At 32.1% G+C, this 72,089-nt stretch overlaps 4 protein-coding genes across 5 annotated transcripts; 1 reads left to right on the top strand and 3 right to left on the bottom strand.

Moving 5' to 3' along the window:
• Positions 1 to 12,380: 12,380 nt before the first annotated feature.
• On the bottom strand, positions 12,381 to 16,076 carry LOC130981416 (protein FAR-RED IMPAIRED RESPONSE 1-like). Its single transcript, XM_057905017.1, has 5 exons — positions 16,044 to 16,076; positions 14,053 to 15,160; positions 12,816 to 13,819; positions 12,594 to 12,641; positions 12,381 to 12,503 (listed from the first exon to the last, which is right to left on the bottom strand). The coding sequence occupies exons 1-5, from the start codon at positions 16,074 to 16,076 to the stop codon at positions 12,381 to 12,383; spliced, it is 2,316 nt and encodes a 771-aa protein (XP_057761000.1).
• Positions 16,077 to 20,695: 4,619 nt separating this feature from the next.
• Positions 20,696 to 26,935, top strand: LOC130982829 (E2F transcription factor-like E2FE). 2 transcript variants are annotated; one of them, XR_009087202.1, is made up of 12 exons: positions 20,696 to 20,930; positions 21,041 to 21,108; positions 21,196 to 21,248; positions 21,390 to 21,467; positions 21,678 to 21,734; positions 22,091 to 22,196; positions 22,432 to 22,499; positions 22,659 to 22,731; positions 22,847 to 22,908; positions 23,526 to 23,964; positions 25,625 to 25,688; positions 26,533 to 26,935. XR_009087202.1 is itself a non-coding variant. In XM_057906938.1 (11 exons), exons 1-11 carry the CDS (start codon positions 20,842 to 20,844, stop codon positions 26,619 to 26,621), a joined length of 1,182 nt encoding a protein of 393 aa, XP_057762921.1. In that variant the 5' UTR covers positions 20,696 to 20,841; the 3' UTR covers positions 26,622 to 26,883. The 2 variants fall into 2 exon arrangements, 1 of the variants encoding a protein (XP_057762921.1); XM_057906938.1 differs by lacking the exon at positions 25,625 to 25,688 and having other exon boundaries at positions 26,533 to 26,883.
• A 13,411-nt stretch (positions 26,936 to 40,346) lies between these two features.
• On the bottom strand, positions 40,347 to 58,614 carry LOC130980094 (uncharacterized). The gene is made up of 15 exons (XM_057903727.1): positions 58,160 to 58,614; positions 57,686 to 57,783; positions 57,508 to 57,608; positions 57,311 to 57,389; positions 57,104 to 57,164; positions 56,860 to 56,906; positions 56,670 to 56,762; positions 56,469 to 56,559; positions 56,236 to 56,284; positions 42,331 to 42,447; positions 42,102 to 42,249; positions 41,880 to 41,972; positions 41,734 to 41,802; positions 40,859 to 40,901; positions 40,347 to 40,714 (listed from the first exon to the last, which is right to left on the bottom strand). The coding sequence occupies exons 1-15, from the start codon at positions 58,215 to 58,217 to the stop codon at positions 40,614 to 40,616; spliced, it is 1,248 nt and encodes a 415-aa protein (XP_057759710.1). The 5' UTR covers positions 58,218 to 58,614; the 3' UTR covers positions 40,347 to 40,613.
• Positions 58,615 to 64,688: 6,074 nt separating this feature from the next.
• On the bottom strand, positions 64,689 to 67,450 carry LOC130980093 (autophagy-related protein 18a-like). Its single transcript, XM_057903726.1, has 4 exons — positions 66,526 to 67,450; positions 65,705 to 65,927; positions 65,296 to 65,422; positions 64,689 to 65,047 (listed from the first exon to the last, which is right to left on the bottom strand). The coding sequence occupies exons 1-4, from the start codon at positions 67,363 to 67,365 to the stop codon at positions 64,951 to 64,953; spliced, it is 1,287 nt and encodes a 428-aa protein (XP_057759709.1). The 5' UTR covers positions 67,366 to 67,450; the 3' UTR covers positions 64,689 to 64,950.
• Positions 67,451 to 72,089: the final 4,639 nt, after the last annotated feature.

Below are 72,089 nucleotides of genomic sequence, written 5' to 3'. Positions count from 1 at the left end.
GAGCTTATCTCATATTTCCTTTACTATTATGCATCTTGATACCCATCGGTATTCCTCGAAGCTGACAGCACAATTTAGCAGGTTGACAGCTTTAGCATTGAGTTCTATTTTCTTCCTGTCATCATCATTCTAATATGCCTCAGCCTTAGGAACAACCACACCATCAGCTCCTATTGTGGTTGGGAATTGTGGACTTTCTAAGATTATCTTCCAAAGTCTGTAATCTATAGACTGAACAAAAATCTTCATTATTTCTTTCCAGTAGCTGTAGTTCTTTCCATTGAATAATGGAGGTCTGTTGCTTGATTGTCCTTCTGTCAGAGTATAGGCCACCAGATTAGTACCACTGTTGTTCTCCATTAGGATCTTTTCTCTAAGTTGCAAAGCTTAATCTCTTTGAGACCAAGCTCTGATACCAACTTATGGTAATTAGTGGCTAAGAGAAGGGGGGTTAAATCTTAGCCCCTTTTTCAGTGAATATTAATTTTTTATTTTCAAATAACTTTAGGAGATATTTCTGCTTTTTGTCTCGTGTCAAGTTGAAAGACATTTTTGTTTTGTCTCATGCCGAGTTGAGAGACACTTTTGTTTTTGTCTCCTAATAAATAGAAAAAGAGAAAAGAGTAGGGAAGATGAAGTAACACTAGATGTATTCTGGTTCAGCTACTAGGTGCAACGTAGCCTACATCCATTTTTCATCACAACAATGATGAAATTTCACTATGTTTTCACAACATTACAAATACCAATTTCTTCCTAGGAACTACCCATTCCTATATGGGACAAATCTAGATTCTAACCCCAATCTGAATTTGACTAGACCTCAATCTAGCTTTCAATAGTAAAGTGCTAACCTAACTTGTAAGAGAATTCCCACAAGATCATGATATACAACAGACAGATGTACAAAATACTCTGAGACATCTATGACATTTTCTCTAATATTGTTCATTGCCTTTTACCTCTCACTGGCTTTTTCTTACAAACATCACCATGTTTGTTTTTTACCATGAGACACAGACAGACAATACTAAGAAAAAGAAACTAAATGAACAACATTGAAGGAAAAGAACTCAGGAAGCTCTGGTAGCTATAAGAACTCTATGCTTTTTCACTTTCTCTCCTTGATCTCAACCCTTGGCCGTTCACCCTTAATATAGAAGGGGAAGCTTCCAAGGTTGAAACCCTAACCCAACAACTTCTTCTCCTACCAAAGAGTAGCAGCAGCTTCATCAGAGAGGATTGAGAGGACTGAGACTGATGAATGCAAGCTTACCTCATCACTCTCACCTTTTTTTCTTCAAACTTCTTCCATCTTGGCCATTGATCTTGACTTTGGCCCCAAGAATGGATTCGGATAATTGATAGGCTTCTGACCTTGGACAGCTTCAAGCATTCCATTTTTGTTTCTATCTACTTGAGACTCAGAGGCTATCTTCTTCTTTGATGTACAAAAATTGAAATAAACTTTTTACCAAGATAGATTTGCTTTCTAACCGAGGCAGATCTCTTCCTTTCTTGGCAAAGAAAATCTTGAAACCTTTTTTCAAATCTTTCCTTCTATAGCAAATATCTTTCTTAGCCTTTCTTCTTTATATGCTTTTCTTCTGATATCTTCTTCTATCTTCTTCTGTGATGATTGACGTGATTGAAAGCAAGAGAGAAGAGAGAGAAGAGAGAGGAAACTTTTGAAGAAAACATTGAATGGAATCAAACCAAATTGAATTTCTACTTCCATTCCCCAAGACATAAAGTAATAATATGTAAAGCTTTCAATTTGATTAAATCATATTGAATTTTATCTTCCAGTTACCAAGGCATAAAGTCACCTGTTGGACTTTTGGTTTCTTTAAAGATTGCCTTGTGATCACCGAATGACTTCTTTGGGTTGTTTGCTTCTTATTTTAATTCATTATAGGCTTGTGATATGGGCCACTTTAGATTTCTTTCTTTTTTAATATTCAGCCATTAATATTTGAATTAATTTTGTCCAAGGCTGAATTTTTTTCAATGATCCATTTGGGCTTGTGTGGCTTTGGCCCAATAGGAAACTAATTTGCTTCCTGCACTCTTGAACAAAAATCATCAAACAACCTATTGAAAATTATTAAATAAAACATCTAATAATAATTTTAATAATTTTTTATCATCATATAAGTTTTTCAAACTCAACATTGGACACAACTGCTTCAAATCTAATGACACTCCAGAAAAGTAATGACATTGAAGCACCACCCAAGTGAAAAATTTGTGCAACCTCACATTTATATTTGAAGTCAAAGTAAATAACTTTAATCTCAAAGAAGGTTCTTAACAATACATTGTTACCAAAACATTTATTCCAACCAAAAATACCGAACTTTAACACATATTACAACAAATAAAACAGGTAATACTAAAAAAAATCACTTATTCAAGACATCATTTTTATTTCTAATTTAAATTATTCATTTATTATAAGATCCAACTTCGCCAACACTAATATCATCAGGCAAAGATCACATACCCATCAAGAGATTAAGGAGAGGGAAAACCATACAAATTCAAAACACATCTTTCGAAGAAGAACATACATATACAAAGATGGAACAAACAACACAATAAAAAATGTATACAACTCAACGTTCATAAAGAACATGCCTTCACAAGAACCTACGATAGAAAAAAGAAAGCAACAACTTTAACTACAACCAATAAAGAAAAAGGAGGACGAGCGCCACATAAGAAGACTAAGTCCATCAATTAAAACAAATGCAAAAATCAAACCACCAAATAAAAATGTCACTTTGTATAACTCTAACAACCAAATCTGTTGTACTACAAATTATTTTAAATAAAACACCTTTTAAATTTAACTTTAATTTGCACATATTTAATTTAATTCTACAAAACATAATAATTTTTAATATTTATTATATACTATCATTAATTTACCACCCCGCACATCGTGCAGGTTTCATTCTAGTGTATAAAATGAGCACAAAAATTATGTGTTTATTGCATATGCCATATTTAATAGACTATTAGATTATATTAGATGGAAATCAAAGGTTAATATAAAAGAATAGCATTGATAGACTCTAATAAATACAGAATATCTTAGTACATATTTAAATACTTTAAATGACAATACTTTAATACACAATATTTTAAACGGTAATAGAATCTTTTGTTTTTAAATAATTAAATATAAAATATATAAATACAAAATATATGGATATTTTTTAGAGGGCCGCTAGGGGGCCAGCAGTTTTCTAACTTTTGGGCCAGCAAACAACCAGCAATACTAATTTTATACCTCAAATAAAATAAAGCCCAAACTCATAAAGAGAGCGTGTATTCACGCTCCTTTACCACGCTCTCTTCTTCTCCCCAAAAATTTTAGTCTCTTCTCTACACTCTTGCACGCCATTTTTGTTGATCTCAACGCTGGAGCACGCTCAACACGAATCAGCATTCTTGACCTCGCTGTTCATCTCAAGTAGCGTCTCCAATAGCAGCAGCGTTACTCTCTGCAACATGCAACAACATCTCTCAGCTCTCTATCCATTCTTCTTCGTTTCTACTAATGCGTGATGCTTCTTCAAGATTAATGTGAAGGTAAATGAGTTTTGATTTTTGTTCATTTATTGCTTTCTTCAACTCTTACCTTCTTGCTGTCCATCATTCTGTATCCATTCAAAACATGCAACCAGAAATTCATAATAACACCCAAAAATATTACTCAATGTTTCCTGTCTTTCATGAAAAATCTTTAAATACTCTATAATAAAATTTCTTTTGATTTTGATTTTGATTTTGATTTTGATTTTGATTTTGATTTTGATTCATCATTAAGTTACTATCTCAGTTGTTACTAGAGGTTTGTTGTGGTAGAGCTTTGGAAATTGAAGATGAAGTTTAATATGATAAGACGCAGCAACACCATTTTCATGAATAGATTGCCCACCACCTGTTTGATAAATTACCGCAGCAACTCTATAATAACTCTTCTCTTCTTCTACCTTTATTATTACTTTTGCCAGTCCATTTTGTCCTTGGTATGCTCCTGGATGTTGGTGGTTTCTGGTCAATGATTTATTTTGCTGTGCATGAAAATTATTCAACAGTGTGAGGAGCTATGTTATATCATATGACTTAGGTTCTTAATTAAGCCACCTCGTTGATGTCAATTTTGATAGACCACCTAAATACATTGTTGTTGATGCTATTATATTAACTAATCATACATAGAAAAGCAATCTCTGTAACAAGAATTAATTGCTTGAAGATTGATGAATTGAATCAATACATGTATATGAAAATCATAATAACTTGGCTGTCAACCAATATTAGCTCTCAGAAAGAAAATAAAGCTATATTCAAAAATACTTTCATGGTTATCCCTTTATGCATAAAGTCAATTAAATTATTTTGTGTTTAATATGAACTATGAAGGAAGGAACAGAAGACTTCAAGGCTTAGCTGCTGCTATCCTAAAGTTGTGGGAGAAGAGTCTTATTGCAAAAATTGCTATCAAGTTTGGAGTTCCAAATACTGACAATGAATTGATGGCCAATGAACTAAAGGCAAGTTTTGATAGACAATCTATTGTTCAGTATATGCATGTTTCAAGACATCATAGACTAAATAGGTATATGTTGAGCTTGTAAAGACACTTTTTCTTTAGCCTGAACACTTAAGCTTTCAGAATATTCTGGAGTGTCAAAGGTTAAACATATGACATTTAATTTATAAATCTTTGAAAAAATTCATTAAGTTATTATCTCATTTGTTAGTACAGCTTTGTTGTGGTAGAGCTTTGATAATGGCTACTGCATAATTGATTACTAGCTTTGTTAATAGTATGTTTCTTAATAACATGCAGTGATTATTTGAAAATGGAAAAAGATCCAGATATTAAGATGCCGCGAAGAAGTACAACTACAAAGAAATCTGAAACAGGAACTAGAAGGAAAACGCAGCCGAAAACTCTTGAAGAACTAGAATCTCGGGTATGAACCAATTAAAAAGGGGATTTTGCACACTTTACTCAGGACACTTTGCATCCATCTGAATGAAATTTTGCACACACTTTAATGAGATTTTGCACACATTATTCAGCAAGTTTGCACACATGCTAATTATTTTTTGCACACATTTTTCGAACAGTTTGCACCCACTTTAATTTGATTTTGCACACATCAATTTTGCCTAAAGTATACATGCCTAGATATAATTCCTATCAATCTGGATCCTCTCACCTTAGCTTTGAACATCAACACATGGCATGAGCACGACAGGACCATGTCCAAATGTGGCTGCTTCCATTTATGTATGTTGTGTCTAGTAGATATATCCCTAGGCTTCTCTCTACTACTAAAATGATGGGATAATGTTAAATCATACTGTTACTTACATGTCTTTGGTAACTGTTTAGTGGGTCGTTGTTATATTTTTGGCTGGTATATGATGTGGGTTATTTAATTTGTACACCATAGGGGAAAATATTGCATATGCTGCATGCTGGGATTATTAACTTGTACTAAAAACTGCTGGCCCCCTAGCGGTGCACACATCAATTTTACAATTTGCACTCACTTTAATCAAGTTTTGCACAGCTCACTTGCACAGTTTGCCCTCAATTTAATAAAATTTTCCATATATCACTTAGCATATTTTGCACCCAGTTTAATAAGATTTTTTTACTTTATGTTTGCAGAAAGTAATAGAATGTCGTTGTTCTCCTGTTTCGGTTTTCACAACGATAAATTCTCTTACAAAAGAGCAAAAAATTGAAGTTGATAAAATGGGATTCTCATCCATGAAGGCTATTCAAGATTGGAAAATTGATAGGCGGTTATTCCTCGCACTTGCTAAAGCATATAACACAATAACAAGCAAACTGGAATTAGTGGTGGGGGATATCGATGTGACAACAGACAAAATTGGCTTAGCTCTAGGATTACCTTCAATTGGTAAAAGTTTTCCAGAAGAAGAAGATTGGACTTCAGAGCAAAAAAGATTAGTTGCCCCATTCAAGTCTGTGACAAACCCATGGTTACAAGAAGTATTACATTCAAGAGAATGTAATGTTTCAACATCCAAAGGGAGAGATTATTTTAGGAGAGCATTTACAATGTTCATTATTAGCTCATTTTTGGCACCAACAAGTAGCGCTGTCACATCCCCAAAGCACTTACGTGCCATTGTTGATGTAGAGAATATCACAAGATACAATTGGGCAAGATTTGTGCATGATGAGCTTATGAAAGGGGTTCAAAAATTCAAGGAAAAAAATACATTAAGTATTGATGGTTGTCTTTATGTTTTGATGGTAATCTGTCTAATGTACTTATCCTTTTTTTCCTTTTTTCATTTCTTTTTTGATGATAATCATTACATTTATTATTTTGCTTGTAGATTATCTATTACCACAAAGACACATTTGGAGATAAGGAAAATTATATGGGGCCTCCACCACCATGGATTGCTTATTGGGATAAAGAAAAACTTGCAAAGAAGTTGACACAGGAGTCATCAAAGCAAAGGTCAACGGTTTGTTTTATTTATTTTATCATGTTAATTTGCTTCTTTTTTTATCCAAATATTTCTTTTTTTTATCATGTAAACAAAGTAAAAGCTTATTATAGTTAGAACTTAGAAAAGAGAAGTATCCATCAACCGAAATAGTAGTAGGTCATTAGCACTTTTCAATTTTTGTCACAAAGACAGAGCAACTACAGCACCCTTTTTGAAAATGGAAAATTAACATGAATATATGCTTGTAATGGTTGTAAACATGTTGCAAGTAAAGATCTCATGTCTGATGTTAATGGTTATAAACATGTTGCAAGTAAAGATCTCATGTCTGATGTTGTGTTGTGTTGTGTTGTGTTGTGTGTATTTATAAATGGTTATCCAATTTTCCTAAAGCAACAACTGGCCAAGTTGGGTTTCTCAGGCGCTGTTTTTGTGTTGTAGCATCATGTGCAACACTAGTAGTATATGTTGTGAATTTTAACCAATTAAATATATGGCTACCCCCCTTAATTTGTCCATGGTTCTGTCATATGATGCATGCATGTATTCATTATTAATTCATGGAATGCTAGTTATGCTACAACTCTTCTCCGTCGGCAAATGGAAAGCATTATAAGCTAAATATTAATTTCTAGTGAACTGAACCTTTTCTGGATTTTTTTCTGTTTTGCATAATATGATGAGTGTATAATATAATCTATGTGATTATTATTGTAGGGTATTGTTACCCTTTTAGTTAAGCAAGGTGGTGTTGATGCTAAATTTGCAAAAAACACAACAAGAGCACCAACTAAGAAAAGGGGGGCGAAGGAGCTTAATAAAGATAACACAACGAAGGAAAAGAAAGAGAGGTAAAAAAAATAAAATTTTGGGAAGCCTATGAGTATTACAAACACTCTTTATCACTAATTAAATTTCTTTTTTATAGATTTGATGAACAAAATAATGACAACAAAATGTCAAAGGAAGATGATAATGTATCAGATGAGCAAAAAGATAAAGAAAGGTAAAAATTAGTTTTGATTTTATCTTTTGTAATAAAAGAGAATGTAAAGTAAAATATAGTGTATTCTTCTTTATAGTGATGGAAAGCAAGATGATGAAAAAGAGGTCAAAACAAGGTAAAAATAGTGTATGTGCTTTTTTTATAGTTATGATTTTTTTTTATTTATTGTTCTACAAATCTTTAATTATTGTTTTTATTGATTTAATAGGGAAGACAAAAAAGATGAAAACAACATGAGATCGCCAATGAGATCGCCTAGCAATATGGGTATAAATTATAGTTCTTAGTGTTTGTTGTTTTGCATTATGTATTATGTGAATATATATGAGATTTTTGTTATGTAATTTTGCACACATAAATCAGCAAGTTTGCACCCTATGTAATGAATTTTTGCACACATGAATTTGATATTTTGCACTCGCTTTAAAGAATTTTTGCACCCGCTTTAATGAATTTTTGCACACATAAATCAGCAAATTTGCACCCTATGTAATGAGATTTTGCACACATGAATTTGATGTTTTGCACCCACCTTAATGAATTTTTGCATACATGAATCAGCAAGTTTGCACCCTATGTAATGAGATTTTGCACACATGAATTTGATGTTTTGCACCCACCTTAATGAATTTTTGCACACATGAATCAGCAAGTTTGCACCCTATGTAATGAATTTTTGCACACATGAATTTGATGTTTTGCACCCACCTTAATGAATTTTTGCACACATAAATCAGCAAGTTTGCACTCCCGTTAATGATATTTTGCACACATAAATCTGATAATTTGCATTTGCTTTAATGATATTTTGCACACATGAATTTGATGTTTTGCACTCACCTTAATGATATTTTGCACACATGAATCATAGTTTGCACTCACATTCCTATTATTTAGATTCCACTTTCTCTCTATTTTAAATCTCATTTTTGTGTGCATACATTAATATAATTTTTGTGTATATGTTTTGTTTTATGATTTAGATGATGCAATAAAACCTGAATGGAGAGAAATTGTGCAAAGTGCAGTACAAGCTTTCTTAGAAATAGAAGACTGTGATATATTTACACCTTCTCCAATCAAGAAGACACAAGAACCTGTGGTACCATCAATTCCATCATTCTCCCTAATGATACATGAGGAAAACAAAATAGGGGAAGAAAAAAAGGTGATAGATGAGAAAAATAAAATAGGGGAAGAAGAAAAGGTGATAGAGGATAATAAGTTAACAGAAGTAGATAAGGATAAGATATACTTTTGGGCAACAGACGATAGGTTGAACAAGGATGAGACTTTGTGTATCTTAAAAGATATACCTAGAGCAATGCTTGTTAGGGAGGATATCATGTCAATGTTGCCAAGACATCAGATAAACAATATGGTTAGATTTCTTGATTGTGACATGTTTCTGTTTTTTTTTTTATATTTTTATGTGTATTATGTTTTGGAACTAACATTACATTGTAAAATGCAGGTTTTGAATTATATGGTCTTTTTTTTCAACAAATTAAGGCCACCTAGCTTTGATGTCTATTGCATAAATGCTTTTGTTTTGGTGTGTATACAAAATTATAAACTACTTTTTCAGTTTTATAATTGGAGAGTTTAAACTTTATAATCTAACTATTTCTTTATATATAGGGAGAGATGTTCTCACATTGGGGACACTTGATCAAAAGAAAGAAAAAAAGTTATGTACTTCTTCCCGATGATTTTGGAAAGAATGGTGACAGCTTTTTTGAGCAAAAGGAAATTCCAAAACATAGATGGGTGAGTAATTTTTGTTCTCTATGTATTGTGTTAATTTTTTTGTTTGTGCCAGAGCTATATTTGCTATGTATTTATTTTGTCGGTGTCATGCTATTTGTGGATTAATTTCATTCCTTCCCTGTCATAGTTGAAACTTCTCTACCATAGTTGAATCCCTTAAGATTATAGTACTAGACCAAAAATGTTTACCTTTATTTAATTCTGGGGGTGTCTATTTCCTGTGCTCTGCATTTTTTTCAGAACCCTGTTTCTATCCACATACCCTGTCACTGTTACCTTGTGTTAATTTTTTTCATTTGAATGCTATTAAATATTTATAATGGAACAGAAATGAAACAGAAATGCTATCCTCTGTTTTTGGACTAATAACAATAATTGGACATATAAAGTTATAGACATGAATATATTACTTAATGCTATCCTCTGTTTTTGAATCTATACTTGATATATGGGCATTGGAGCTTCTCTTTATTTATACATTAAAGTTAATGATGCCTCCTTTTGCCTCATTTGAATCTGCTAACCCTAATCATGAGAAGTATTTCTGTATCCTTTGGTACTTATGGTTTTGGACAATTTCATCATTACTTTGTTAAATTATAAATCGATTTGTTGGTCAAGACTTTCACTTCTAATAAGAAAATATAATATAATGCAGTTATTGTTGCCGTGTTGCTATGACTTTCACTGGTGGCTATATGCTTATGACATCTATGAAAAGAGACTTTTTGTCTTGGATTCCTTGTATAAAGAGGCTAAAGGAGATAGGGTGCAGTTAGACATATATGCGGTATAATTTCAATAGTTTTGCTCACATGATATTATATTATGTGGTTTAATAGTTTTATTTATTAACAATGAACCTTTTTTTTTCAGAGCAAATTGATTCAACAAATGGTCTCGATAGCTGTGCCAAACTATGAGCTACCAAAGAATGACCTGATCCCAATTTATTTGAACCTTCCTAGACAATCAAATAAGTAAGCATAATATTAATTATGTTATATTAAAAATAATATAAATGTACATGATAAGACTAACTTAATTCTACAATTATTTTTTCAGCTATGATTGCGGATTGTTTGTAATAAAATGGGTAGAAATGTGGAATCCTAGTAGTATTGAGAATAATGTCTCCAACATGCCAGAATGGGACGAAGTAAATGGTTTTTTGTATAGTTTTTATTTTTGCTTTTGATGTTCATGTTTTTTTTATAATATATAATCTTTGTGAACATTGTTATTGCAGTTTGAATGCGTTAATCTAAGGAAGCAATTGGTCATCCAAATGCTTACATCACTTTCAAATGCACTTCTTAAGGATGTTATAAACAAATCAGAGAAATATAGAGTGGTAAAGCCAACTCCAGCTCAATCAAGTCCTTACATAGTATGTAATACTGATGAGTTGATGATTGAATGCCTTGGTTCGGCTGGGAAGGGGTTTAGAAAGAAAACTGTTGCTAAGAAGCGCAGAAACTGAAATTCAAGACTTACAGTTACCATCTCTTTTTAGGAGTTATTGAATATACTTGTTTTCTATATAACAAAGTTCAAGTGATCATTAGATATACTTGTTTTGTAGAAAGGTATTATTTTGTAGTTTTTACTATATAGTATACACTCACTTTTCTGAATCTCCAAGCTGATTAATTGTCTCAATGAATGTTTGGGGAAGTTCAGGAGTCCATTTGAGCCTTGGCTTTGGCATCAGTTGCGAGAACCAAGTGCATGTTACTTTGTACATTTTTCATTGTGTGTTGCTTCTTTTAGGAAAGAAAGAGTTACACTGTAGCATGTAATGTAAGCAAACACAAGAGAGACTTTTCAGTTTTCAATGAATGAATGATTCATTTTTTAGCTATGTATGAATCCTATGTGATCTTATATATAAATTGGAGTAGTTATATCCCATGATCTCATTCTCATATCAGGAAGCATAAATGGGGTTATATTACAAACTAATTTTATATCTATAAATAAGTTTAATTTGCACCTATTATAATGAGATTTTGCACACCTTATGAATACAATTTGCACCCGTCTTAATGAGATTTTGCACACCTCACTCAAATAATTTACACACACCTTAATGAGATTTTGCACACCTCACTCAGCACATTTTGCACCCCAAATGTAATGATTTTTTGCACACATGAATTCGATGTTTTGCATTCAATTTAATGAGATTTTGCACACCTCACTTAGCACATTTTGCACCCAATGTAATGAATTTTTGCACACATAATATCGATGTTTTGTACCCAATTTAATGAGATTTTGCACACATGAATCAGACAGTTTGGACACATGATAGTTTAATTTATCATGTAGAAAAAAATATTGTTTTTAAATAGCAAGTATAACAAATTTATTAAAAATATACATGTAAAATTATTTCAAATTTTAGATAATGAATGTTAAAATTAAGTAAAAAAATTAAACTCTTCTATTTGAAAATAATGACAAAAAAATTTATTATTTAATTTTGTTTAATACTCTGGTCTTCATAGCCAACGGAGACTTTTGTCCCTTACGACCATTTTATAAAAGTAGTTTAATGCTATTACGGGTAAAATACTAGTTACAAACTAATTTTGTACCTATAAACAAATTTAATTTACACCCATTTTAATGAAGCATATATGCATATATCCATAGTTATTTTGCTTACAAATTTCTCCATCATCTCGTTCTCAATATATAATAATAATAATAATAATAATAATAATAATAATTATTATTATTATTATTATTATTATTATTATTATTATTATTATTATTATTATTATTGTAACTGGTACTTGTTTTAATTTATATAGGAAAGAATCTTGGAAGATGATAACTGCATTTTGTCCAATTGGGTAAGTTAGCAAGCAAGCATTAATTATTATTACTAATAAATGGAATAATAGGAGCAGCAAGCTGCTGTATTGGAGTTTGAAAGCAGTTTATACACATGAAACTAATCATATTTATTATTTCTTGTCCAAAATAATAATTGTCTCATGAATCATCAGCTAATTGAACTCTTTAATGTATTGCCAAATAAAATTCTTTTTGCTTCAACATGATTTTGCTATCAATCGACATTTGAGAATTGGTATGAATGGATTGAGTTCAATAAGGACATGAATCCTCCCATTGATGCTCCCATTGAATCAGATTCAAATCCCTCATTAACATTGTAGTTAGCATCTTGAAGCTGAAACAATTTAAAAGAAAAAAACAAATATATTAGATCACATGTATAAAATTCATATAAATCACAAAAATCACAAACTATTGGATGAACCTGTTCGTTGAAAGGGAGACTTTGAATATCTCCAATATGTTGATTATCCTTTATATACAATAGAAAAAGCTATCACTCAAGTGTAAGTACTAAGTAATAACAGCATGGCTATAAAATACACCTGATTATCCTTTATATATACCTTAAGGAAGTAGTTTCTACATCTAAAGTCTATTTATTGTAAAAAAACAGCATGGGTAACAAAATAAAATAATGTTTTACCTCTTTTTCGGTTATCTCACTTTTCCTCTTCTTTGCCTCGGTCTTCTTTTTTATCATCTTGTCTTTTTCAGATCCTAACCTATTTGTTGGACGACCCTTAGTGAACACATAAGGAGGGCTTTTAATATCTTGAATGCTTATTATACAGCCTCCTACAAAAATGGACAGTGCATCTTTACCACCATATTTACCACCATCTTCTGATGTAAGCAAATTATCTAACTCATTGGCATTAGATGATGAGTTAGCAACATGCTTTTGACAGTCCGCCATAGCCATATCAAGATAACGATGTAAGATATCACTTGTTTCCTTTGTTTGGGATGCAAATTGAGCAACACTGTTCGAATGGGAGCATAAATCATCAAACCTCTCTGTTTTTGGATTCAACAAACTTGGATCATGGCTGCTCTTAATATCACTATGTCTTCGCTTCACAAGTTTGCTCCAACGGTCCAAAATGTATCTTCTTGGAATTTCTCTCACGCGTTCATGCCCTAAGACAACCAAGCTATGACGGCATAATATGCCTCTTGATTCAAACATTTGACACATGCATGTAATATCCTTCGTTTCCGCATTGTAGTTAACTTCATAAACCCTCTCTTTAGAAGTAGATACATCCTCCAAAATAGAATAGACTTTAGATGTAGAAACTGCTTTCATAAGGTGCAAAATACAATTTGCTTTCTTTCTAAATTGCTTTTGTACTTCCTTAAACTTTGCATTAGTATAGGCACCTTGAAATTGCTTCTCTATTAAGGAATTAGTGGCACAAGGTATTATTGATTTATAGTCTTCAACATCAGCCTCCCTTTCTTGTTGCTCTTTCCATCCAAGGCAATTGTCATATTGTTTGACAAATTGAATCAACAAGCTCTTGTTATTTATAAATTTGTCAAAATATGAATGCATGCTCTCACTTCGTTGTGTGGATCTCATACCAGCCCAAAAAAAGTTGTCAAGAAAAATTGGAACCCATCGATGTCTTTCTTCATAGATATCTATGTATCATAGTAAACAAACTTAACAAAAGTGTATGCAAATGTTGTCATAAACATGTTAATAATGCATTGAAGCTTAAAAAAAATTAGAATAAGAAAATTGTACTAGAGGCATATTCAAACACATGTTAGAATTCTAGCAAATAGAATATGATGGCCACTTGATACTTTTTTAAATACTAATATGCTAATTCCTATGTGCAAAATATAAAAATTCATGTTTAGAGAAGTACCTGATAGCCATTTGTTATCTTCTAAACCATATTCAATCAGAAAATCTTCCCATTGATTTTGAAAATCATCTTCTGAAATAGACTCCCAAACAATATTATTTAAATCACTTTGTAACTCTTCATATCTCTTGTGTCTTTTGAATTTTTCTGGAATCTTTTTTGTAATGTGCCAAATGCATAACCTATGACGTGTCTCTGGCATCACATTCTCAATTCCAGCTCGTATTCCGAGGCATTGGTCTGTTATAATGCCTTTAGGAGCCTTTCCATGCATACATGTAAGCCAAGCATTAAATAACCAAGTAAACGAGCCTGAATTTTCCTTAGTCAACAAACCACACCCAAGAAGTACTGAGTTACCATGGTGATTAACCCCTACAAAGGAACCAAATGGCATATCGTAACGATTGGTTTTATAAGTAGTATCAAACGAAACTATATCACCGAAGTACTCATATGCTGCTCTACTTCGAGCATCAGCCCAAAATATAGTTTTGAGACGCTTGTTTTGATCAAGTTCAATATCAAAATAAAAATCAGAGTTCATTTCCTTCATCCGTGTAAAATACGTCAACATCTCCCTAGCATCCATTTCTTCCGTAACATTGCGTACCTTTCTGCTGAGATAGTTCCTAACATCTTTTTCCATTAAGTTTATCTTAGAAAAACCTCCTGCTTCACCCACCAATACTTGATATGTTTTGCTTGGTCTCACACCTGCTTCATCATTCCTCTCAATGACTCGACACATGTGCATAGTCATCTCTCTATTACGTGTCAACAGTTTTGCCATCTCTGGATCACAAGGATGTGAATGATCCAAGCACACCTTCGATATAATCCAAAGACCCTCCTTATTCAACCTAATAGAAATCCTTGCAGGGCAATTGTAGTTGGTTCTAGGGTTGGTCTTTTCTATTGGTGAAACTCTAGACTTGCGTTTTCCCTCCCTATTGCAAGTGATCATTTGATTCTTAGGAACCTTATCTTTACCAACTCTTCGGGTAAACCTTATCTTAGTAACAAAACCAACGCGCTTAGCATAATTCTGATAAAATTGATTTGCATCTTCAATGGTTCCAAAACACATGCCAACCTTGGGCACATCCTGTAAAAAAATTAGCATACATCAGATAGTAAATCAAAATCTCATTAAAGTAGGTACAAACTATAGTAAGTCATGTGTGCAGAATCTCATTAAACTGGTTGCAAAATGTACAAAAAAGAATGCAAAAACAGGATCCTACAACAACAGACTGCATTTGAATGCATCACAAACCCAACCAAAACAAAACAACTACATAAAACACAACACTACCTATTAACTAGCTTAGCCTCACTTTCCTAACCCTTGGAAATTATGTACCTCCAACCCCAAAAAAATCATAGAACATGTTTACTGTTATAGAACAATTACAAATTTGATGCTTCTACTTCTACTTCAGGTTCTTAGCAGCTAAGGTTAGATCAGATTCATTGAGGATGCATCTTGTCTTATTAACAAGAATGAAGCTACCTATGGAAATTGACAAATCTAAAATAAAAGATAAAGATTGTGGTGATGTGATTCAAAATCATGAAAGCAGCAATAATAACAACATCATATCAGAAAATTGATGATATTAGTAATAATAGTAAGAAGAAAAAAGATGGATCAAGAGTGTTTTATGGTAGCAGGGCATTCTTCTAAAAACCATTATTCATTACTCAGAAACAACAAACAAGAAACACTAACATTTTTTATATTTTCTGTCTTAGTCATTTCATCAAACAGTTGGTTTGCGTTAATTGTGAATTGTTGCATTATGAAAATCAAAAGCGAATAAGGTATAATTTGAATTCTGTACATTCAATTTAAACTCTGTTATGAAAAAAAAACAGCATGCTTTGCAAGCTCAGAAATTCATAATCATAATCATCATTGTGTTCATTGATGCACTATGAAAATCATTACAAAAATCATGAAATTAGAAGAGGGAGAAATTGCTTACTTCAATATTCTGTTCTTCTAACACTGATTCCATGATCAACGGAGAAGAAAATATTATCAAAGATTAAAAGGTGAAGTTTCAAGCTTTGTCAACAAATCGTAGAAGAGCGTATCCGGCTAGCGGTGCTCTGCGGCTAGTTCCTTGGAGAGGAGCGTGAGAGAAAGCCGTTTGGGATAGCGCGTGAGAGAGAGCTGTTTGTGATAGCGCGTGAGAGAGCCCTAATGTAAAAACGCATGCTGGCTGAATGATGGTTACATATTGATATATTTGCTGGTCCCTGAGAGTTTCCCTATTTTTTATTCATTAAGATTAATTATTATACAAAAAATTTATAATATTAAAAAATTATATTAAAATGATATTTTAAACTATAACATACAAATATAAAATAATTAAAATTTTATTTTATATTACTTGACAAATAATTAAATTATTATATTTAAAATTTATTAACCAGCTACCTTTGTTAAAGATATTATTATATAATATAATTTTTCATCAAAATATTTTAAAAATACAATTTGTTTAAAATATTATATATACATGAAAATATTAACTTTTTCTTTTTTTTAAAAAAAATAGAATAAATAATATAATTATAAATACATGGCAATCATATTATATATTTACTTATATTAGTAAAACCTAAACTAGTCAAACTTACGTAATTAAAAATATAAAACACATTATTTTTATGCAAAAAATTTTCTATAATATTAAAAAATTATATTAAAATAATATTTTAAACTACAACATAAAAATATAAAATAATTAATTTTATTTTATATTATTTGATAGATAATTAGAGTATTATATTTAATACTTAATTAACTATTTTGTTAAAAATATTTGTGTAAATATAGTTTATTTAAAATATTATATATAATACATGAAAATATTTTTTTAAATTTTTTTTAGAAAAATTCAATAAATAATATGTGTCAACTACGTATATGTATCATATGTGTGTATATAATAATGACTGGTATAGGATTGATATATATTTGATTAAAATATTATGTTAAATAATAATATATTTTTAATAAAATTAACTATTATAAATTTCTTTTTAATGAATAATATAATTATTTTTAAATAATATAAAAAATTAAATTATTTTCAAGTAATATAAAATAATTTAATTTTTTATATTATGTAATTGAAAATAGTAATATATGATATTTAATTTTAATAAATAAAAAATATTTTTGTATGTATTATATGTTTTATATTTATTTTAAAGTAAAAAATTATACTTGTCATTTTTAAAATATTCTGTATTAAAATGTATTTATGTATGTATATACGAATATATTCTATATTTATAAAATCTATCAATACTCCTCTTTTATAATATCCATTGATTTTCATTTAATAAAATCTAATGGTTCATAAAAGGTAGCGCATCTAATACGTGCAAAATGATTGGATTGATTTTAAACATACCCGAATTTCTTAGATTAGTTTGTTTATCCGCTTAAAACAACGAGTTTTTACTTTTAAAATCATATTTGTTAAATTTTAAATTAAATGGATGTTCTTATTAATTTTTTCGCTTTTTTAGTATTTTTATTTAGAATAATATTATGCATCTAAGTTTTTATGTGAACCGAATTCAACCAAGTTAAATAATAAGATTTGGACTAACGCTATCCATAACTAATTTTTGTTGACGTTAGATTAAATTAGTTGGACTTGATTAACCAAAATATTTAAATGTGTAACATTATTCCTTTATTTATCCAATCTGAACACCCAATTTACCAACTAATGCTATCCATAACTAATTTTTGTTGATGTTAGATTAAATTAGTTGGACTTGATTAACCATAATATTTAAATAAGTGTAGTTCTTTCCATTAAAGAGAGGAAGTCTGTTGCTTGACTGCCCTTCTGTCAGAGTATAGGCCACCAGGTTTGAGCCACTGTTTTCTGCCATTAGGATCTTTTCTCCAAGCTGCAAAGTTTGATCTCTTTGAAACCAGGCTCTGATACCAATTGATGGTTATCAATGGCTAAGAGAAGGGAGGGGGTTGAATCTTAGCCCTTTTTTGCTGAGTAAATCTTGCTGCCCTTTTTAAAACGTTTAAAGAGATATTTCTACTTTTTGTCTCGTCACTAGTCAAGAGACTTTTTCTTTTTGTCTCTTAACCAATAAGGAGATATTTTTTAATTTTGTCTCCTTCGAACAGAATCAGAATTTGAGTAGAGTATAAAGAGAGAATCACACCCAGAAGTATCCTGGTTCAGCTGCTAAGTGCAGTGTAGCCTACATCTAGTCTCCATCACAACAATGACGGAATTTCACTATAATCAAACAAATTACAGACACCAATTCTCCATAGGAACTACCCTTCCTATCTGGGACAAGTCCATAATCTATCCCCAATTCTGAACTTGATTTGGTCACCTACCAAGCTTTCAACTGCCAAGTGCTAACCAAACTTGTAAGGGGATTCCCACAGAATCATGAAACAAAACACAGACGTACAAAGGACCTCTAGGACATCTATGACTTTTTCTTTTAATTTTGTATACTATGCCTTTTTTTATTCTATGCCTTTTTCATACAAACCTCACTGTTTGCCTTTTTCCATGGGACTCAAGACAGACAAAACTAAACAGAAAAATACAACATGTAACACATTAAAGGAGAAGAACTTCTGTTAGCTTGGATAGCTATGAGAACTCTATGCTTTCACTCTTTTCTCCTTATCTCAAACCTTGGTTGTTCACCCTTATTATAGAACGAGAAGCCTCCAAGATTGAAACGGTTGAACTGAGCTAATCTTCTTCTTCGTCAATACCAAATCGGTTCGGACAAAGAGAGAAGAGAGAGAATCGAATGCAAAATCCAACATGCAATTACCTCTTCCTCATCTCTTCTTACCAAGCTTCATCAATCCGGGCCTTCTATCTTGACTTGCTCCCCAAGAAGGATTCTTGACCCTTGATGAGTCCTTGATACTTGACAGCTCCATCTGCTCTATCTTCTGCCTCTTCCTCCACGTAGCTATAGTAGCTACCTTCTGTGATGGTTGATCAAAAGTAGAGACGAGCCATGCCTCTGAGATCTTCTTCTCTGACCGAGTTGGATCTCTTCCATTCTCAGGTATGGAGAGCTTGAGACTTCCTTACCACTTCTTACCATAAGTGGCAAAGATCTCAGCCACACCCTACTGTGGATCTTCCTTTTGCTAATGCCATCATCACAATGTCCCTTTCCTTACTTCTAGCTTCTCTGTAACTTTACTGATAGCTTGCTTCATCCATCTTTTTCTGCTAGACATGACCGAAAGAGAGAGGAGAGAGAACAGAGAAAAGCTTGCAATGTAATTAAAGAAGAAAATAAAAATGAATTGTGTTTACATTACCCATGCCTAGTAGTGTGTAACTCATTGATAGCAATCAAATCAATTCCCACTTTCTCTTTCATGTTTCCAATGCTATTAATGCAAGTTAATTGAATTTTGAAATTCTTTCTATGATGAAAGTGGGTAACCGAAGAAGGCATGCAATATTGCTTTCTCCCCTTTTCAATTTTTCGGACCAAGCCTTGATGGTCTTGTAGCAAATATTAATTTGGACTTGTTCAACAAAATCTGGCCCAATTATCATATCATTATTTCAGCCACATATATTTTTCAACATTTTATACCAAGGGCTGAATTTTAACTTTACATTGGGTTTGTCATTTTTGGCCCAAAGTAAAATCTACAAATAACAAAATTATTAATTAACAAATGTGAATTAAAATTTAAATTAATAATTTTGTGATTAATTATTTTAATAATGTTTGATCATCATCAAATTAATTTGGAGTTTTCCAAACTCATCAGAGGCTCTTCTTCATTTGTGGGTCTTAATAATTTTCATAGACGAACTAAGCGAACTTTGATAAACCAATTGTCTATTTGTTTAGTGATATTGTCTAAAGAATGATGTTTCATTGAGTAAGTTTTAGATGCTGTGTAGTTCAAAAATAAATTTCTTATGCTAAATTTGATGTTATTTGAAAGAATAGTGATAAGAGATTTATATAAGTAGTTCAAATAGTATGGAATTTGAATATTTGTAATATAAAATTTATTATGATTAATAATATTATTATGACATTTGTAATATGGATGTTTATTACATTGAATGAGTTATTTATGGAAATTAATAAATTAATTATTAAGGTTATAAATTTATTATATTATTTATAACAGTAAGACATATAGAGATATGATTCAATGTCATTGTAGATTATAAATGTGATTAGACACTATTAAATTTTAATTTTTTTTTGTATTTTTAATTTTTTTGTATATATTTTTTTATTAATTTAAAAATAATAATTAATTTGATAAAAATTAAGTGGTTGATTCTAAAATTTTGTCAAATAAATGAAATATATTGCTAATATGATATTAATAAAAGAAAAAAGATGTACTAAAAATAATATAGATAAATTTATTAATTTATTTTTATATATTAAAAGTAGATAGATATCCAACAAATTTCGTCAATTTTAACTGCTTTCATTTCGTCCGAGTAAAGTTTTCCTTCCAATATATGCTGGAGGCTATAGGCAATTCATATGGTGGAAAAGTTCCCGCTTGTTAAAACTTTGAAATAACGACAAAAACAAAAAACATAAAAATAAAAAATAGAAACACAGCAGATAAACAAAGAAAACACATACGCCATGTTCCAAAATCACAGCCCCGCCATTTCCCTCCTTTCTCCATCTCATCATTCATCCTTCCCCACTTAACTCTTCTCTCTCTCTTTTTCTCTCTCTTCCTTCAGATCCATGTCTTCTCCAACACCAACCATGGATCCCTCTTCACGCCACTACTCCTACAATCGCAAACAGAAATCCCTCGGCCTCTTGTGCACCAAGTATTCCATTCTTTCCTTTTTTTTTCCCCCTCTTTCTTGGCACTAATTTTCTTACACCTGCTCCTTCTGTATATTTTAAATTAAAAGTATCAAATTTTGTTTGGGTGCAGTTTCTTGAAATTATATAATAAGGACAGCATCCACTTGATCGGCCTCGACGATGCAGCTTCTCGATTAGGTATTTTATGACCCTTCGATACCTAATTACTAATTTCTAATTATTGTTTTTCAATTTTTAATTTTTTTCCGGGGGCAAAATTTTCAGGTGTTGAGAGGCGGCGGATCTATGATATAGTGAACGTCTTAGAGAGTGTCGGGGTAAGGTTTCTTGTTATATTTATTTAGTTTAGTTATTTCTTGAAACAACCTTGATTTTTGTTTCAAAACTTTGTATTAATGATAATAATTGGTTCTTAGTTGTTTGTTTGTTTGTTTCGTTTAATGTTGGTTGACTTGTAGGTGCTTTCTAGAAAAGCTAAGAATCAGTATACTTGGAAAGGGTTTGCTGCTATTCCTGGGGCTTTACAAGAACTCAAGGTGATTTTTTACCCTAATTTTGAAATTGAATTGTCTGTGCTTTTGTTTCTTCTACTCTTTTCTGCTTTATTTTTTATTTTTTAAATTGGTGCTAACTTTTTTAAATTTAAATTTGAATCACTGTTTTAATGCAACTTATTTTTATCTTTTTTGCTTATTTATCCCGGGAGTTGGACATTAATGCTTGTTTCTACCTTACCTTTTTTTCAGGACGAGGGTTTGAGGGAGAATCCCTATGGTTTTGACGGTGATAATGAAATTGCAAAAGTAGAATTTCTTTCTTATTCTCCTCTAGTGATGTTATTTTTATTTTATTCTATATTACTTGCTATAGTAAATAATCATTTCTCACAATGTGAAGTTTTAAATGCCGACAACTTTAATTATTAAAAGTATAAACAAATTCGATAGTCATTAAAGATTGGATTGGTTTGATAAAGCTATCCAAAATGTTTGACAAAACTTAACAAATTATGTATTTGATGAGTATTGAGTTAGTTTATTCTATATTACTTAGCATATGAATTTCGTAGTTGAAATCGATATCATTTTAAATCTTGGATGGTTAAATGGTGTGGTAGTTTATATCTACTTCCTACTTAGCATATGAATTTCTGTGATAGTTGTCAGATGACGAGGATGACGAAGAAACAATGTCAAATCCCAGTAATGGAAGCCAGAATGACAAATCAAATCCCAATGCCTCACTTATAAAATCATTGAAGCCTGGTATCTTCTATTTTATTTTCAGTTAATTATATATTTGGCAGAATTTTTGGAGTTATAATACGAAACTACTTCGGTCCAACATAGGTAATCTTGTTTAGTTAAGATTTGGATTATTTATTTGGTGTTGAAATATTCCCCAACAGTAACATTATTACATTAATGGAATATTGTTATCTTGAGACGCACACTGCTGCTATAAATTTATAAAATTTATTATTTATTTATTTTTGGGCAGAAAACAGAAGGGAAAAATCTCTGGCGCTTCTTACTCAAAATTTTGTCAAGCTCTTTGTCTGCTCTAATGTGAGTGTTTCTATAAGTTTCTTGTATATTTATAGGAGTTTAATTTGATGTTTAAATATTTATCCATTCATCCAATTAAATATTTATGACAGTACTCAACTTCTTTTATTATTATGGATTGACTTTTTAATGTCCAAATTTCCATCAATCGTTCTTCAGATCGAAATGATTTCCCTTGACGAAGCTGCAAAGCTGTTGCTTGGAAATGCCCATAATACATCAATAATGAGAAGTGAGTAAAATACTATATTACAATTCAGATTTTGATCCTTTTCTAAGAAGCATGGAACTTTTTCACTTACATTCTTTACTTTTAATTATGTTTTCCACACATTTTGGACTTTCAGCAAAAGTCAGACGCTTATATGATATTGCAAATGTTTTGTCCTCCATGAATCTAATCGAGAAGGTGATATTCTTCATAGTTTTCATTTTCAAAATTTAGCTCAAAAATATTGTAGTGGGGTTAGTTATATTGTTGTATGCTCATGAAACATGCGCACGCGCGCACACACACACACATTTATTAATATTAGTCAATATTTTGGGACTAATACCTTATTTTTATATTATTAGAATTTAGTATTTTAGTGTTTAAGATTTCGAATTTAGTCCTTAGTGTTTATAGTTGGCTAATTATCTGTGAGCCTTCTATACATAGATTAATCTCATAATCATTTTCAAAATCACAAGAAAAGTTTTATAGTGATAAAAAATTTCTTTAAACCTTAAGTTTAAGAAATATCTAAGAGAGTAAACACCAAATCATCTTTTGAAGGAAAGTCCTGTTCTTAATTAAAATTAAATTACAGCCCGGTCCTCAAGTACGAAAAATGGCACCATGTTTTGTTATGGTTGATTAAAGAGAGGATTGTTAATTGAGAAAATAGTTAGCGACTGAATTACATTTCACTCTACCTAAAATTTATTTCCTTTAAAAATCAACATTATATTTGCTAACGTGTTCTAGATCATGACATTACATTAATTAATCAATCTCACCATGACTCTACTAAATTGATGCAGACCCATACAACAGACACAAGAAAACCAGCATTCAGGTGGCTTGGTTTAAGAGGGAAACCATGGAGTGAGTCAGGTGACTCTGCTCTAAATTCGAATCACAGTGGCGAATCAAGGAAAAGGATGTTTGGTGAAGACATCACCAACATTAGCTTCAAGAGGAACAAAGTGGATCCGTTTATGAATGCTGAGAATAGCTGCAAGAGTTACTCCAAGATTCAAGACCAACTCGAAAACGATGATGATAGTTGTTGGCAAGCTCACACGGATAAAGGCATCGTGAAACAAGAAAGAAAACAGAATTCAAAGGGCTACCATTTTGGTCCTTTTGCTCCAGAGTATGTTTCCAAGAATGGTGGAGCCTCTGAGAATACTAATGTGAAGCAGGTTCATGATTGGGAGAGTCTCTCAAATGTGTATCGTCCTCGGTATCAAAATCAAGGTAACATTTAATTTTGATCTTTGATTCATTTCTTAGTTTTGTATAAAGAATGGAAACTAAGATGGCTCTTAGTAACTAACTTTTCTTTACTTTCTTCAGCACTAAATATAAATATTTATTTCTTTAATATATACATTTTTTTTTTCTTTTGGAAAACTTCATTCGTTTTAGGGAATGTAGAGAAATACATGACATTTTCCTTTTACAAATTTTAATATATTCCATAACCAAATCCTGGAACATAGATTACAACTTCAGGAGAGTATTCGACACGAATCAGACACGAGGGATGGACTAAGGTTAAAATTATAAGACCAAGTTAGATATAATTAAAAAAAAAAAACATTACTTACAATATCGTTTATGAAAAATCAGCTTATATATCTGTCAATATTTATATGCATTTCACACATTTTTCCAACAAAGCAATCAACCACCAAAATAATTTTTTATCACAGTAAAATTAGACATTCAATAGTAGAATAATCAAAATTTTTTGCAGCAATACAATCAAAATTTTATGACCACCAAAATCAATCAAAGCAGTATATTTTTATTGTAAATATAAATCTAGTTTAATTATATTATTTATGAAGTTTGACTGTAAGTGTGAATCAAGTTTGATTATATTATAGAGTTTAATGATATTGTTTTTAAAGTTTGACTATAAATGCATATATATAGTTTATTTTGTATTTCAATATATATTCATATACGAGTGAATAATCTTTTGTATCAATGTACAATGATCTTTTATATATAACTTATCTTCACACTATTAAGTTTGGCTAAAAAGGGGTTGATTAATCTGAGACAATTGTACCCATGACTATGCTGGACAAATTCTTTGAAACTTTTTTTGATGGTATTCTTTTTGTTTTCTTTTCATTAATGGTCTTATTTATTAAAGTTTTGTTTTTTCTTGTAAATTCTCCATTGTTGAGGTAAAATTTTAAATCAGGAGTGGTGTTGGTAGTGAGGGAAGAGAATCAGAAAGTGAACTTATAAAATGGTACACAACACATTACACAATGTGCTAACTAAGCTTTATATACAAGCTATTATGAGACTAGCTAAGACCGTTAACTAAATAACTAACTATAGTTAATCTTATGAGTTAACTTATCATCTAACAACCTGCCAGTGTGGCAGTTACAATCTGTTACAGCTGTATAAAAGTCTGCTCTCACTAACCAGCAATAACTACCAAACTAGTTTGATAGTTTCAAGTATTGGAAGATGCAGCAAAACCAGTTAAGGCGGTGTGGCTTGGAGCTTGTTACTAGCAAACAATTTTAAATTGAATATATGCCCATGATTACCAAAGAAAATAGCTGTTAGAAATATATGTTTAACTGTCATGACACCCATATAATGTGTTTTAACTTGACCATTAGTATTTGTTCTTTGTTTGTTTGTTTGTGTTGTTTGGTTTTGTTTTTTCTTTCCTTTTTTTTTCCCCTTTTTCTTAAGGGGAAAAAAAGAATATCCTCTAATGTTTTGTAAATATTTCACTGCAAAGTCACAAATTTGCATGACACAGCAACCTGCAAACCAGCTAACCATGCTGATCCTTAACTACACAAAAATGGGCAAAATTTTTTAAAGATGCAGTTTTAATGAGAAAATCTCTAAAATGGTCTCTATCTCTCATTATCAGATTGACTCACATTCCTCCTTTGTGTGGTTTGGCTACACCAAGCTTGAAAATAGCAAGGTCTATGGTAAATTACGGTTACTTATGAATTTAATTTTTTTCTTTCTTTTTTTGTTTTTGTTTTTTGTTTCTTTTTATTTTTTTTGTGGGGGGGGGGGGGGGGGGGTGGTTTCAATTAGTCCCATTAATTTGATCGCACATCTTTACATATATCATTCAGAGTTGATGCAGCTTCATGCTATTTACAGACATTAATTAATGTGATTATTATTTGTACTTAAATACATTGATTGAAAAGTCACCAAAAAATACTTGATTGAAAATGAGAGTTTAATTTTGTTGTATTAGCGGTGTAAAATCTTTTACACCGTCATCCAATCATATATGCTATTTGTAAATGTTTTAGAACAAGAATTGTATTTAGATACATTGATTTACTAACTTTTTAATAATCTTGTCTGAGCAGTTTATTAAACAATTCTATCGATATTATTCCTGATTAAAGAAGTTTTCCTTACTTTGCTTTAAATGCATTTGATTTCAGAACTCAATACCTTAATTGTTTAGATTTTCTTAGCCTCACTTTGAGTTGACTATCTTGCATAACTATTAACTCCAGTAGTTATTTCGTGTAATTAATTGGGAGAATAAAATTGCAAGTCTTGTTAAAAAAATCAAATGTAGAAAGTTTTGATGATAAAGACAAGTTTAAGTTTCTTTCAAATGTTTTAGCAGTACTTTTGATTTTTGAGCATTGACATGATCATGAACAAACTCAATGGCATCTAGGTGATCTGTTTAGTCAACTCTCCAAATGTGATAAAGCTTTTTTCTGCTTTTGATTTCTTAACAAGTGGCAATAAAATTCCTGCTTCAAGCTTTGAAGCTAATCTGATGAGTTTTTGATGCAGCTTTGAGAGACCTCTTCTCCCACTACATGGAAGCATGGAAATCTTGGTACTCTGAAGTTGCAGGGAAAAGGCCAATACAAATTTTATAGTTTCCTTGTGTCCAGCAATGACAAATAATAGTGCAGCTTTTCTTAAGAGATGATGATTTCATTAGGATCATGGATGCATGTTCTCCATGCACCAACACTAGAATTTCTGTGTAAGGATTTTCTTTAAATTATTGAACCCGTCTGAATGACATCTGCTCTGTATTTCTTGCACATTCTTGTTTAGAAGCACTGTAAATTTTGGGCTTTTTTTAAGCTTTAAATCGTTTGTCTCACGGCTGAACTATTCCAGAACTAGTGCCTTCTGTGTGTAAGGAAGGAAAATGCTTTGATTTAGGTTTGCTTTCGGCATTGATGTAGGTTATTTGAAAACAGGACAAAAAGTTAATACACAAAATGCTATGGGAAGAACCCTAATTGAGTTTCCAACACCTAAAGGAAAAAAAAAAAAAACTAAATTGGCTAAAAAAAAGTTGATATTGGGCTCATTTGTGTGAATTTCACAAATATGGGACTTTTTTGAATTTATAAAAACATGGGGCATTTTCAAAAAAGATCAATGAAGGGGTGAATTGTAATTTTTTTAATTTCATTTTTCTTTTAATTTTTTAAAATGGGAATTCAAAACAATTTAAATTCACAAGAATGGATTTTTTAGCCAATTTATTAATTTTCAAAACAATTTAAAATTATAGAGATTAATAGAATAATTAAACTTTTTTTTACCTCATTTACTAAATTCTATTCTTTCATTCGACAGAGAAGAATGGGGGAAAGATAGATGAAGAAAAGAGAGTGGGTGAATGGGAGTTAATACTCAAAATGATCCCTGAAATTTAACCTCCAACTTAATTTAACTCTCAAATTTTCAATTGACTCAAATTGTATCATGAAATTTTAAGATGTGACTCAAATTGGCCCTTCTGTCTATTTCTGTCATAAAAAAACTGATGTGGCACGTGTAGTTAATACCTAGCAGCTTCAGCAGTGATCTGACGTGACAATTTTTGTATGCATCATTTTACCCTCCAATAATTTGAAAAAAAAACTTAACAACCCCTATTTCTCCTAAATTATTGTGTTTCTGGTGAATTGGGGAGCAGAGCAAGTCTCAGGTAGCTCTATCATGTCCTCTGGATCTGTCTCTTTTTTTTGTGTCATTGCATTTTGATTCCTTTTAATTGGATTGACCACCATAAAAATTCATTGTAGCAAAGTTCTCTGAAAAGAGTGGACAACAACTATTTTTTTGGAAACATTTTTTCGAAAAACAAAGAGGGAACTTAGGTTGAAAGTTAGAATTTTTTGGAAAAAATCAATGTACTAATACTTTTACTTGAAGGATTTGATCTTACCTGAGACCCAATTGGTTTGATTGATTTTAACTTCCTCAACAATTTTTCTTTTAACCCATTCATTCTTTGCTCCAGAATAAAAAAATAATAAAAAAAATTGAACTTGATTTTGTTATCTGAACAAATTAGGGTGAAGATTGGAAAAATAAAGCTTAAAACATTCTTTTTTTTCTTTGGATTCTTCTTTTGATGTAGTGATGTATTAGATTCTTAGTTCCAATGGCTTGTTTGGCCAGTAATGGTTGCTTCAATGGTAGAGAGAGAGAGAAGTGTGATGATAATAGTGGTGGTAGGTATAAAAGAAGGGTAAAACTAGAAAAAATTTGTTGACCATATGGCCCCTGAAATTTGCCAGGTTAGCTTTTCGGTGACGAAAAACGACGGAAGGGTCAAATTGAAGTACGGGTCAAAATTTCAGGATACAATTTGAGTCAATTGAAAATTTGAGGGCTAAATTGCATTGGGGTCAAATTTCAGGGGCTATTTTGAGTATTAACTCGGGTGAATGGATTTTACTAAACAATTTCACAATCATTTCTTACTGAATTATGAGTTAAGTCCATTTTGTTCCTAAAATTGGTGAGTGGCATCGATTTAGTCTTTGAGATTTCAATTGCTATAATTTGATCCTTTAGATTCGAAAAGTGCACATTAGTCCCTCGTATATTTTTCATTACTGGAGTTTAATGTCATTAGTGACGTGGACTAACCTTTACCACACTGGACATATTAATGGCTAGTTAAACTAGATAAAAATATAATTGTACTTATTTGGTTCCTTTTGTCTTTTATAAATCATAGAATGTTGTTTCTAATCTTTATTCTTCTAGAAGAAGTTAGAATATTTATTATGAGATCCATAACAAAAAATAAAGTAGGTTGGATAAAATAAAAAAAGAATCAAAGAATTGGCTGCTAATCTGAACTGAAGATAATACTTACGAGACGTTTAAGGTCCACAGATACCCAACAAATATGGTGGTTGACTTGAGGAAGAAGTTATGTATCTACCAATTCTGGATGTTAACAGATGATTTTTTTATACAATATTTATTATTATTAATTCATAAAAAATAAATTTCGTTTATAATAGCTTAGTTTAGTTTATTAATTAAACTCTCAATCCATAGGGATACTATATCATCATGCTTGTGCTGCTTTGGCAAGGGTCAATAAAACTATAAAAGGCCACAGGATTTTTGTCACAAATGGGTGACGATAAATGCATACAGGGATATTTATGCACATCATATAAATCTATTGTCTAGCCAATCTTTTTGGGAGAAATTTGAGTATAGTAAGCTACAATCACCAAAGAATAAAAGAAAGCCTAGATCATTAGCAATGAAAAGGAGAAAAGATTCGGATGAAGGTAACGGAGGAAATAAGAAATCTAAGCCTAGTGGGATATTGAAGAGCGAGGTAATTTAAACCATTCACTTGTAGATACTGTTTACCAAAGGGACACACTAAAAGGGATTGTCCTAAGAAGAGGAGTGTTGATGTAGCTGCTGTATAACACCTGCAACTGCTACTAAGAAAAAGGGTAACAATGAAAAAAAATGGTGTATAAGAAGCTGCTGCTCATTCAAGTGTTGCACCATAAATTGCTGCTGAACCTAAACCCTAACAACAACTTGCTTATGACTCAAATAATGCACTACAACCTACTCAAGCTCCTTCTCCAAATGGTGCATCTCAGCCTACTGATGTCCAGAAAGTTGAGATTAAACTATCTCAACGAAATTACTATGATGCACAAGACTCTCAAGAGGTGGTTCAATTTTACTATATCTATTTTATTTATGTTTATTTGCACAATTTGATTAAAGTTTTTTAATCAATTCCTTCAAGTAGGCACTACCAATAAGTCCACCGAAATTACAAAGTAGAAGGAAGTCCTTACTACCACCTGGTTCTATCCATGTAGATCTATTTGCAAAGAGTAAGCTCAGCCACATATTACAAATTGGTCAGTTTTATGAAGTTTGTGCCAACTCCAAGATTCAAGCAATTTTACGAAAGAAGTGATCATGTGGATGTATTTGTATAGTCTATTGTGGATAGTGTTAGGATTACGGCACTATGCTTTTTGTTTTGCTTTTGATGGATGGATATTGTGTGTAATTAAAATCCTTTATTTTTGATGTTTTGTTGGACAAGAATTGATATCTTATTCTGTGAAAAATGTTACTGTTAGTTGCAGATATTAGGATATTGATATAGAATAAATAGTCATTTTTGACCATAAAAGATTAAGCATGAATAATTTAAATAAACTTTATAATCATGAAAGATTTATTCCATTTAACATTTCTAACCAAACATCCATTTGTAAGATGGGCCATTTGTTTAACTTCTGACATGGTTGTTACTAATCCAACTTGTTAATATACTATTTTAATTTGAAAATAAAATAATAATTCAATTTCGGGCAACTTTGGGCAGCAAAAGCAAAAACCTTTTCTTAGTTCTTATTGTTTTTGCTGAATTCGCTATCCTCTCCATCATAATCAATAATCATAATAAAAAAGCAAAAGGAACCCAAATTAAAATCGTTTTTTTTTTCTCTGGGTATTTACTTTCTCCCTCTCCTTTTGAGTGATTGGAACCAACAGATAATATCGCCAACCTCATGCTTCTAATTATTTATAGATGGGAGAAATCGAAGAAATTGCAATTGATGTTTGGTATGTCTCCAAATTCTTTTTTTGTTTTTTAATCCCCACCCACAACTTCAGTTTTTCATGCATGTCGACAGGGGAGACCTTTTTGCAGATGATGACAGCAAAGAATGACATGACGACATGAAGAGGATGGATACGCGAGAGAGAGGGCCGCTATAGAGTGAGGAACGACGAACACAGGACATTCGCAAACGAAGAATGCTAGTGAAGAGTGAAGAAGTCCGTTGGATTAGAAGAAAATGGCAATCACCATTGATGGAGAAGTTTTTTCTCTATGCGCTAACCCCAACCCTTTTGTGTTTCAACTTTGGAACCCAATAGTCTCAGTTCTCACTCAGGAAAAAAAGTGAATTATTATTTTATTTTTAAATTAAAATAATATATTAACACGTTGGATTAGTAATATTCACATGAGAAGCTAATAACGCATCTCACAAATTGACGTTTGGTTTGTCAGCGTCTTAATCTTTTATCATTAAAAATAACTATTTACTCTATTAATATATTAGATGTTATAGATTTATGATACTCTTTTCATGTTAAGACATTGTGTGATTACTATCACATAGTTTACTTATGATTATTAAATGGTTGGAATATATTTTTTTTTGAGATATGTAAATACGAATTATGTGTCAAAGATCAACTCTATAGCATGGAGAAGAAGTTAAAAATGTTACCATGACAAATTTTTCTTTCATATATCATATATTGTCTTCACTGTCACATTAAATTCTACCTAAACCTTTAAAAACAACATCATAGCAGCCACCACTAATATTACAATCACAGCCAAAAGTAATAATTGAATCTATAATTTTTGAGTTCTCAATTCAGCTTCCAGTTTGCCAATTTTCCAAGAAAAATCTAGTCTAATTTGATCAATTTCTCCTATAGAATTCATACTTCTACTTCCACCCACCTATTCTTGTCCATTATCAATCCATACAAACAATCCACACCACATCTTTTCAGTGTTCTGCAACAACAAATTTTTAGGAGTCAGACAAAACTGATTAGTAAAACTGAAATAATTAAGCACAATTTCTCACATTGTAGTTGGGACATCCAAAAAATGGCTTGTTAGGGTTAGAATATGTCATTGACCAGCCAAGAACAGGGCGACACCCGTAGCCGTACTACTTTGGTACTCTTGGAGCCCTAATTCGACTTTGGGACCTAGTGGTTGAGTATATAGAACTCTGGCTACCACCTGAAATCATGATCCCAGGCCTGCAATGATGCAAAACAGAAAAGAACAACAACAAAAAGAAGAAGTAGAAGAAAATGAGGAGGAAGAAGAAAAAGATTGGAAATAATGTTCTGTGATTTAGGTTATAAAAGGAAAAAATGGACTAAATCAATGCAATTATACTTTTATCCAGTTTAGCTAGCCATAACATGTCTAGTGTGGCAAAGGTTAGGCCACGTTACTAACAGTGCTGAGCTCTGATAATGAAAAATACATAAAGGACTAATGTGGTGCAGTTTTTGAATATGGAGGGGGGGACCAAATTATAGTAATTAGAATCTCAGGAATTAAATCGATATAACTTCAGGGACCAAAGTAGAACTTAACTCCTACTGAATATTATATATATTATCCAAACTTTTACAATATCTGAGCTTCGGGTCAACTTGATTTGAACTGCCAATTCATGGATAATCACCGAGTTGAGTTGAAGTTCTAAAGAATTGGTTGATAAAATAATCAAGTTAGGTTAGGTTTAGATTTAACTCAACTCGTCCAACCTAACCTATGTGCATTCTTATTTTAAATTCCTCAACTTTTTAGTAAGAGTTGCATGAAAATGATTTAATTTTATATTCTTATTTACACTAAACCCTGAATACATTTCCAACATAATGATACGAGTTTTGTGGGATTAACTGAGAATTGTCGTATGCCAATTAGTCTAATTACAAAAGTAACAACTAAGAAAATAAAAGAAGGTTTTACAAATATGGCTAAATCATTTATTCAGGAGATGCATCAAGAATTAGACAAGACAATGATTAACGATTATAGAAAGTCAAACGTCTTACTATTTACAAGATGCATTGAAGACTCTCGTTAGTCAAGATGAATTAAATAAGCATCACTTTCTTAGTATTTATTTTATGTTTATTTTATTTTAGTTTGTTTTGTTTGTTTTAGGCCCAGCTATGATTTGGTCCATTTTTATTTTAGTGAACTTATGAGTTAGGATTTTAAATTTAAGAGGTATAAAATTTCTCTAAAACCTGAAAGCCACTTTTTTTCCTTAATTTTTGATAAATGAAAATTTCTGAGTTTCTTTGAGAAACTTGGGTGTGAACAGGAGAGATAGAGTGATTCTCTTAACTGTTGCATCAGGAAATCAAATTGAGGTAGATAAGTCCCTTTCTTTGATTTTCTATCTTACTCTAGGTTACGTTCCGTATCATTTGGTATAAGATTTCAGGTATTAGATTAATCCTTATTAATCTATATTTGTTCTTTATCCTAATAAAAAAAATCTCGCATCATTTCCTGAGTCGGTTCATTGTTCATCTTCATATATTCCTTAATCTCTTTTTGTTCCTTCTTGTTATTGTCTCTTTTATTGTTTATTATTTTCTTACTATTCGTGATTTCCTTTTGTTTATCCATAACATTAGATTTTTTTTAAGGATCTATTACTATTACTTTCTAATTCAACTTTTTGTACAAGTTAAATTAGAACATTTGGTGTAAAAAAAACAACTAAAACAAAAAAAAGCATTCAATGAAAAAAAAAAGAGTTGTGTTATCGTAAAAAAAAAAACTCAAAAACATAAAAAAAATAAACCTAAAAAAAACCATTATTATTGTTGTTGTTGTTGTTATTGTTGTTAACTCTTTGTATTCTGTGTCTTTGTCATTTTTTTTCAGTTTTTTCCTCTTATCGTGGTGTCGAATTCTCTCTATTTTCTTGTTTTATTTGATTCTCAAGTGCAACAGCCAAAGAGATTCAAGAGTGGTGCGTTCAAGTAAAAGCCAATTTTGAGAATAAATACGAGTGTCCATCCTTGAGTGAAATAAGTGAGAGAGTGATTGTGAGGTCCTTTCTATAACATTTTTGTTACAGGTTCATTGTTATAATGACTCATTCAGAAGATACTTTAGTTGACATGGAGTTGATGCAAATGGCCGTTCAATACTTAACTAATTGCTTGACTGAATTGAAAGCATGGAGGCAAGAGGTGACACAAACATTGTCCAAGAATACTAAACAAGGAACTTTTCAGATTCGGCGTCAGAATCATGTACCTTCTGATGATGAATCTGATGGGGATATAACACATCGACACAAAAGTCAAGATAGCAATATCAATGCCATCAAGATGCAAATACCACCATTTAAAGGGAGAAATGATCCTGAAGTTTATTTGGAGTGAAAACGTAAAGTGGAAAGAATTTTTGCTTGTCATAATTACTCTGAGGCAAAGAAGGTTCGTTTGGCAGAAGTTGTATTCTCTGACTATGCCTTGGTTTGGTGGGATGAACTAGTAAAGACAAGATGGCAGAATGATGATCACCCTATAGAGACTTGTGATCTTATGAAGCGCCTCATGAGGAAGAGATTTGTACCTTCGTACTACTACAGTGAAGTGCATTAGAAGTTACATCGGTTGACTCAAGGCTCCAAGTCCATTGAAGACTACCATAAAGAAATGGAGATGCTTATGATCACTGGCAACATAGAAGAGGATACTGAGGTTACTATTTTGTAGGTGGTTTAAATAGATTTATTCATGTTTTGTCATATAATGTTACTCATTATTTGTTTGTTTAAAGGTCAGTTATGTTTTGGTTGTGTCTTAACGTTTTTAGTGTCATGTGTATTTTGTTTAATTTAGGTTTATCCTTGATGGCATTGTCAAAGGAGATAATTCATAAATTAAATCTTCTCTCCCTAAATTGGGTCGAGTTCTATAACAATGATCTAAAAAAAATAGATCAATTGCTGATGTGGTAGACTTACATCATTATGTGGAGATGGAGGATTTAGTCAGTATGACAATAAAGGTAGAGATGCAACAACAAAGAAGAGCACTAAGGGATTGTCTCATGCTAATCCAAAGTGGGAGTCTCGTAGTGCTGACACAACAAAGACTATGGGTGCTAAACTCAAGGAGTTGTTTGATGCTACAAAAAAGAAAGGTACTTCTAACTCTTCTTCTGCTACTTCTAGTCACCGAGATATTAAATGCACAAGTGTCATGATATGGGTCATTATGCTAGTGATTGTCCAAATATGAGATTTATGGTTATTAGAGGGGATGATATTGTGTCTGATTCTGATCATGGTGATGATTCTAATCATAATAGTATGCCACCTTTGAAGGATTGTTCTGATGGTGATGTTGAGTTTGCAGTCCATAGTGAATTTCTTGTTGTTAGACGTGCTTTGAATTTGCAGGTAATAGAAGATAGCCTAGAGCAATGCCAAAATATTTTTCACACTAAATGCTTGGTGGGTGGAAAAGTACGTAGTCTGATTATTGATGGCGGGAGTTAAACTAATGTGGATAGTACACTTATTGTGGAGAAATTGTGTTTGACATGTGTTCGCCATCCTAAACCATATACGTTGCAGTGGTTGAATGAAAATGGTGAGATCAAGGTTGACAAGTAGGTGACAATTACATTCTCCGTTGGAAAGTATGTTGATGAGACATTGTGTGATGTGGTGCCAATGCAAGCTTGTCATTTATTATTGGGGAGACCTTGACAGTTTGACTGTTGAGCATTCCATGATGGTTACACAAAACGGTTCTCCTTTGATTTTAATGGTCATAAGATCACTCTTACTCCATTATCACCTACGGAGGTTTACATTGACCAGTTAAAGCTCCAACAGGATACTAAGAAAAAAATGGGATGTGAGATCACAGAAAAATCAGAGAGAAAAGAGGCTATGAGAGAAAAGAATATAGCAAAAGACCCAAAGGTGAGTGAAAAGAAAGAAAAGATTACATGTCATGAGAATAGTGCGCATACAGAGAAAAATAAGAGAGTTGAGAGCAAATTGTGTTTCTTTACAAAAGAGAGAGATTTAAAGAGTACTTTTATAGGCAATAAAGCTTTGTTTTTGGTTCGGTTTAGGGATGCTTTATTCTCTGATACTGAACTTGACCTAAATTTGCCAAATAGTTTTGTCTTTTTGTTGCATAAATTTGCAGATGTCTATTCTATTGACATGCGACGTGGTTTTTTTCCATTACGAGGGATTGAGTACCAAATTGATTTTATTTCTAGTGCTAGCATTCCTAATAGACCTGCCTATAAGAGTAACCCTGAGAAGATAAAGGAGCTTCAAAGGCAAGTGGAGGAGTTATTTTCCAAAGGTCACATTAGAGAGAGTATAAGCCCATGTGCTGTACCAGTTTTACTGGTTTCAAAGAAGGATGATACTTGGCAGATGTGTGTAGATTGTCGTGTAGTCAATAAGATTACAGTAAAGTATCTTTATCTTATCCGCAAGTTAGATGACATGCTTGATGAGTTATATGGTGCATGTATATTCACTAAAATTGATTTGAAAAGTGGGTATCATCATATTAGAATGAAACTAGGTGATGAATGGAAAACTGCATTTAAAATAAAACATGGGTTATATGAGTGGTTAGTAATGCCTTTTGGGCTAACTAATGCACCTAATACTTTTATACGTCTAATGAACCATGTTTTGCGAGAATTTTTGGGTAAATTTGTTGTTGTTTATTTTGATAATATTCTCATTTATAGCACTTTGGCTGACCACTTGTCACATGTTTACCTGTTTTGGAAGTGTTCGAAAAGAAAAATTATATGCCAATCTTAAAAAGTGCACATTTGGTATTGATCAAGTTGTATTTCTTTGTTTTGTTGTGAGTGCGAATGGAATTGAGGTTGATGAGGAAAAGGTGAAGGCTATTCATGAATGGCCAACGCTTAAGAATGCTTCTGAGGTAAGAAATTTTCATGGATTAGTTGGATTTTATAGGAGATTTGTGAAAAATATTTCTACCATTGTTGCGCCTTTCACAGAGGTTATCAAAAAAGATGTTGGATTTAAATGGAAAAAGGAACAAGAAATTGCATTTCATACTCTAAAAAATTTTGTGTTTTGCTCCTATTCTTGTTTTACCAAACTGTGATAAAACCTTTGAGATCAAATGTGATGCTTTTGGGATTGGTATAGGTGCTGCTTTGATGAAGGAAAAACGAGCCATTTCCTTTTTTAGTGAAAAGTTGACTTGAGTTCAGTGCAAATATTCAACTTATAACAAAGATTTATATGCTTTGGTTCGGGCTTTGGAGGTTTGGCAACATTAACTCTTACCTAAGGAGTTTGTGATTCACACGAATGATGAATCTTTGAAGCACTTAAAGGGACAAGATAAGCTTGATAAAAGACATGCTAAATGGGTATAACTCATTGATACATTTTCTTATGTGATTACCTTTATACAAGGTAAAGAAAATGCCGTTGTTGATGCTTTATCTCGGAGATATGCTTTGATTACTACACTTACTTCTAAGTTGTTACGATTTGAGTTTTTAAAGGAGTTATATGCAACTGATTCTGACTTTTCTGCTATTTATGCCTCTTGTGAACATGGTGCATTTAACAAATTTTATAGACATGAAAGTTTTATGTTTCATGGTAATAGAATTTGTGTGCCTACTTGTTCTATGAGGGACTTATTTGTTCTGAAATCATATAATGGGGTTTGATGGGTCATTTTAGTGTGTATAAGACGTTAGATGTATTATCTGAATATTTTTACTGGACACACATGCGTAGAGATAGATGTTGAAAAATTTTGTGTTAAGTGTATTGTATATAAACAGGCTAAATCTAAGTCTTTACCAAATGGTTTATATACCCCCTTACCTGTTCTTGTGCATCCGTGGGTTGATATTTTTATGGATTTTGTTCTTGGTTTGCCTCGAATTAGGAATGGTAGAGATATCATTTTTTGTTGTGGTAGACAGGTTTAGTAAAATGGTTCATTTCATTGCATACCATAAAACTGATGATGCTACAAAAATTGCTGATATGTTCTTTAGAGAGGTTGTGCGCTTACATGGTATTTTCCAAACTATTGTTTCTGATCGTGACGTAAAATTTTTGAGTCATTTTTGAAAAGTTTTATAGGGTAAATTAGGCACAAAATTATTATACTTTACTACATGTCGTTCTTAGACTAATGGTCAAATTGAAGTAGTAAATAGAACATTAGGGACCTTATTACGTGCTGTTGTTGATAAGAATTTGAAAACTTGGAAAGATTGTTTACCTTTTATTGAGTTTGCTTATAATAGAACCATTCATTCTTCTACAGATTTTTCTCCTTTTGAACTTGTGTATGATTTTAATCATTTAACTGTTTTGGACTTATTACATTTGTCTTTGAGTGATCTTGTTAGCTTAGATGCAAAAGGTAAAGCTAAAAAGGTTAAAGCAATGCACTTGAAGCAAGTGAGTTGTTTGAAAAGAAAAACAGGTTGACAGCTCAAAGGGTGAATAAAGGTTGACGCAATTTGTTTTGAACCTGGTGACTGGATATGGGTTCATTTGAGAAAATAGAGATTTCTTACTCAAAGAAAATTCAAGTTAGACCCTAGGGGTGGTGGTCTATTTCAAGTGCTCGAAAGGATCAATAACAATGCTTGCAAGATTGACCTTTCAAGTGAGTATAATGTGTTAGCTACTTTTAATGTCTCTTACCTATCTCCTTTTGATTTGGATGCAGATTCAAGGATGAATCTTTTTTAGGAAGAAGGGAATGATACGAGCTCTGTGAGACAAACTGAGAACTGTCATATACTAATCGGTCCAATTACAAGAGTAACAAGTAAGAGAATAAAAGAATGTTTTCCAAATATGGCTAAATCATTTGTTCAGGAGATGCATCAAGAATTGGGCAAGACAATGATTAACGATTATAAAAAGTCAAACGCATTACTATTTACAAGATGTATTGAAGACTCTTATTAGTCAAAATGAATTAAATAGGCATCACTTTATTAGTATTTATTTTATGTTTATTTTATTTTAGTTTATTTTGTTTGTTTTAGACCTAGTTATGATTTGACCCATTTTCATTTTAGTGAACTTATGAGTTAGGATTTTAAACTTATGAGGTATAAAAACCTTTTAAAACCTGATAGCCACTTTTTCTCCCTTAATTTTTGGTGAATGAAATTTTTTATGAATCTTTTTTGAGAAATTTAGATATGAACGGGAGAAGTAGAATGATTCCCTTAACTGTTGTATCAGAAAATCAAATTGAAGTAGAGAAGTCCCTTTCTTTAATTTTCTATCTTACTCTGGGTTACGTTCCATATCACATAAAATGTGAGGTGAGCTCATCGCTTAACAGAAAAGATTTTCTTTAGTTTCAGCTATATAATTGTAACAAGAGTAGGTGAGCTCAAGTTATCATACAGATTAATAGCAAAAGTTAATTCAGGGTTAAGTACTTTTTTCTTCCTTAAAGTCTGGGGTGAAAATCAAATTCGCCCCCGACCTTTTTTTTTATTAAAATCATCTTCAACGTTACTAAACATTTTAAAATCATCATTTTCATAAAAAATAATAATGCTTTGACGATTTTTCCCTTAAAACAAAAATAAAAAACCTCTTTTCCACTAACTCCCTCTGTCTCCCTGCATCTTCATCATCTCTCTCTATGTCTTTCTCTCTCTCCACCACCACCACCCACCACCACCACCACCAATTATCCTTAACTCTTTCCACTTGAATCCCTTATCCAACACAACCCAACACCCAACACAAAACCACACTCAGACCTCAACAAGCCCCAACAAAGAAAGTGAGGGTTTAGGGATGTGACGAAAAGTACAACGAGGAGAAAAGCCACTGCTGCCACTGGCTCACCAGAGAGAGAGAGAGAGAGAGAGAGAGAGAGAGAGAGAGAGAGAGAGAGAGAGAGAGAGAGAGAGAGAGGGTATGTGACAGAAGGAGGGGTTATTGCCGCGTTCGCCGTTGTTGCTGCTAGTTCATCGCGGTTGCCGCTGGTTTGTTGTTTCTGCCGTTGGAGCCTACCAAGTGTAGGTGTTATTCCGGTGATACCAAGTTTTGCCTGAGACGACGCCGGTATTCGAAGCCATCAAGCTCTTCCACACTCCATCGAATTAATTCCGCTGCCGCTTAACCGTTTGTGATTTTCGCTTCAAAATTGAATTGCTGTTGTCATTTGTTGTTGTTTAGATGAGTGGGTGGCTGACATTGTGATAGATGAAGAGTTATGATTGGTGTTAGAGTTAAAGATAGTGGGTGGTATGGTAGTGGTGGTGTTAGAGATGAGAAAGAGTGAGAGAGAAAGAGATGTGCGTTGATGCAGGGGACAAGGGGTTAGTGGTGAGGGTGGGGGAGAGGGGTTTTTTGTTTTTGTTTTAAAGGCAAAATCGTCAAAGCATTATTATTTTTTATGAAAAGAATGATTTTAAAACGTTTAGTAACGTTGATGATGATTTTAATAAAAAAAGGGTCCGAAACGAATTTGATTTTCACCCAATTCTTAGGGACAAAAAAAGTACTTAACTCGTTAATTTATTATAAATTAGCTATTGAAATGAACTAGTTATTAAAATGCCATAATGCAAAATTACAACCATGTCTACATTAAAAATTAGCTACCAAATCAGTCACATGTATAAAATATATATTGAAATATAAAATATATATTAAAAATAAATTAAACACCACATATATTTATACATAAATACATAATGACTATTTTGTGTCCATATAGTAGTTTTATAAAACTTAATATCTACTATAAGAAAATGGCTGAAGAAATGTCATATACTTGCTAATAATTTCATTTGATAGCACCGCTGATGTGTGCATGGAATCGAGTACTAAGCACAAATGTAGCCATTTTTGGCTTCAAAACTAGATATCATACATAATCCCATGCAAGATCACAAGCAAAAGAAGAGGCCAATACTAGGAGCAAAGCAATAAGGGAGTTTACAAAAGAATCTCATCTTGAACTCTCACATTTAAGGTCTTGTGTGGAAGGACAATGCTATTAACAACCACAACCTCATCCTCAACTATCACAGATTCTCCTGGATTCACCAAATTAACCGAGCAAAATTCGCACAATTAGTACGTTTAATTTTTCTCTTTGATACTTCCTTAACATCAAGAAAATATTTAGGATAAAAATAAATAAATGAGAAACAATATTCAGAGGTGGTTGAGAAAAATACCAAGCAAAGTAACCCCAAGTTTTGCATTGTAATCTCCGCTAGCCTGAATTGTTTTATCAAGTTAGCCGATACATTGAAAAATAAATGAAATATAACGATAGAAGGTGAAAATGTAATGAAGTAACACTGTCAAGAGGTAATGAATGTGGCACATTGCCGTCAACATGATTGATTATAAAAATGTAAGAGGCTAGTTCGGGGAATGGATTTCTTAATTGGAAATTACATTTGATATGGTTAAATGAATTTTCCTGTTGAGAGGATCAACTTCCGGTTAGCTAGAGGGAACATTCATGCTAGGTAAAGGCCAACAAAAGCATATAATGTTAAATTTCAATGTTGTCCAAGATTTAAAATGTATAGTCATAGGGATGTTTGACAACAACCCATTTCTCTATGAAGGTGTCTATGCCATAGGTTTGACAAAAGTTTCCATTATTGGATGGGGTGTGTGACCCATCCCATGTGGATCTCACGCTCTATCAGAATGATAGTGGTATGTGTTGGCTCAGTGTATGAAACCAGAATGAGTACAAATAACATATCTCTTGTCAAAATCATATTACAACTAAATGCTAGTTGTTAAACATGTCTTCGAAAAATAAAGCAAACTAGGCCATGCCTTTTCTACGCTTAATGTTATTCGATGTAGTAACAGATTATGCTCTGGTGCTCGGGTTGAAGATGTGTAGTACTATTCATAAATTTGAATATCTACTTTCCAAAGTTAATGACATTATAATGAATTATTCTAAGTTTCTAACTACCTCAATCTATCAGATATACAGATGGTGTACATTGTTCTAAGAGAGAACACAAAACATGGGTTTAGTTTTCAGAATTATTTGAATCAAAATCAAAATTTATAAACTTGCCTGGATACGGGCCCAGCGTCCAATAGAAGATTTCCATCCGACAATTGCATGAATGACAACAGCATTCTCCTGTTAAACAAAACAAAATATAAAACAACATAGTGGAAATGGTGATGCATTTCAAACTGATAACATTGTAAACCAACCTTAATTTCTGCATCATCTAGGATGATACAATTTATGAGCCTTGCACCAGCTCCGATACGAGCATTTGCAGATATTGATACACCAGGGCCAATCTGTTCAATGACACTTGCATAAGTCAATTTGCAATTTTGCATCCCATAAGGTATCTAATGTGGCAGATGATTTTTTTTTATAAAATATTTGTTTTTATTTATTTATTTTCAAAGCTCTTAAACATTAACCTTTGCTGTTGGATGCACTTTAGCAGATGGGTGAATATAAACATCACCACTGATGCTGGCTTTCTTAATACCATCTCCATTTGCCAATAGTTGTGGCGAGATGTGACGAAATTGGGAAAGATACAAGGCAGAACATTTTATGGACATTCTGCAGAAATTAAGTCATCATTTCTAATGATAATTCCCCATTAAGGAAACTATGAACAAGTAACTTATTACTCGGGCATACCCAGGAGTTTTGATTTGTTCCCAGAAGTCTTTGGTTTCATAAATGTATAACTGTTTCTTCCCCGCAAGAGGTGAGAGGATATCTTGATCCAATCTGACATAATCGGAAGAAAGATTCCTGCAGAAGAGTTCTTCAAAGTCAGATGTGACAATGAACCATGGTTCTAATGCTACAAAACAGAAAGTAAACTGTCGCTGTAATTTCCTCGCTGTATGTTATTGATTTATTTCTTCCAAAAGCTTAATGATCTCAATATGTGATGAAAAATATATCCTCAATTATGAAGGCTAAGCTGAGAGACTAAAAGAGAGAAATGAAGCAGGTAATAGCTCGTTATTCACAAGGCTCAAGTTGTACCAAAAGAAGTAGATCCTATATATAAAATTATACACAAAAAACAATTACAAATGGTTTTGAAATAAGAAAAAATTCTTCCTTCCCTGGTACTGGCATTGTGGTGCATCTACCATGCATCATACCCCAGCAGCAGGAGTGGAACCTTGTGTTGCCCAATTGCCATGTTTCTTGTAAAAGTACCTTCTCTTTTTCTTTTCTTTTCGCTCAAGTTGTTTTATGCATATCATAGTTTAATTACGTATCCAATAGTTTAATTCTCTTTTCCTCTCTTATATTTTTTCTCCACCATAAATGATTCTATACTTAAGAATTAGAACCTTTTATGTTTCTTGTGTGAAATGTATTACTCGTACAATATTTTATGTCACCATTGTATACGAGACTTTAACATATCCCCTCCCCCCCTTTTTCTCTTTACACAATTCTGTAAAAAGACTAGCTCCGCCCTGCCAGGCAGTGCAGGTAAAGCCTACCCAATCAGTTTGCTGACTGAACCATACACCTCATAGTTATTTGGAAATGATGCCATGTGGAAAATATTCCAAACAATATATTTATGCACGACTAAAAATGAACCATGCTACGTGAATTGGATACTGAGAATAGATACATGGATTTGACATCTTATAAAAGAGTTGGTTAGACTACTGTACACAAGTTTGATTATTCATCCATTGCAGATTTTGTTATTCTATTATTCTGATAAATGATTATTTAGTTGGAAAAATGCGTGAATCAATATAAATATATATAAATACATGGTGGGTGATTTAGTAGTTGATTTTTATTTTACATGGAGTACTTTTGGAAAAACACATTATGACTTCATATCAAAACAAAATTAAATTCTTACTTTGCCTATACATAACAACTTAAACTTCTATGAGACATGATTTATAATATGCTGTTTGAACTTTTATGATAAAAGAGTCTAAAGTGTAAGAAATTATATTATATTATGTCTCATGTGTGTGATATGTCTTATTTTATTAGTCTAATAAATATTTAATTAAATAATAAAATAAAGAAAGTTGTATGGTTATTTAAAATATAACCAACTTAATGAAAGTTGGTTTTTATGAAAAGAAAATTAGAATTCAGTCCTCTCTTCCTACTAATTAAGTCTTTCTTTTTTACTCACCATTAATAACTTAATTGAGGAAAGAATTAAGGCAAAGGAATAGACAAAGTAAATTCATCCTAATACCATTCTCATCATAGATCAAAGTTAGTAACTTCTCATTTTTATTTGTGATAATCATAAATTTCAAGATCCTTTTCTTATGAGTTATGAATCATAATTTTATGATGTACACTAGAAATTATATATTTAGTTTACATGTGGTATTAAAGCTTTTAGGTTATGAAATTTGTGATTATCCATAAAAATAAAATTTTTACTGCAAAACTAATGTAACATGAAATTTGTAGTTATAGGAACTTTTTAACTATATTTTCAGTTTACATGTTTTCGTGTATGATTGTTTATTGCAAGATATTTATATGATCATAATGGATTACAATGTTTGCACATATATATGATGAATGTCGTATGAATTAAATGATCAAGGCATGGCATATTACTTTCGTGAAGTTACGCTACGCTATTATGTATTTATGCTTGCATATCATGTTCGCATGCATAATTGACCATTATAAACAGTAGATTTTGCTTTCTTTAGTAATCATATATTTTATTTAGTAAATGAATGTGATTTTGTCTTTTATTTTCGTAATAATAAAAGAAAGTTTTGTATTAAAAATTTGAGATTTATTAATCACTAAAGTGGTCAAATCTATAAATTTTAGTTAATTTCAAGTTTATAATTTTGTGTCAATTACATATAAAATAGATATTAAATGATAATTATTTATATGTTAATTAAAATTCATTGTTATGAGATATTTAAGGATCATCCAAAAGTTGATTAGTTGATCTTATAATTAATGAATATGATTGTAGGCATACATGTGTGCTGTTACTAGTATCTAAAAATTCAAAGATATTAAATATTTTTAATTGGTGCATGTATCTTTGCTAAGTAAAGTTAAGTTTATTAGTATTATTGTGTTATTGTATATTTGATATATCACTCAAAGGAGAACATTAATATACTTTGAATGTTTCTATAAATACTTTTTGAATCTGAATAATGTGTTATCTTATGACTTAGTGTTAATATTAAGTATGTGTTAATTGTAGCAATTCTGCATTGCATTCGCATGCTATGTCTGTTCCAATGTTCAATGGGCTGAATTTTTTTTATTAGTATGAACAAGTCTAATTTCACCTTGGTGTATTGGATCTTGATTTGGGACTTCAAGTTCAGAAATCTGTTGCTATTATTGTTCTTAGTAGTAATGAAAAAAAAGCTCATTATAAAGCTTGAAAAAAGTCAAACAGATATAGTCTTATGTTCATGCAAATGAGCATAACAAACATCAAGTCCTTCCCAAACTGCTGATAAGTCTCTTGTTGAGACATTAATGGATACTTTGACCACCCTAAAATTTGATGGTTCCGTACTATGCATGAGTATGTCATTGAAATGACAAATATTGTAACAATACTTAAGTCCTTAGAAATGGAGACGGATAAAAAATTTTTTGTACAGTTCATTTTGAACTCATTATCATCTAAGTATAGTTCTTTCCAAATGAACTATAATACCATGAAGGACAATGGAATATGCATGAGTTGCATAGCATGTTAGTTCAAGAGGAAACCAAACTTTAAGAATCAAGGAAATCATTCCATCCTTTACTTGAACCATCAAGGAGTTGGGAAGAAAGTTGGAAAAAAGCATGGAAAGGAAAAAGGGCCATTAATTAAAGATGGCTGAGTCCTCTTCCGAAATCCAGAAGAAAGACAAGTATCATTTTTACAAGAAATCTGGACACTTTTAAAATGATTGTCTAAAGAGGAATACTTAGTTTGAAAAGAAAGGTATTAAACTTAATTATGCTTATATATCTATTGAATCAAACTTAATTGAAGTTCTTCAGAATACATGGTGGATTGATTCTGGAAATACAACTCATGTTTCTAAATTGATGCAAGGATTCCTTACAACCCGAACCATAAGGCCAAATGTAAAGTTTGTCTACATGGGAAATAAAGATAAAGCTCCAGTAGAAGCTATTGGAGCTTATAGTTTGATTCTTGACATTGGACTTCATTTAGATTTGCTAGACATTTTTTATGTACCAAGTATTTCTAAGAATTTAGTTTCTTTATCTAAACTTGATGTTACTAGATACTCCTTTAATTTCGGTAATAGTTGTTTCAGTTTGTTTAAGCACAACTATATTATTAGATCTAGCATACTTTCTGATAGTTTATATAAATTTAATTTTGATGATTTATATGTTGAATCACTTGTGACTTTGCATCATAAAGTTGGCACTAAACATAATTTAGTGAATGAACGTTCTGCTTGTGGCATAAATGTTTAGGTTACATTTCCAAAAAAAAAAAGAATGGACAAATTGATAAAGAATGACATCCTTACAAATTTGGATTTTACTGATCTTAATATTTGTGTGAATTATATTAAAGGAAAGCAAACGAAATACGCAAAGAAATGAGCTACAAAAAATACCCAACTTCTTGAAATTATACACATTGACATGTGTAGACCCTTTGATGTAAACTCATTCAATAAAAAAATATTTTATCACTTTTATTGATGATTATTCACGTTATGGTTATATTTATCTATTTTATGATGTATCTCAAACAGTTAATGCTTTAAAAATTTATATAAATAAAGTTGAAAGACAGTTGGACAAAAAGGTGAAAATTATCAGATCTGATAGAGATGGTGAATATTATGGAAGATATGATGAAAGAGGACAAATCCAAGTCCATTTGCTAAATTTTTTGAAAAATGTGGTATATATGCTCAATACACAATGCTAGGTACACCTCAACAAAACGGTGTACCAAAAAGGCAAAATCGTACTTTAATAGAAATGGTTAGGACAATAACAAGTAATGCATCTTTACCTATATCATTGTGGATGTATGTTTTAAAAACTGTGATGCATTTATTGAATAGGGTTTCTAGTAAGACAGTTCCTAAAGTTTCTTTTGAGTTATAGACCGAAAGAAAACCTAGTTTAAGGCATCTACATGTATTGGGATGTCAGGAGCAATAAGAGTTTATAATCCACAAGAAAAAAAACTTAATGCAAGAACAATCAGTAGATATTTCATTGGTTATCCAGAAAAATCAAAAGGGTACATATTTTATTGTCCTACTCATAGTATAAGAATAGTTGAAACTGACAATGCACAGTTCATTGAGAATGACGAGACCAGTGGGAGTACAACTTCACAAAATGTGGAGATTAAAGAAGTAAGAATACAAGTTCCTTCAACTTGTACTTCTACTTCTAGAGTTGTTATTCCACACGTTATTGAGTCCAATAACAATCAACATGAATAGATTACTGATCCTGTTGTTGTTGGACTAAATAACAATCAAGAGGAACAAGAACTTATTATTCCCATGATTAATGAAGAGCCGATAATAGAATCACAAGAAATGGTATTAAGAAAGTTTTAAAGAAAAAGAAGATTTGTTATTTCTAATGACTATGTGGTGTATTTACAAGAGTTAGAAATTGATTTTGAGTATTGTTAATGATCCACTTTTTTTCTCACAAGTCATTAATGGTGATAATGCTGATAAAATGGTTAGACGCCATGAAAGATGAGCTTAAATCAATGGTACAAATAAAATATGGAACCTGGTGGAATTATCTAAAAGATGCAAGAGAGTTGGGAGTCTATAAGTCTTTAAGACTAAGTGTAATTCTCATAGCAACCTTGGACGCTACAAGATTTGTCTTGTTGTCAAAGGTTTTAGTCAAAAGGATGACATTAATTACAAATAGACTTTTCACCAGTTTTTATAAAAGACTTTTTAAGAATTATCTTACTTTAGCGGCTCATTATGATTTACAGTTACACCAAATGAATGTAAAAATCGCTTTTTTAATGGAAATTCAGAAGATGTTTACATGGATCAACCAATGGAATTTTAAGTTGAAAAAAAAAAGCACATGTTGTATAAACTTAAGAAATCACTATCAACGGTATTTAATGATACTATTATAAGTTTTGGATTTAAGAAAAATATTGTTGATTAGTATATATACTTAAGGTCAGTGAGAGTAAATTTATTATTTTAGTTCTATATGTTAGTGATATTTTACTTGCATCTAATGATCTTGGTCTATCAAGTAAGATTAAAAAATATCTCTCTAATAGCTTTAAAATGAAAGATATGGGTGAGACAAGTTATGTGATTGGAATTGAAATATTTTGAGATAGATCACAAGGACTATTAGGATTGTCTCAGAAATCATATATTAATAAAGTATTAGAGAGATTTAGAATGACACACTGCTCAGCATTACCTGTTCCAATTCAAAAAGGAGACACGTTTAGTCTCATGTAATGTCCAAAGAATGATTTGGGACGGAAACAGATGGAAAGAATTCCATATGTATATGTTGTTGGGAGTTTAATGTATGCTCAGACTTGCACAAAACTAGATATCAGTTTTGCAGTTGGTATGCTTGATAGATACCAAAGTAACCTAGAATTGGATCATTTGAAAGATGCAAAGAAAATTTTAAGATATCTACAAGAGACAAATGAACACATGCTTACTTATAGAAGATCTAATCACCTTAAAGTGATTGGATATTCAAATTCAAATTTTGTCGGTTGCGTAAATACAAGAAAATATACTTTTGGTCATTTGTATCTGTTAGCTGGAGAAGCAATATCATAGAAAAGTGCGAAGTAGTCAGTAATTGTTACTTCTACAACGAAAGTTGAATTTGTGGCATGTTTTGAGGCCATGATTCAAGCTAAGTGGTTGTGAAACTTCTTTTCAGGGCTTGAAATTGTTGACAGTATTACTAAGCCGTTGAAAATTTATTGTGATAATTCTGTAGTAGTCTTCTTTTTTAAAAACGAAAAGTATTCCAAAAATGCTAAGCATATGGAATTGAAATACTTTATCATTAAAGAAGTTCAGAAACAAAGAATGTCAATAGAGCACATTAACACCAATATTATGGTTGTTGATCCTTTAACTAAAGAGTTACCGCCCAAAACATTTACTAGTCCTATTGAAAATATGGGTATTATGTGTTTATAGGATCAATATATGTTTAATGAAGTTTGTTTTGTATGAATATTGACAATTTGAGCTTAAATGAATTAATATTTCTGTATTACCTGATTTTTCAATTTGTTGTATCCATAATAGGATTAGAATAAGCAGGTATTGTCTTACAATAAAGATATTATTGTTGGACTAACTATGTTATATACTTCCTCATTATGGCTCATGTTAAAAATGTGACTAACTTTGCAATATAAAGAAGGGACTATGTTGAATAGGTGACGTACAATCGCTATGACTCATGTTAGTTCTATTTTTATCATGATAAATTAAGCTATGCATGTAATTGCTTAGAGATGCGTATTATGATAAATGTATTTCTTAAACCATCAATTGAAATAACGACATATGAGCCAAGTGGGAGAATGTAAGAAATTATATTATGTCTCGTGTATGATGTATCTTACTTTATTGATTTAATAAATATTTAATTAAATAATAAAATAAAAAAAATTTATATGATTATTTAAAAAATATAACCAACTTTATGGAAGTTAGTTTTTATAAAAATCAAATCAGAATTCAGTCCTCTCTTCCTACAAATAAAGTCTTTCTTTATTCACCATCAATAACTTAATTAAAGAAAGAATTAAAAAGGCAAAGGAATAGACAAAGTGAATTCTTCCTACTACCATTATCATCATGGATCAAGGTTAGTAACTCTTCTCATTTTTATTCGTAATAATCATGAATTTCAAGATCCTTTTTCTGATGAATAATAATTTTATGATGTACACTAGAAATTATATATTGAGTTTACATATAGTTCAATTTTTGTTATTGGCATTTTTTTAGAGTAAAATCCTATCTCGACCCTTAACCATTTCCCTAACTCTCATTCCACCCCTCGTCGATTGAAAAATGATATTGTGGCCTCTAACGATTAATTTCGCCAAACATTCTACCTACTCCGTTAATATCTCCATCTAGAGCTAACGGATTTTGCCTATGTATCACGTTAACTAATGATGTGTCAAGGAACCATTCCATGGAACAAAATGTCCTTTGCTGTGTCAACAATACGCTGCAGTAAAATAGGAAAATTAAACCCCTAAAAAATTTTAGGAGACACTTAAATTCCTAACTAATTTAAACATAGACATATAAATCCATAATGAACCATGAAGTAGGACAACACCAATAATAACAACAAAGTCTTGTCCCACTAGGTGGGATTGGCTACATGGATCAAACGACAACATTGAACTCTACCATATATCATGTTTACAGAGAGACCGTTTACATATAAATCTCGTTTGACCACCTCATAGATGGTGTTTCTAGGTCTTCTTCTATCTTTCACCCCTTATCCATCTTCCATCTCATCCATCATTTTGACTGGGTGCTCTGTCGGTCTTCTTCTCACATGTCCAAATCACCGGAGACGTAATTCTATCATCTTTTTCACAGGCTCTCTCTTATATCTTCGTTCTTTATTCTATCCAATTGCGTATGACTACTCATCTATCTCAACATCTTCATCTCTGGTACACTTAACTTATGTTCGTGCTCCTTTGGCAGCCCAACACTTTGTACCATAAAGTATAGCCGATTTGATAATAGTACGATAGAATTTATCTTTAAATTTTAAAGGCACTTTTTTGTCACATAAAACTAGACGCACTCCGCTATTTTGACCAACTTGCTTGGATCCTATGATTTACATCATATTCAATCTTTCAATTATCCTGTATGATGCACTCAAAATACTTAAAACTTTTAACTTTTTTTAATGATGTTTTCTTTAATCTTCACCTCTGTATTAGGGTTTTTTCTTCGACAGCCAAACTTATATTCCATATATTCCGTTTTGTTACGGCTTATGCAGAGACCATACACTTTTCTAAAACTTCTCTCCATAAATCTAACTTTTTATTTAAGTCTTTTCATGACTCCCATAAAAACGATATCATCAGCAAAAAGTATGCACCATGGCACAGGCTCTTGGATATGCTCTGTGAGAACTTCTAAGACTAATGTGAAAAGGTACATCCTTAAGGATGATCACTGGTGTAATTCCATACCAATAGAAAATTCCTCTGTCACTTCACCTTGAGTCTCCATACTAGTTGTAGCTCTATCATACATGTTTTTAATTGAACGAATATATGTGATCCTTACTCTCTTCCTTTCCAAAAGCTTCCATAAGATCTCCCTAGACACCCTAGCGTACGCTTTTTCCAAATCAATAAATACCATATGTAAATCCCTTTTATTACTACGATACCTCTCCATGATCATTCTTAACAGGTATGCAGTTTCAGTGGTGGATCTGTTTGGTATAAAATCAAATTGGTTCTCCGTTACTTGTATCTCTTGTCTCAGTCTTCGTTCTATAACCCTTTTTCATAATTTCATGGTATGGCTCATGAGTTTGATCCCTCTATAATTTTGACAACTCTGTATATCTCCCTTATTCTTATAAATAGGACAAGTATCCCTAAATTTCAACAAGCCATTGTATTTGCTGCATTGGTTGCTGGCCTTGGTTGACGGCAGCATCAATTCCTTGCTCCTCCTTCTCTTTTTTTTTTCTCTATAAAGTCCTTATATGAGCGCAAAAAAGCTACCTCATCAAGTTCAATCCCTTTCAATTTTTTTTCTTGATCTCCAATACAAATTTTATGTCCCCTCTTTGCAATATCCATCTATTAATGTTATGAACGTGATCCTGTTAGATTTTAAATATCTCTCACTCATCTCATTCACAAGTTCCCTAGCTTCTTTCAAATCGCAGATCTTGCAAAGGCCATTGATCGGCACATTGTACGTGATCAAGTCCGGCCTAATGCTTTAATTGATCATTACCTGAAAATTCTTCTAGGCCAATTCAATTTTTCATATTTGTATTGTCCATTAATCAAAGTGGTAAAAATAACATCATTCGAGACCAACCCTTTTTTGCACATGTCATCAAATAAAATCTTTGCAACAGAAGAAGAAGAATCAGCAGCAAGGAACTAAGGCTACTACCAACCAAGGCCAACAATTAGTGCAATAGCAGGTACAATGACTTGTTGAAATTTAGGGATACTTGTCCTATTTCATGGTTCATTATAGATTTATATTTAAATTAGTTAGGGGTTTAAGTATCTCCTAAAAGATTTTTCAGGAATTTTATTGTCCTATTTTACTGCAGCATATTGTTGACATAGCAGGAAGCATTTTTTCCTTTGGAATGGTTCCTTGACACGTCATCAACTAATGTGATATATAGGCAAAATCCGTTAGCTATGGATGAAAATATTAACGGAAGGAGTAGAATGTCTAACGAAATTAATCGTTAGGGAGCCACAATATCATTTTCCAATCATATCATTTTCCAATCGATGAGGGGCGGAATGAGAGTTAACGAAATAGTTAAAGGCCATAGTGGGGTTTTACTCTTTTTTTAAATAAAGTTAAAATTCATTATAAGTTGCAGTGTCCCTCTCACCTTTGTCACTTTTGTCACTGTCAAGTCCAATGAAAACCTATGATGGAAAGGTGGGAGTATAGAGGAAAGACCACCCTAAGAAAGAAACATTCATTAATAAGAGAAGTAGTTACATTTCAATTTCTTTCTCATACTTGAATTTTTCCATTCAGGCAGAATTACGAGGAAAGCATTTCATGACAATTTCCAATTTCACTTCATCCTCTGGAACTGCTTAAAAATGTGCACAAAGTAAGTGCATCTACATATAGACATACGAATGACTACATGCAAAAAAAAAAAAATTATATCTAATTAGAAAGGTAAGTAATTAGATATCCAAAGTGTTAGGCTACTAGACCAAAATCTCATGAGCTCCATATCTTGAATTTAGTTTTAATCATTAATGAAGACAAATGTAATTTAAAAATTCCATTCATTCATACTAGAAATTTTTTCTCTAAGTCATTTATTCCAATTAAAAAAATATAAAATCTAAGAAGGGCACATTTTATTGTGAAAACACCTCATAGCATATTTGAGTTACTAACCCAACTCAAAAGATATGAAGACTTAATTCCAACACCTAGAAGCAAGGAATACGTCATCACAAGACTTCAGAAAAGCATCCAAACTAACGAAAAACATTATGGCTTTAAAATGTGAGCGTGTTGATCAAGCTAGAGCTTTTGAAAAAAAAGCTTTCTCAGTCATATGTCATCTACTATAAGTACAAAACAATTTTTCTTGTATGTTAAAAGTACTATACCAAGCAAAAAAGTTGTGTACTCAAGCACAAGGGAAAAGAGAAAAAGATTTCCAACGTCATTATGGCTTACTCTCACTATATATATGTCACGGAGAACTTGGTGCTGCTCGAAAATCTTGCTAAATGTTCATGCTCAAGTTCTCATATTTTCTTCTTTCTTTGGTACACTCTTCTTAGCTCAGAAGAGTTATTTTAACTATTTGTAATCTAAGTTATTCTTTGTAATATTTTTAACACAACATAGGATGCTTGTCATGAATTTTCGTTTTAAGAAAAAATTAAGAAAAAGACATCGTACAAAAAACCCAAAGATAAAGTGGTAGCGGATGAAAGATGGAGGATAAAGAAATTTCCTAAGACGAGCAGGAGAAGAAGCAAAGTAGAATGGAAATGGAAATGCGGAGGAGATGTGGAGGGAGATGACAGAAGTTATTAAAAGAACAGTAAAAGAAAATTTTGGTGAATCTAGAAGGATATGACTAAGAGATAAGGAATCCTGGTGGTTTAATGCGAGTGTACAAGAAAAGATAAAGGCAAAAAGAGCGTGCTTTAAGGAATGATTTTTATGCCAAAATGCAGATAATTGAAAAAAATATAAGACGACTAAGAAAGAGACAAAAGTGGCTATAAGTAAAGCAAGAACAAGAATATATGAGGATCTCTACCAGTTTTTAGACAAGAAAGAAGGAAAAAATATATATATAGAATCTCAAAGAGACGTGAAAGAATAACGAGAGACTTAGATCAGGTTAAGTACATAAAAGATAAAGACAGAAAGGTTTTGGCTCAAGAGGAGGAGATCAATGAAAGGTGAAAGAGCTATTTCTACGAGTTATTTAATGAAGGATAGAAGACTCTTCCGAGCCTTGGTCGGTTATGTACGAGAGAAGAAGAGCAAAACTTCGACTATTATCGAATGATTCGAGATTTCGAGGTAAAAGAAGCTCTAAAGTGGATGAAAAATTACAAGGCAGTAAGATCCGATTATATTTCGATTGAAGTTTGGAAGTGCCTTGAAGAGAAAGAAGATGTCAGATGAGTGGAAAAAAAAACACATTAATACCTATTTACAAGAATAAGAGGGATATACAAAGTTGCGAAACTATAGAGGGATCAAACTCATGAGTCATGCCATGAAGTTATAGAAAAGGGTGATAAAATGGAGACTGAGACAAGAGACACAAGTAATAGAGAACCAATTTGGTTTTATGCCAGACGTGTTCACCACTGAAGCAATATACCTGTTAAGAAGGATGACGGAGATGTATCGTAGTAATAAAAGAGATATACAAGGTGTTCATTGATTTGAAAAAAACGTACGATAAGGTACCAAGAAAGGTCTTATGGAAGGTTTTGCAAAGAAAGAGAGTAAGGATTACATATATTCGTGTAATAACTAGTGTGAAGACTCAAGGTGGTGTAACAGAAATTTTTTATTGGTATAAGATTACACAAGGGATCATCCTTAAGTCCATACATTTTTCACATTAGTTTTGAAAGTACTCACATAGTATATCCAAGAGCCTGTACTATGGTGCATGCTTTTTGCCGATAATATCGCCCTTATGGAAGAGTCAAAGAAAGATTTAAATAAGAAGTTGGATTTATGGAGAAAAACTATAGAAGTGTATGGTTTACGCATAAGCTATAATAAGACAGAATATATGAAATGTATGTTCGGCCGCCGAAGGAAAACTCTAATACAGAGGTGAAAATTGAAGAAAATATCTTACGAAAAGTTAAAATTTTTAGTATTTTGAGTGCATCATACAGGATAATGGAAAGATTGAATATGATATAAATTATAGGATTCAAACAGGTTGGTTAAAATGGTGGAGTGTGTCTGATTTTATATGTGACAAAAAAAATGTCTTTAAAATTTAAAAGTAAATTTTATCGCACTGTTATCAGACTAGCTATACTTTTAAGGTACAGAGTGTTGGACGGCCAAAACGGAGCACGAACATAAGTTAAGTATGGTAGAGATAAAGATGTTGAGATTGATGAGTGGTCATATGTGATTGGATAGAATAAAGAACGAAGATATAAGAGACAGAGTTGGAGTAGTACCTATTGTAAAAGATAGTAGAATTGCGTCTCAGGTGGTTTAGATATGTAAGAAGAAGACCGACAGAACACTCAGTTAGGAAGGTGGATGATATGAAAGATGGACAAGCGGTGAAAGGCAAAGGAAAACTTAGCAAGACCATCCATGAAGTGGTCAAACGAGATTTCATATAAACAATCTATCTGTAGACATGATACATGATAAAACTCAATAGCATTATTTGATCCATATAGCTGACCCCACCTAGTGGGATAAGGCTTTATTGTTATTGTTGATAAACACGTATCTGAATAGTTCCTACACTTGATAATCTCTTGGAACAAGAATTTCAGATCTTGTACATGTAATTATACGCACCATTGCTTGTGCTCTGTATTTTGATCTTGTAGTGATCATTTTTAGTCTGAGAAGGCTTGAAGCAAGAATATATAAGGTTCTTAAATTTAATGGTGATTTGAATCGAGTTAAATTTGAGAAGGTTTAAGACAATAATATATAAAATTCTTAAACTCTTGAGAATCTGAGTCAAGTTAAGCCTAGGAAGACTATTATCTTGTAACACTTACTCAAATATTGAAATTCTCAATACTTGTTTAGAACTAACCGTAGGCATTATTAGCCGAACCAATATATTTTCTGGTGTACCATCTTTTGAACTCCTTTATCTTTTATTATAGTTTGTTATTTTTGTTTAAGCACCTCAGAAATTGATTTCAAAATGAAACTTAACTTTACATACTGTCTTAATCGTTAGAAATAGGATTTAAAAGTGAACCTAAATTTTCTACTTAAAATATGAATCTGGTCTAATCTCTTCTGCAGCTCACAAGTCTTAAAACTTGATAAACTTTAAAGTTTCTTTTGATTTCAGGAAAAGGATCCAATCATGATTCAACCTTTTCATGCACTGCTAGTCATTTCAAAGCTAAGCTTAGTTATTTTATGAATTGCTGCTGCTGATGTGAAATGATCAGGACAATCATAGAATGTTTCGATGGAAAAATATTTGAAAATTTCTCTCTTCAGAAATTATTTGGGTTGTATTGCAAGTCCTATAATAATTTAATAACTATAATTTATAACAACAAACCTTGTGTCTGGCTGCATTGCTTCAAAGCTGGAGACACGTCTTAGATTAGCTGAAAATAGAATGCAATATAACTAGAATGAGATTCTATACAATATGACAAACTCAACAAATCTTGAAGTTCCTATAAACGAAACAAATGAATGGTGTGAAGATTTTCAAATGTTTTAATTAAATGCAAGTTCATGTTTAGTTAATTATAAGATATATTTTCTTAGCCTAGGATATTTACTGACCTCTATTTTTCTGCTGAGTAGTAACACCCTCAATTGCAGTAAATATATCTGGTGTAAATATATACACACCACAGTTTATTAGATCACTTACCTGCATTCAGTTGGTTACCAAATAAGATGTCAAAAAATAGCAGGAGCAGAGGAAACATTTTCAAACTTTTGTTCGGCAATTCACAGTATAAGCTTATATTATGAACATACAAAAGTTTCAGGTTTCTCAATGTAATGCAACAGTTCATTGGTTACTGGATCAGCTACCAATTCCCCAAATTCACTGGCCGACTCTGGCGAAACCTTCAACATTGAAAATGGATAAATAAAATAAATTGAATGCTAATCACCAAAATTTCATGCTAACAACATAACAATTTTGTGTGTTGTATTGTCCAACCTTAACAACTAATATTGTTCCCATCCCACCATATTTTCTATGAGCATCTGCAAGCACAAATGCAGACTGTGCCAATTAGTTGTTCTGCCAGCCATGTAATAATTATTAAGACATTTCAAGGAAGATTCAGAGTTACAATTCTGCAAATGTAATCCGGAATATGACACAATGAATAGAAAAGGAAGCAGCATCAAAAAGTTGCCTAGACGATAAAGTTATAGTCTAATTTCAGAATAGAAATTACCAAGCATTTCCGGTAGTGGAAAGCTGCAGCAAACATCACAGTTTAGCAAAAAAATATGTGACTGCCATACAAAAAATGTGATCAATGTCATTGGATAATTAATCAGCATGATCACGTAAACCATTTCAGCCATACCATATAGCAAACATATGATAAGCAAATTTATTATAGTCAACAATGGACAAAGACATGGGTAAAGACAAAAACCGGATCATCCTCCATGATTTGATCTCTAAAGCTATAAAGACCACCAGCTGACCCATGAGGCTTGTCTTCTTTCAGATATCTATTATTAGCATGGAAGACAAAAATAACCAATGCAATCTCAATAAAAAAACTACCATGAAAAAAAAAATTTTGAAATCCGCTGAAAGTTTATAAGATGATTGGAAGAAACAGCTTACTTAATAGGGACTTTAAGCTCGTTTGAGACGGAGGAAACAAATAATGCAAATTCGCGTTCCTCATGGAAACCAATTAGATAAATCTGAGCCAAATTAGGAATCTGCAAAACACAAACAAGATTTTGAAAACAACATTGCAGACAAGATATACACGTTTTGAATTTTACAGAATGCATACCCTTTTACAAGCAGCAATTGGGTGATGGACCATGGGTTGTCCCGCCAATGGAAAAAGTGGCTTAGGTATGTCGAATGACAATGGCCTGAATCTAGTACCTTCCAAATCCAAAGACAATACAACACAGAAACCATAGATATCAAAATCCACAAAACGAATCAAGTCCAATTTGACACAAGAAAATCAAATACATCAATATAATATATAATTGCTAAATAGTTTTAATTTGAATTAAAAAAAAAAAACAAACAATGTCACTCTACAGGTCTAAACTAATCTAAGATCTGTGGCTCTACTATTTGTTCGAAGCCTATTGATATCAAACCAAATTGAACAATTGAATCAAGTCCAATTCCACAGAAGAAAACCAAAAATGTGAAATTTCCAAGTGAATATTAGATTAGAAAGATGAGGCGGTTAAGAAAATCAAGATTTGGAATGAAAAATCGATGTTCATTGGGGGAGATAACGTACCTTTGGTGGGGCCTCCAACCATGATGACAGCAATGGCTCTTTCTTCTGCAGTTCCCATGTTGACAAAGAGAAAGAGAGAGAGAAGACAGATCCCCCTTCGTTACAGGCTATAGAAGAGAGGAAAGGTCACTTAATGAGATTGTTTATGAATGAACGAATGGATGAATGAATCTCCTCAACGCAATGAGCACATTGCATTGGGTGTTACTGTTACGTATTTGTTGTTAGGCGCTTAGCGATTTTGTTGTCTTGCAAGTGACACAGAAGGCAACAGAATACCGAAAGTGCAATGCAGCTTCGGAACAGAGAGAGAGAGAGAGAGAGAGTTTCTTAGCCGAGGCTGTGCTGTGTGATGGATTTGTAATTTGTAATTTCTCTAATTTGCGATGAGATCAGAGGACAAGATGGTTCATTGTCGGTACTCTCGGTAGTTACATATCAAACACTACTCTGATTATTACAGTCGCTTTGGATAATTGGATGGGATGATTTCTTGATTCTTTCTAAATAGCCTGTGTACCTTTTCTTTTCTTTTTTTTTTTCCCTTTTTATGGAAGAAGAATAGCATGAACGGTGTAATGAGAAAGTCTAGCACTACCTGTTTTATTAAAATCTAACTAGAAGCGCCACTTTAGTAAACAGCTTAATTAAAATTTTTTTTTGACAAAATAAATTAAATAATAGGATTAATCTTTACATATAAATGTATTACTTTTACAAGTTTTACAAGTCTAAACAAAAAAATCCACTAAACATGTTGTTTATGTTACGTGCCTCTTTAATAGATTTTTAAATCAATTCAAATCAATTAACCTGTAATTGTAAATATATAACTTTCATTTTTCAAAAGATTTCGTTTCTTTTTTCGAATTTCTTGCCAATTTTTTTGGATCTCTTTTTTGTTTCGTTTTTTTTTCGTTTTTCATAATTTCTGAAATCAAACTTTGAAATTATTTTGAAGATAATGGAACTTCAGAAATACACCAAACGATTACAGAAATACACCCAAATGGTTACAGAAAGGATTACAGAAATACACCCAAACGGTTACAGAAATATACCCAAAGAATTTAAGAAATACACCCAAAGGATTTAAGAAATACACCCAAAACATGATGGAGACATTATATTTCTTCTTGAAATCTTTTAATGTTTTGCTAGTTAAGGATGAGGCACATGGCAGAGACAATTTAGAAAAAAAAACTTAGAAGAACAGTAAAACAGTACCTTAAATAATGTTTCTTTATTTTTTCTGGTGATTTTTTATGGAGATTTGTATCTTTTCTTCTTGATTTCTTCTACTTTTCGCGAGGAGTTGGAACGTATCTTTTGTTTCGAATGTCGTTTGAATCTTGACGGTTTGCGTTTTGATTGAGGAAGAAGAGGAAAAGTGCGGCATAATGAACACGTGCGTTGGACGCTCGATTTTAAAGGAGTGGTGCGCATTTTTTTTTTCTTGGATTTGGACCAACTTACATAGCTTGTAAGTCAGAAAGACTTGTATGTGTAGCAAACTATATAATAAATTATTATATTAAAAATAACTTATAAATAAGTTATTTTGTATTTGGGTTTTTAGCTCTAAAAATATGATAAAAAGTAGTAGTATTATAAGAGAAGTCTTTTTTTTTTTTAATTTCTCTATAAACTTTTAAATAGCTTCTTAGAAAGCTGCAATTTGGTTTTAAAAATTGCACCAAACATTAATACTACTACTTTTTATAAGTCAAAAGTTCAAAAAAGTTACTTTTGAAGTTTTTCAAATAGGTCCCTAATCTATAAAAGAAAAGTGAGTAATCTTACATTATTAAATGTAATTTCACATCATTAAAAATATTAATAATAACTAATTAATGACTATAAATCACAAAATCTACTGACCTCCTAACATTCTTCCGTTGTAAATTATAGGGGTGACAAACATACCAAAATGCCGTCGGTCGACTGGTATAATTCAAGACGGGTTAAAAATTTGAGATTGTTATAATAAAAAAGTTTCTTTAACTCGCATTGCCTAATTTACGAATTTTAACGGATTTCAGCGAGGCAGACTTTTGTCTTTAAGATGATAATTGAATTATGAATGTTATTATAGTACTTGTATTTAGAATATTTTTTCATTTTATTTATGTTATAATTTAGATTATGTTTGATTGATTATAGACTTGGACAATATTTAGTTATATATTTTGAAATGTGAAAATTCAGGTATAGTCGACTTTACATGAAGTTGATAGTTGAGAACCCTAAAATGATTTGACTACATTTTTGTTTAATAATTTTCAATTATTAACTTTACGTAAAGTTGACTGCACTTCAATTTTTATCATTTTAGAAATATTTATTTTGATTTGAACAATGTTAATTTTATTATTTTGTTTTAAAAAATTTGGTTGATGATTATGTTTATTAGATATTTAGAATTATAAAGATTTTAATATTTATGAATTTAGAAATTATAAATTTTTATATTTTTAAAAATTATAATTTTATTAAAATATTTGTGAAATTTTTTTTTAATATTTAATAGTTTAATTTTTTAAAAAAAAACTAATTTACTATTAGGCGAGGCAGGGTAAAAATTTAAGACCGTCTCAATAGACGGAGGCAGAAAGGACTTTTGGTAGGGAGGAATGAGACGGAATGGATATATCTATTTACCAGCCCTAGTAAATTATCGGTGCACATTGACTAAGATGGATGAGTTTAATTAGATTTGGAAATATTTTATTGTGTTTATTTTAAAGATTTGAATTTATGGAGGAATGTTAGTACTATTAAAATTTATTATTTTTTGCCATCACTTAATCATTAATTCAATTTTTTTAATTTGGTAATCCAACAATATATTTTATCCCATAATTTTATACATTTATGATTAACTAATGATAAAAAAATAAATTATTATAATCCTCTAATATTTCTCTTTATCTAGTTTAACAAATTTAATATAAACTGATTAAATCGGTCAATGGATATAACAAACTAATAAAATTTTATCTTTAAAAATTGTATTTAATAAATGTTAATTGATATTAGAATAAATGATAAATAGGTTTTTGATTTTTTATCTCAAAAATAAATATGTCTTCGACTAATTAAAAAAAATGTCTTTCATTTTCTAAAATGCGAGACATTTAAATCTTTTTAAATGACTGATTTGATTTTTTATATATTTTGGATGGAGAAATTTAAATATCTCGTATTTTAAAAGGTTAGAGACGTTTTTATATTTTTAATTAATCAAAAATATATTTATCTTTTAATTAAAAGTTAGAGACCTATTTATATTTTTCTCTAGATATTATATATCAACTTCACTAAATAACCAACCAGGAATGTAGCTAAACTTCAACCAACTCCTAAGGCCCATAAAAAAAGGGTTGTGGATTTTTTTAGTAATTAAATGTTTCATTCTATAAAGTTTGGATTTTTTTTTTATTTGTTTGGATTTTATTTTGTAAATAATAGATATTTTTTATTTGTTAATATTTGTGAGTTGAAAATTTATTCTCAAGGATTATGAATGTTCCTTTCTTTATAATTAGATTTTTTTTTTTGTAAAATAAATATTTGCATTCTAAATTTCAATATTTTTTTTATTAAGGGACAAAAAAAATTCACAATATACTAAAAACATTCAAATTATATCGAAATAACATCCAAATTACATAAAAAAAATTAAATTAAATTAAAAAAATCTAAATCACATAACTTCAACTGCATCCTAAACTCCAATATATTTTCTATTAAAGAACTGAAAAAAAATCCACAATATAATAAAAAATCATTCAAATGATATCCAAAAACACATCCACTTTACATGAAAAAATGTCCAAATCACATCAAAAAAATTTAAATCACATTAAATTTATTCTTAAGAGATTGTAAATTTTTCTTTTGTAATTTAGATGTTTCTTTCTTTTTAAAGAAAATTCGCATTCTAAATTTCAATATATTTTTTTATTAAGGGACGAAAAAACATCTACAATATAAAGGGTTATGGATGCTTTTTTGCAATTCGATATCTTTTTATAGATGGAAGGAGGACTGGAAGAGAGAGAGAATGAGAACGCCTATAGTAAGTGATTCATTGCTTGAGTTTAACGGTGAGTATATGTAAAGAGTACGAAATCTAATTTTTTTAATTTCAAAATTAGATTTAGATGAAAATTAGTTGAGTTGGTTTATAAAAAAGTTAGTTCCTTATATTTTTTTATTATATAATATTTATATTAAAATAAAAACAAAATAATATAATAAAAAATATTAATTAAACCATGAAACAATAACCTTTTTCGTGAACTATGACCCGAATTCAATTCAAAAAAGTATATCAAGTAAAAATATATATCGAACAAAAAAAAAAATTATTTGAGTTCAAGTCAGGTTTTAGGGCAGGTTAGATTTTAAACATTCCTAGTTTAAATTAAGCAGCACTAAAAGTTAAACTAGTTTCCTTTTTGTTTTATACTGTGTTCAGGAGCTACCTGAACAAGAGATATTTATTTGGATAGAATCCTAAAAAAAAGTTTTGGATCGGTGTAACAACAATTTTGTTAACTAACACGGCAGTACATGTAATAGAATTTAATATTCAACTTAGAAAAGTCTTGAAAGTAATATATTGGTAACACATATGTACATATGGAGAAAAAGAATTCTTGCTTTGAGGAGCTAATGGCTCAACTATTTATATCATGTTGCTTGCAAATATTTAATAACTAATTCCCGTGAATGAAAAATTGTCAAGATAATTGATTATTGTATTTTCGAATTATACAATTAATTCTTTCAACGAAAACATATTTTTAAACTTTTTAATTTGTATACAATTAGATACTATGTATTATATGAAATATTAATCTCAAATAAAAAACTATTTTTTACGAAATTGTCTTGATTGAATAACTATTATCGCTCAATTATTTTTTAACAAGTGTCGACATAATGATTCAACTAAACTTAGAAGCTCACCATGTTATTATTATTTATGTTATCTTTCCATTGATTTATAAACTTATTTTATTTTATAAGCTTAGTCTGGATCATATGATCTCCAGAATAAAACTTGTGACTATGATCCATTACTCAATATAAATTATAACTCGAGTTTAATTGCTCATGATGAAATATTTATTCTTAGCTTGTAAGTGACAATTTTATTAGTCATTATTGACTACTATTAACCCTCACTGCCCAAGATGTTCAATGGAACCAGAATCGGCACTTCAGTCGGTAGTGTTTTGTTCGAAATCCATGGCAGTCTGAAACATGTCTCAATTTGCTAGCATTGATTCCAAGAGATGCTAACCCTCAAGCATGGCAGTGGTGGTGTTAAATGGTAGAGAAGCTCAAACACCAACCAGAATTCAAGAGAAGGAAGGGCGAGCTTGCTTACCTTCTTTGAAAGTTATGGCTGTCACGAAACTTCTTCATCTTTGGCCAGAAATGAAGGGAGTCTGGGGAAGTTCTATCCCATGCAATGAAAATGGGCAACACAGTTCCGAATCCATTGCATTCCACGACAACCACACCCTTAATTTGATTTTTTAATTGCTTTAGTTTCTGTTTCATTTTCTTTGAGTATTGTCATCTCTTTCTATTTGGGAAACTCCCAATTGCTAAAATATACTGTTTATTGTATTTGACCCTCTTTATGCAATAAACTATAAGTTTTATCTTTAGAAAAAAAATAACTAAACGGTCATAACATTAGCATTCTCCATCAACCGAGTATTCATATAAAATACTATCTATCCATCAACAAGGAAAGAACTATGAACTTTTACACACTAATCTCATATTTTATGTTTAGGTACTCATATATTAATATCTAATTATCTATATGTCTATAAACTCTTTACTAACATTCTATATTCACATAATTTTAATGCATGTTAAACACTTATTGATTTGAGTATCAAAATGTCTTTTGCAGGTACCCACCTTTCGTGTTATTTGATGTTCGAGTTATACTCATTCCATAAAAATAAAACGAATTACAATATCGCAAGAAACAAGCTATATATCAGAAGTTTATCCATACAAATTAATTTTGTGTTTTGATGGCTGATTTTATTAACAGCTAAATCTTTAATGAACAAAAATGATTATATACTCTTAAGAATAACTAAAGCTGAGAATTGTAGTGAGCCCTCGAATGATACGCGTAGTGTGGAGTGGGAATGGGACTTGGGAATTGAAGTCTAGGGAATAAATTTATGATTTTAATCTTATAGATCTGTTTTAACCATTCTAAATGTACCCGTCCTCACCGACACTAACTCCTTCATACCCATGCCGATCTCTTATCCACCTACACAAGTTACCATGCACCTACCAGGATGAAGAAAATTTATTACCAAAGTAGGTATGATAGTACGGAGTAAAGACAAGAGCAAAGAGCATATTACTGCTTCCATTCTGATTGCGATACAACTTCAGCCTTAAACCTGATTTCTGCTTTCAACTTTGATTTTGCAGATATGAACTGTGTTTGCGTATCAAAATCTTCCTAACAAAGCTTTAAGGATAAAAAATTTGGCTTTACCACAGCAGTCAACATATATTATTAAAAAATTAATAAACTATATATATACATAGAATATTATAATTACAATATCAGAGATGGAAGTAACAAGATAGACCGTGTATTACTATTTATAACGGATTAACGGGCTCAGTGTTACTTCAGTCAGCTATACTATTACTATTAATCCGCAAGGTGCATATTACTGCAACGGTGCAACCCTAACGAAAAGGCTTGAAACACCAAACTCTACAGGGTCTCACGAGGCTATTTCTGGTTCTGGCTTTAAAAAGTTATGGTATTCAAGCTGGGTCATCTCTCCACCATGCCCTGGATCAAACTGACATCGATAGAAGCTGCATAGAACAATTAAAAAAAGATCACTAAAATCCAATATGTGGACGGGCAATGGATGCTTGAAGATCATCTTATATCCTTAAGGTTACAAAAGTATAACAGTAGTGGCAAACACTATTCTCGATTTCATGCATAGCATTTCAAATTAGCATATGAAGACAGGGCCTAAAGCCTCTTGGATAAAAATAAAAGCTATAAACAACAGCTTGAGAAAAAAAATGCGTTTCCTCATTTGCTTAGATCTTACCTTCCATCCATACCAAGAATTACCACTGTATTCTTTTGGAGACCAAATGCAACAGTGTAATGAGAGCCCTCATTTAAGTGAAACTTGGCAACTGACCACTCTGAACTGAAATACTTAGGCAAAACTCCTGGAAAGACAATGTAGCACAGGATTAGGAAAGAAATTTCATAACTAATTCTCTTTGGAATTGAAGGAAAATCATTTAATGCAAAAATAAATAAATAAACAGATATAACAATAAAGCACTCCCAATATATTCAACGACTAGTCTAGCTCAAATAAAAATTGACGGGGAAAAGGAGAAACTTAACCAGATTGGTGAATACAACCACTTCACTTATAAAGGCACCTACCAGAACTAACTTCAAAACAAGGACAAACCGAACATTTTTTGAAAAAAGCACCTTACCTTTAAATTTAATGAATGACCGAGATGAACTAGATGGGCTAGATGGGGTAATAGCAGCATCTGAACTGGAAGAACGATGTGAATTTTCATCATCAGGGACATTGGAATTAACCTTAAGGCTGAAAACGTGGACAGTACCCTTGTCACTTGAGACTGCTAGCCACTGAGCAGTGGAAGAGAATGCCAAACTAAAGATCTCAGCCACATTTGCACCCCTTCTTACCTGAATTAGATAACCAATAAAATCTATACATGCAAACCAAAATTTTCTACATGCCCAAACATTAAATTCAAGCTTGAAAACAGGGAACAAATAAGGCACAAAGAAAGACACTAGCTCATAATTGATTCTACAAAATACAAAGTTACTTCCTAAAATAAGGACTTTCACTTGTATCCCGAAATAATAATGAGTCTCTCCTATAAATGGTAGACCAATAGCAGTTATGAAGCAGTCATTCATGTTCATAATTTTCACCATCCAGCCAATCATCTATGTCAGTCCAAGGCTGCACCATACAACATCTAACAGGTAAACACCAGAAACAAATTACCCACCTAAATGATTCTTCTAATTCGAATTAGTCAATTATCTTCATTATCTTATAATTTTCATGCCAAACTAAGTCCCATTCAGACTATAAAGTCATGAGTTATAATCACAGCATACTGAAGCTCAAACAGTACCATCCAATAGCATATACACCATAAACAAATCATACTAAATTAATGACAAAACAAAACCTATAATCTCAGATCAAACACCAAAAGAAAACCACACACACACACACAGACACACACACACACAGCATAGAACATACTTCCTGAAGGAGCGTGCCACTATCTGTGTCAAAAATCCGAATCAGAGTTCCCTTGCAGCTGGCAGTGGCGATTAACTGCCCATCAAGCGTGAGATCGAAGCAAGCAATCCTCGAGTCATGCGCCGAAATGAACTTAGTCTTCTTCTGCGCGTAGTGCTCCACGCGAATCTGGCCCTTCATCAGCCCCGGGCACGCCAGCACCAGATAATCCGACGAATGAGAAATCGCGCAGAGACCCTTAGGGTTCGCGACGGTCTCGATCTGATGCAGCAGCTTCAGGTCCGCGAAGTTGTACACAAATATCTTCTGTTCCACCACCACCACTATCCTGTCTCGGCGGAGCCGGACGCCTCGCACGGGAGCGCGGAACGAGAGCTCGCCGATGCACCTCCCCTGGTGATCGTCCCAGATCATGACCTTGTTCGGGGGGTACTGAGGGTGGGACCCGCCGCCGACGAGGGCAAGGATGTTGCACCGGAAGAGCATCTCCACGTGACCGATCCCGCCGCCGTCGAACTCGCGTCGGAAGAGCTCACGAAAGGGGTCACAATTGTAGATGCGGAAGCCATTCTCAGTAGCGGCAGCGAAGCAGGCGTGGTCCTGGTTGAAAGATACATGGAGGAGAGACGGCAGTTCCGCCGGAGCCGCGTTGGGAGAAGAAGATCCCGGCGAAGCAACAGTGGGAGCGTGATGAGGCGGTAATTGAGATTGAGAGGCCATTAGGGAATCGAAGTCGAGGGTTTGAGATTGATCTGGGAGACAATTGGGGCCGGGATTCGAATTGGGATTAGGGTTAGGGTTTAGCCAAGGTGGTGAAGCACAAGCAGAAAGCGTGGCCATTAAGATTTAGGTGATTGCTGTTTAGGCGATTCTCAGCTTCTGTGTGCCGCTATAAGCACAGTGCACCCTCCTTTTTACATGCATATAAAGATGAGGGTTGTTTCCTCTTTTACTTTTGTTATGTGTATTTTTCAGTTGGATTAGCTTACTTGGAAAGTAGTTAGTTAAATCCTGTAACTAAATCAAGTCTGCGATCTTTTTTGCGATTAATTAGTTACAATGTTTTTTTTGGAAAGAATTATTTTAATGCATTAAGTGCTTGTTTGAATATCATTAAATTAATAAAAAAATTTAATAATTTTTTTTATTTTTTGGTATGTTTAATAAATTTTTAATATAAAAATAAAAATATTAAAAAAATAAAAAATATCTTTTTGAAAAATTACAATATATATCTCTTTAAAAAATTTTTAAAAAAAATATTTTTCACATAATAAATAATAAAAAATTATTTTTATCTTATTTTATCCAAACATAATTGATAGATAAAAAAATCTTTTTATATGAAATATTCAAATACAAAATCACTTTTATTTTTGTAAAAGATTTTTTAAAAAAAATATCATTTAAAAACAAATCTTTTTTGAGAGCTAAAACAACTCTTTTATATCTTTTTTAAAAGATATTTTAAAAAAAGATATTTTTTACATAATAAATTAACAAAAAATATTTTTATTTTATTTTATTCAAACATAATTAATAAATAAAAAAATTTACATAAAATATTCAAATATAAAATTATTTTTATTTTTTTAAATTTTTTTAAAAAATCATAAAAAAAATTCTTCTAAAAATAGCGTCCAATCAAGTTAACATATCATATTATAAGTTAACATATCATGTCATAATTATCTTAATAATTTTAATTTTCTCAACTATAAATGTTGACTTTTTTATTTTCATTGTTTGTTTCCATTCTCTTTCTCTTCACTCATTTTAAAAAGCAAAATTTATTTGTATAAATCAATTAAAGTTCACACTTCTCTATTTTACTTTTTTATCGGTAACATACTACAATTTCTCATTGATTTTCAAGAATTTTATATTAACAAGTAAAGAAAGTACTCATTTTTAATTATTTAACAAGTAAGATTATATTTATGTTCTTCTAATTAAGATTACATAGCAACGACGCGCCGTATGGCTAGAGTACAGTATCGAAGCAAGAGCCGCTGCATCGGTGCCCGGATGTAGTGTTAAATGAGCAAGGGTTCTCGCGTTTTCGTGAACGGACGAGGGTAAATAAGCTAGTTCACAAAGGAAAAGATAAAGGTCGAAGCGATAGAAGGTTGAGATTTGGGACATGGAACATAGGCACTCTAACAGGAAAGTCCATGGAGGTGGTGGACACCATGACAAGGAGGAAGATTAACATTATGTGCCTACAAGAAACGAAATGGGTTGGTGCAAAGGCTAGGGAGTTGGATACTTTTGGTTTCAAACTTTGGTATACAGGAAAGGTGAAGAATAGGAATGGGGTTGGAATAATTGTGGATAAGCAGTGGAAGAAGGACGTAGTGGATGTCAAGAGGGTGGGAGATCGGATCATCTCTATCAAACTTGTGGTGGAGGGAGGTGCTTTCCATGTGATTAGCGCCTATGCACCGTAAGTGGGTTCGGACGAACAACACAAGATAAGGTTTTGGGAGGATCTAGAGAGTTTGGTTCAAGGCATACCTTTGGGAGATAAGATTTTCTTAGGAAGAGATTTAAATGGCCATGTTGGGAGAGAAGTGACTAGATATGGGAGTATTCACGGAGGCCATGGTTTCGGGGTGATCAATGCCGAGGGTAAAACTATTTTGGACTTTTCCTCAACTTTTGATCTTCTCATCGCAAATACATGTTTTAAAAAGAGAGACGAACATCTTATAACCTATAAGAGTGGCATGACAAGCTCTCAAATCGACTTCTTCTTGTTGAGGAGAGTCGACCGGAAATTTTGCATTAACTGTAAAATTATCCCGGGAGAGAGTTTGACAACACAACATAGGGTGCTCGTCATGGATTTTCGCGTTGAGCAAAAGACATCATACGAAGAACCCAAGGACGAGGTGGTGGCGGATGAAAGGTGAGGAACAAAGAAGTTTCCTAAGACGAGTAGGAGAAGAGGCAAAGTGGGATGGGAACGGAAGCGCGGAAGAGATGTGGAGGGAGATGACATAAGTTATTAGAAGAACAGCAAAAGAAAGTTTTGGTGAATCTAAAGGAATAGGACCAAGAGACAAGGAGTCCTGGTGGTGGAATGCGAGTATACAAGAAAAGATAAAGATAAAAAGGGAATGCTTTAAAGAGTGGTCTTTATGCCGCAATGCAGATAACTGAGAAAAATATAAGGCGGCTAAGAAAGAGACAAAAGTGGCTGTAAGTGAAGCAAGGACAAGAGCATATGAGGGTCTCTACCAGTCTTTGGACACGAAAGAAGGAGAAAAATGTATATATAGAATCGCAAAGAGTCGGGAAAGAAGAACGAGAGATTTGGATCAGGTTAAGTGCATAAAGGATAAGGATGGAGAGGTGTTGGCTCAAGAGGAGAAGATTAATGAAAGGTGGAAGAGCTACTTCTACGAGTTATTTAATAAGGGACAGAAGACTCTTCCGAGCCTTGGTCGATTATGCACAAGGGAAAAAGATCAAAACTTTGACTACTATCGAAGGATTCGAGACTTCGAGGTAAAAGAGGCTCTAAAGCAGATGAAAAATGGCAGGGTAGTAGGACCTGATAATATCCCGATTGAGGTTTGGAAGGGTCTTGGAGGAAAAGGCATCAACTGGTTAACCAAGCTTTTTAATGAGATTTTAAGGTCAAAGAAGATGCCTCATGAGTGGAGAAAGAGCACCTTGGTACCTATCTACAAGAATAAGGGGGATATACAAAGTTGCGGAAACTATAGAGGGATTAAGCTTATGAGTCATACTGAAGTTATGGGAAAGGGTGATAGAACGGAGGTTGAGAAAAGAGACACAAGTAACAGAGAACCAATTTGGATTTATGCCAGGCAGATCTACCACTGAAGCGATATACCTATTAAGAAGGATGATGGAGAGGTATCGTAGTAATAAAAGGGATCTGCACATGGTGTTTATTGATTTGGAAAAAGCGTATAATAGGGTACCAAGGGAGGTCTTATGGAAGGTTTTAGAAAAGAGGAGAGTAAGGATCGCATATATTCGGGCAATCAAAGACATGTATGATGGGGCCACAACTAGTGTGAATACTCAAGGTGGTGTGACAGAGGAATTCCCTATTGGTATAGGATTACACCAGGGATCATCCTTAAGTCCATACCTTTTCACATTAGTCTTGGAAGTACTCACAGAGCACATCCAAGAGCCTGTGCCATGGTGCATGCTTTTTGCCGATGATATCGTCCTTATGGGAGAGTCAAGGGAAGACCTAAATAAGAAGTTGGAGTTATGGAGAGAAGCTCTAGAAGTGTATGGTCTGCGCATAAGCCGTAACAAGACAGAATATGGAATGTAAATTCAGTCTGAGAAGGGAAAACTCCAATATAGAGGTGAATTGGAGAAAACATCTACGAAAAGTTAAAAGTTTTAAGTATCTTGGGTGCATCATACAGGATAATGGAGAGATTGAACAGGATGTAAATCATAGGATCCAAGCAGGTTGGTCAAAATGGCGGAGTGCATCTGGTTTTATATGCGACAAAAAAGTGCCTTTAAAACTTAAAGGTAAATTCTATCGCACCGCTATAAGACCGGCTATGCTGTACGGAGTGTTGGGCGGCTAAAGGGGAGCACGAACATAAGCTGAGTGTGGCAGAGATGAAGATGTTGAGATGGATGAGTGGTCATACGCGATTGGATAAAATAAGGAATGAAGATATAAGGGAGAGAGTTGGAGTAGCACCCATTGTGAAAAAGATGGTTGAATCGGGTCTCAGGTGGTTTGGACATGTGGGAAGAAGACCGATAGAACATCCAGTCAGGAGGGTGGATGAGATGGAAGATGGACAAAGAGCGAAAGACAGAGGAAGACCTAAGAAGACCATCCGTGAGGTGGTCAAACGAGATCTACATGTAAACGGTCTCTCTGTAGACATGATACATGACAAAGCACAATGGCGTCGTTTGATTCATGTAGCCGACCCCACTTAGTGGGACAAGGCTTTGTTGTTGTTGTTGTTGTTGTTGTATACAATATTTCTCTTTAAAAATAATATTATTTATGTTCTTTTATTTAAAATTATACAAATATTTAGAACAATTTACTGAAATAAATATTATGGCCTTTAAATTTATCAGAATACACATTTTACAAAATGAATATTAAAATGCATTTCTTTTTATAAATTATATAAACTGTGACAGGGATTTTGCAGTTTACGAATGCACGTAATCCGCTATAGGAGTGTTGCGGTTTACGTTCGAAACAAACTTTCACATAATCTACGGTAAGGATGTCGCGGTCTATGTGTGTTTTACAAAATGGCTAGAAACCACAGCAGGGATCTCGCGGTTTCTGTGTATATGTGTTTTTCATTTCTAGTTGAATATTTTTTCAACCTGGACCTCCAACTTTAATATAGTTCTCGCCAGTTTCAGTGTTTTATCCATGTCTAACATCTCATTAGTTGAAAGCCCCTGACGCTTGACGATCAAGGTGTGATTTTTGCTTTTTTATATAAATGAATAAAATAAAATGATTATTTTTTTAAATACAAAATGGAATTATACATTATTTCAGTCATAGTGCCTACAAA

The sequence above is a fragment of the Arachis stenosperma genome, chromosome 5 (genome assembly GCF_014773155.1).
Source record: "Arachis stenosperma cultivar V10309 chromosome 5, arast.V10309.gnm1.PFL2, whole genome shotgun sequence".
Classification (NCBI taxonomy): Eukaryota; Viridiplantae; Streptophyta; class Magnoliopsida; order Fabales; family Fabaceae; genus Arachis; species Arachis stenosperma.
The sequence above is the reverse complement of the archived record's forward strand: the minus strand, read 5'-3'. Positions and strand labels throughout refer to the sequence as shown.

Excerpts from the sequence above, each read along its gene's own strand:
- LOC130980093 (XM_057903726.1), bottom strand. The coding sequence starts at position 67,365 with ATGGCCACGCTTTCTGCTTGTGCTTCACCACCTTGGCTAAACCCTAAC. Across the intron at positions 65,928-66,525 it reads GTGGCACGCTCCTTCAGGAA|GTAAGAAGGGGTGCAAATGT; the intron begins GTATGTTCTATG and ends TATCTAATTCAG. Across the intron at positions 65,423-65,704 it reads GTCATTCATTAAATTTAAAG|GAGTTTTGCCTAAGTATTTC; the intron begins GTAAGGTGCTTT and ends TTGTCTTTCCAG.
- LOC130980094 (XM_057903727.1), bottom strand. The coding sequence starts at position 58,217 with ATGGGAACTGCAGAAGAAAGAGCCATTGCTGTCATCATGGTTGGAGGC. Across the intron at positions 42,448-56,235 it reads GCAATGCAGCCAGACACAAG|GAATCTTTCTTCCGATTATG; the intron begins GTTTGTTGTTAT and ends ACTCTTCTGCAG. Across the intron at positions 40,715-40,858 it reads ACTTGGGGTTACTTTGCTTG|GAGAATCTGTGATAGTTGAG; the intron begins GTATTTTTCTCA and ends TGGTGAATCCAG.
- LOC130981416 (XM_057905017.1), bottom strand. The coding sequence starts at position 16,076 with ATGGAATCAGTGTTAGAAGAACAGAATATTGAA. Across the intron at positions 15,161-16,043 it reads TAGAAGAACAGAATATTGAA|GATGTGCCCAAGGTTGGCAT; the intron begins GTAAGCAATTTC and ends ATTTTTTTACAG. Across the intron at positions 12,642-12,815 it reads GTGAGATAACCGAAAAAGAG|GATAATCAACATATTGGAGA; the intron begins GTAAAACATTAT and ends TTGTATATAAAG.
- LOC130982829 (XM_057906938.1), top strand. The coding sequence starts at position 20,842 with ATGTCTTCTCCAACACCAACCATGGATCCCTCTTCACGCCACTACTCC. Across the intron at positions 22,197-22,431 it reads TATAAAATCATTGAAGCCTG|AAAACAGAAGGGAAAAATCT; the intron begins GTATCTTCTATT and ends ATTTTTGGGCAG. Across the intron at positions 22,732-22,846 it reads TAATACATCAATAATGAGAA|CAAAAGTCAGACGCTTATAT; the intron begins GTGAGTAAAATA and ends TTGGACTTTCAG.